The 70529-nt window shown below is 49.3% G+C and overlaps 1 protein-coding gene across 1 annotated transcript; it reads left to right on the forward strand.

Moving 5' to 3' along the window:
* Positions 1–1228: 1228 nt before the first annotated feature.
* Positions 1229–23786, forward strand: OLFM1 (olfactomedin 1). The gene is made up of 6 exons (XM_066332866.1): positions 1229–1589; positions 3338–3487; positions 9026–9181; positions 11710–11929; positions 17642–17748; positions 21917–23786. Exons 1-6 carry the CDS (start codon positions 1440–1442, stop codon positions 22589–22591), a joined length of 1458 nt encoding a protein of 485 aa, XP_066188963.1. The 5' UTR covers positions 1229–1439; the 3' UTR covers positions 22592–23786.
* Positions 23787–70529: the final 46743 nt, after the last annotated feature.

The raw sequence follows: 70529 nt of genomic DNA on the forward strand, positions 1-70529 counted from the left end.
CCCTGGGTCCTGGCACGGCTCCGCTGTGTCCCCGCTGTGTCCCCGTTGTGTCCCCGCTGTGTCCCCGCTCTGTCCCCGCGACCACCCAGCGACCCCGGCCCGCAGCCGCCAGAGGGCGCCACAGCGCCGCAGCGGGAGAGCCGCGACCCCCAAAATCCATTCCTGCTCCCCAAAATCCCTTCTTCCTCCCCAAAATCCCTTCCCGCTCCCCAAAATCCATTCCACCTCTGCCCCAAAATCTCTTCCTGCTCCCCCAAATCCTCTCCACCTCCTCCACAAAGTCCCTTCTTGCTCCCTAAAATCCCTTCCACCTCCCCCCCCAAACCCTTTTCCACCTCTTCCCCCGCAAACCCTTTTCCACCTCCTCCCCAATCTTCCCGCTCTCCTCATTCCTCTCCCCCACCCAATTTATCTCCTCAGATCTCCTTCCCTCTCCCCTCCCCACGCCTGTTTGTTCAATCTCTCCCCTTCTCCCCAGTTCTCTCCTCTCTCCCCAAACCGTTTCTCCCTAATTCTTTTACCTCTCCCCAAACCTTTTCTCCCGAAACCTTTTCTCCCCAATTCTTTCCCCTCTCTGCAAATCTCTTCTCCCCAAATCTTTTCCCCCCACAATTTTTCTTTTATTCTTCCCTTCGCTCCCCTTTCCCCAAATCTTTTTCCCCAAACCTTTTCTCCCTATATCTTTTTTCCTCTCCTTCCCTCCGCTTCCCTGTGCCCAAATCTTTTCTACCCATAATTTTTCATCTCCTCTTCCCTTCTCTCCCCTTTCCTTAAATCTTTTCTCCTCAAATCTTTTTTCTCTCCGTCCCTTCACTTCCCTTTCCCAAAAATCTTTCCTCCCCGTAATTTTTTTCTCTTCTTCGTTTCTCTCCTCCTTCCCCAGACCTTTTACTCCCAAATCTTTCACCTGCAAACCTTCCATCCGCAAAACCTTCGCTCCCCACACCTCTTCCTCCATCCATCATCCCTCCATCCATCTCTCCATCCCTCCACTCCCCTTTCCCCGAACCTCCCCTCCCACTCTCTTCCCCCCCAAATCTTTCCTCCCCTATCTCCCCCTTCTTCCCCCGGCTGTCCCCTCCCTCTCTCCCTGTGTCGCCCACCGCAGTGTCCCCGGCTGCTCGGGCTCTCCCCGCCCCTTCTCCCGGTTCCGTCCCGCCCCGGTTCCGCCTCCTGCAGCCGCTCGCTCCGGCTGGGGCGCGCCCGGCGGCGGCGGGCGCAAGGAGCCAGCCCGGCTCTGCTCCGGCTGCGGGCACCGCGGAGACACCGGGGACAGCGCAGCGGGCAGGGAGGAGGAGGAGGAGGAGGAGGAAGAGGAGGAAGGAGGACGATGGGCCGGCGGCGAGCGGCGGAGGGGCGGCTGGCGCAGCCCGAAGCCAGCGGCATGGAGCCCGGCGCCGGTGCAGAATGAAGGGTGCCCGCCGCCCCTCCCCGCAGACATGTCTGTGCCTTTACTCAAGATTGGAGTCGTCCTCAGCACCATGGCCATGATCACCAACTGGATGTCGCAGACGCTGCCCTCCCTCGTGGGGCTCAACACCACCAAACTCACCGCGGCCACGGGCGGCACCTTGGACCGCAGCACGGGAGTAAGTGCGGGGGGACACGGGGAGGGGCTGCCCGGAGCATCCCCAGAGCATCCTGGAACATCCCGGAGTGTCCCCGGAGCATCCCGGAGTGTCCCCGGAGCATCCCGGAGCGTTCCCGCATCCCGGAGCGTCCCTGCGGTTGCTCCCCGCCGCCGCCCAGTCTCTCCCCGCCCGGGTGTCCCCCGGGCTGTCACATCTCTCCTCGGCCAGGTTGTCCCTGTGGCCGGCAGGGTCGCCGCCCCTCGGGGACATGAGGACAAAGTGTCCCCGCGGCGGTGCAGGAGCGCGGATGGGGAGCTGAGGGGACAGGGGCTGCTGGCAGGAGATGGGGGTGACGGTGCAGGGAGCATCTCTCCGTCTCCCCTGCTCTCCTCTCGTCCTGCCATCCCTCGTTCGCGGCTGGGGGGACCCCGCTGTGTCCCCCCGCGTGGTCCCCGCAGCCAGAGGGATGCGGAGTTTCCCTGGTGGCCGCTGCAAACCCCGCCGAGGAGCGGGTGCGGGTCCCGGGGGGCTCCTGCGCTCCCCGCTCCGTGCTCGCCGGGATGGGGATGCGGCCGGGAAAGTTGCCGTGTGTGTGGGGCTGGACGTGCCCTGTCCCTGCTCTGCTGAAGGGCTGTGCCTGAGCTTCCCACTTCGGGAATGGCTGAGAAAATCATTCCAGTCTGTCCGTCTGTGTTCCCTGAGCAGGAAAACCGGGCACCTTTCTCCCGCAGGCTGCCCGCTCCTGCCTCCCGACGGAGCTCCGCTATTGCAGCTCTGCCGCTCCCAGACTATTCCGTGCAGCGCTTGTGCTGCTCAGTGAATGAAACTGGAATTTTTATTTTTTTTTTCCCTCCACCTTGTCAGGCTTTATGAGATCCATTTATTATTTCCCCCCCGCCTCGGTTGTTTTAGGCAGGGAATCCAATTTTCGTGCGTCTGCCTGGGCATGTCTGTCAGCGTGGGCATTTGCAAGGTGATTTGTTCCGTGCCGAAGAACCTTTCCACTCTGCCTGGGGACACGGTGACAAAGTGCTCCGAGGCTGGGTTGGGGTTAAACCGTGGCTGATGCCGTGATCGAAGGAAAATGAAGATCGGAGGGGTTTGGGGGACACAGGGGGATGAGCTGTTTGGGGCTGGGCTCCTTTCCCTGGCGTGTCCTGCAAGCTCAGGCGCTGCTGGTGCATCCCATCCCTGCTGGAATTCCGCACAGGGCTGGGCTCCGGGCTTTTCCTGCTTTTCCTGCAGTGGAGGGAATGGTGTGGGGAAGCTCCTGATCCCCGGGGAATGTGGCAGAGAGAAAAGGGGGAAGCGAAACGCGCCGTGTCCGTGCGCTCAGCTCGGCTCAGCTCAGCAGAGGCGGTGTGCTGCCGGCTCCGGCAGGGCTCTGCAGAGCACAGAGCAGCGCTCAGCCCTCGGCAGGACGCTGTGCCCTCCCTGGGGGCTCGGGCACGTCCCTGTCGCGGTGTTCGGGACAAGCCAAGCGCTCTGTCACCTCAGCAGGACAGGGGGTCCCCAGCCCGGTGCGCTCAGCGCTCGGAATTCCCCGTCTCCACTCTTTCCCATTTGCGTTGCCTCCGTGTTTTCAGCTCTCCTTTTCAGACCCTTCCTTGACTCGTCCCCGATCCATATTTTTGCATTCCAAGCGAGATTTCACCAGCTGGGCCCTCGGAGGAGCCTCCAGCACAGCTCCGCTCCACTCTGCGTCCACCTTCACCAACCACAGGCCTCCCCTGCTTAATTAACCCACCTCTCCCTGTGTTAATTAGGTGTTGCCGACCAACCCAGAGGAAAGCTGGCAGGTGTACAGCTCTGCCCAGGACAGCGAGGGCCGTTGTATATGCACAGTGGTGGCACCTCAGCAGACGATGTGCTCGCGCGACGCCAGGACAAAGCAGCTGAGGCAACTCCTAGAAAAGGTAAAAAAAAATGCTCGGCCCCTTCTGGCCAAAGTTCGGTTTGGTGGGGTGAAAAAAAAGAAAAAAAAAAAAAAAAAAAAAAAAAACCTGAGCTGAGGCTTGGTTTTCAGAGAAAAACGCCTTGGGAGGTTTTTTTTTCCGTGCTGTAGTTTTGTGGTAGTGGGGAATAATCAGCTGCAGGTAGGAGGAGAAATCTCTTCGGTGTTTCCTGAGAGGAAAGGCTGGCCTAAGGTCGAGGGAAAACTGCTGAGATCAAAGCACCAATATCGAACTGCATCTCAAAAAAAAAAAAAAATTAAAAAAAAAATTTAAAAATCCCTTTTTTTTCATTCTGTTGGCACAAGCAGTTTCAAAGCAGACTCAGCAACAGGAGAGAGAATTAAAAGCCCAAAGCCAAGCTTTCCTGGGGAAGGTGGGATTAAAAAGGTCAAATAAAACCCTGCAAAGCTGTCTCCAGCAGGTAGCACCGAGATGACACCCAGTGGTTTTCTTCCTGACGTTGACATCCCCTTGATTAGTTTTTAATAGTCTCCTGTCCAAAAAGATCAAAGAATCTCATTAGGGAAACATCCCCAATAACAAGAAAATTTTCCAGATAATAGATTTCAGTGAAGTAATGCTGTTTCATGTGAAATTGTGCTCTTCTCTTGCAAATATGAGCTGGCTCCTGTGCTGGATATATAATTAAACCCCATCCCCTAATGCTAGATTGGCCTGTGCCATGCATGACAAAAGAATTTCCATCCTGCTGCTTTGAGGGAAGCTGCTGTATTAATTCCCTCTAACAATATTAAACCTCCACTTAACTGATTTCCCCATGTGCTGGGGACAATAAAGCCAGCCAGGAACACGTTCAGCCCTAAAACAATCCTTTGGGTTGTCAGAAGCTGCTAAAAATAATCCCAACTCCAGCTTTTCTCTTCTCAGCCATAATGCCTTGGGTGTGTTTGCTCCTGAGAGGCAGCAGGATTTCTGAACAGCTCAGAAAGTGTTCCCAGAACTCTCCATCCACTCCAAACAAGCAGGATTTGACCCCATGCCCTCTGCTGATGGGCAGGAGTTGGGAATGGGAGACCTGGGATAACACCAGGAGGGTGGAAGAGCTCAGTGGGGTTTTTTTAGGTTTTTTTGGGTTTTTTTAAATGCAGCTCTCTGGCTGCCAATGGATAAAAAGTGAGGGTGGAGCAGGATTTCTGGGCATGTGTTGTGGGAGATGTTACCTGCCTGCTAATCTGGCTGCATCTCACTCCCACGGCTAACCTATATGAAAAAAAAAAAAAAAAAAAAAAAAAACAAAAAAAAAACAAACCACCAAAATAAGGAATAGGCTCTTAGTGCCAGACATCTGATCTTGTTGGAGGCTGGACTGATAATCCCTGGAGGTGAAAACAACTGCAGAGCTTCCCAGGAAGGATTTCAATCCTGAGAACTCCTTCCCTCGGCTGGCATTCTAACCCTACCTTTGTGATGGGGGAGAAAACTGCAGCTCCCGGTTCCTCCCTGGCAGCAGAGGAAGGTGTCAGGGAGGTAATTGTGTGTTTGGATTTTCCCAGGAGCAGCCGTGGGACTCACCTATGGAAATGATGAGGAGATGTTGGCAAGGCATCAGCTGCGTCTGTGTGCACACAAAGCAATTACAGCCCCTTCAGGGGGAAATCAATCCCCTGTGCAGAATCTTTGGGAGTTTTTGAGGGTTCAGAGCTGCCATCCATCCCAGCTCGGCTGGTGGGGACGAGGGGCTGTGTAGGAGCTGCAGTTGCTGTGGCTGGGGATGAGTGCTGAGGGGTTGAAGAGGGGAGAGGAGGGCAGCCAGGGCTGCACAGAGTGTTCATGTTCAGCCCGTGGTTTGACACTCGAGGTGTCTGAGCTCATCCTTGGCTGGGGCACACCGAGTCCTTCCAGCCTTCCGTGTGTGCTGAGCCCAGAGCTTGGCCTGCACCCAAACCAAGACATCGCCTCAGCCCTGCTCGTCATCACATCGTGTTTGATCTCCAAACAGATTTTTTTTTTTAATTTATTTATTCATTCATTTATTTGTTCTGGCCCTGTTATGAGGCACAGCTTTCTCCTCTGATGGTGAAACCGTTCCTGGTTTCTTGCCAATCCTTCCTCTCAGATTTCCAGATTTAATAGTTCCTTTTGTCCCTCTGATGGTCCCTCCCCGGTGTGGACAGGGGCAAAGTGACATCTCAGCCATCACTGCCTCCTCCTCCTCATCATCATCAGACGAGCTGTTCATATCCTGAGCCACCAGCTGAGTCCATTTCTCTGCTGGTTTTTCCCCCAGACCTTGAAAATCTCCCTCAAGGTTCCTCTTGCTGTTGTTCCATCAGTTTGTGCAGCCCCCGAGGCAAAGGTTCTGGGCTCAGCCCTTTTGGAGCTGGCCTGAAAGGCTGATCCACAGGGAAGCTTGAGCAGGGCTTAAACCCACGGATTTGACCTTCTAAACCTCCCTGAGGTCATCAGGCCGGTATTGACACCCCATTGCTCTGCTTTAATTGTGAATCAACTCGTCAAAACAGGATGACAAGAGCAGCACTGGGAAACAGCTTCATTTGTATTAATTTCCTATTTCAGCCGCTAAAAATAACTCATTCTTTTCCCCCCAGACAGCCACAGGTATCTGTCTCACATTATCTTGGCGAAAATGAGGTTTTGGGCTGAGAGAGAGGAGGCAAAAAAAGTGTTTTCAGGCGACGTTGGAGGGCTGCAGCTGATGGATGGAGCTGAGGGAATTGCAGAGGCACTAGCCTTGGGCCCCAGGTCATTAGAGCACTTCTGTACATGCTTCAGCCCGGGCTCCAACGGGCTCATTGAAACCTAATCGTGTGCCAAAGTACTTCGCTTTGGATCAAGGGCATAACATGCTAATGAAGGGAAACGAGCAGCTCCTCAAGCAGCTGCTGGAGCACACGGGGCTGTCAGGGATCTCAGACTCATTCCCCTGCAAATCTGGCCCGGATCTCGCCCGGTGGCAAACAGCACGGGCAACAAATACCCGCTCTGGGCTTGTAAAACCCACCCCAGAATAGCACAGCGGCTAATTTTAGGCGTCTCTGTGCAGAGGCACGTGAGGAGGTTATTTTCCTCTGCTTCAGGGAGGAGCAGAAACCTTCCAGGGCTGTTTGAGGGCAGCAGCCTGAGCGAGATGCTCGGAGAGAGCAGAGTGTGCCTCTCCCTTCCCACCGGCTGAGAAAGAGCCAAAGGAGCCCCCCAAAATCTTCCTCAGCACTCTCAGATATTGGCCTGTCATCACAGAAAAGCTCTTTTCTCGTTATTTGCAGCTGGGGTTAGGCACCAGTGGAATAAACGGGATTAATTTTGCATGAGCCCTACGAGTCATCCCTCCCTCTGCTCCTTGGAGCAATTCTCCGCTCCACTCGAAGGATAACCGGAATAAAAGTAGCTTGGCAGCCCAGCCATGCTTGTCTAAGGCTTCCCTTCTCCTGCCTCAGGGCGCAGAGAGGTCTTCAAACTCCTCCGCATCCAGCCCAGGTGAATTAACACCCACTGAGAGCTCCAGTTCCCTGCGGGAGGAGCAGCTTAAAGGGAGCTGACCAGGCTGGGGCTGAGCTCAAGGTTTGCTCTTTTCTCCTGCAAACCTTGTGCTGCGCTTCCCTGCTCCTCACACCTCCCTGAGCAGCTCCTGCAGGGGGTCAGGGTGATGCTGCTTCGTCTCTGACGCTCAGAGACTGCAAATAGCTTCACCTTTGCTGAGGAACACTCTGGCCCCCGGAGCAGTTGCACAGAAGGCTCCAAAGCCTGCTGGCCTTTGCCATCCAGGTCCATTTTTAACAGACCCCTGCAGTAGTTTCGGTGCCATCCTGCAGGAGCAGCAGGCACTGTGATGGTTTTTCCAAGCTGGAGCTCCCACGGTTGGCATTTGCCTGGCACAAGTGTCCTGCTGTGCCCTGGCTCTGCCACTCCAGGTAAGTCCCAGTGGTGAGGAAACTGAGACTGGCCAGAGCTAAGAGAATAAAGCAGGTTTTTATTGAAAGGCCTCCAGGATCCACCTTGGGCAGGACAGGAGCCTGGCCAGGGCTACACCCAAGGGGGGCCCAAACTGGGCACAAAATGGGTGACTGGTCGTGAGATCTTGTATTTTTATAAGTTTTGCTCCATTTGCATTTGGGGTTTAATTGTCCAATTACAGCTTCAGGTTTTGAGGTCCCATCCTGCTTGTTCCTCCCTTCAGTCCACGCTTCTTTGTGCTTTGGGCTGAAAGTTGTGCAGCAGGAGAAGGATTTGTTTTGTGTCCCTGCTGTGTGCAGAGCTGAGTGACACTGACTGTGAGCTCAGAGCTGCACCCCTGGGCACCACAGAACAGGAAAATACAGGAAAGACAAAACTTCAGGCATCAGTGGGATTTGCCAGAGGAAATGTGACACTTGCAGCACTCCTTCCTTCCCCATGCCAGCCTTGGGGACACAGCCAGGAGGGGAGGTGACACCCGGGGAGCGGATCCATGAGGACAGGGCTGGGGTTTGGCTCAGCTGAGCAGGCTGGGAGCTGCTCCAGGCTGGCTCTGGAGCGAGGCCCTGACGCAGCAGCAGCAGCAGCAGGCTGGATGCCTGATTCACTTTCCCCACGGACGTCATCCCGGCGGTGGCAGGAGCAGCGCCCGTGGGCTGAGCCCCGTCACGTCCCCGCCGTGGGACAGACACGTCCGGCAGAGCCCTCGGATGTGGCTCAGCGCTGAAGAGGGGCTGACGTCAGAGCTCCCTTCTCCCCCTCCCCACTTCTCCCCAGCCTGGAGAACAGGAGGGAATATCTTAATAAATCAGATGGCAGCCAACCTTCAAAAATCAGGTCAGCCTCGCTGGCATTTCCCTCCCCTCCTCACACCTCCAGCTCGTTTTCTCACTGTGAGCCCAGCCAAAGCTCCTTGCATCATTCCCCCGGCGAGGCCAGATGGGCTGGGAGCAGGAGGAGCAGGAATGCAGCCTGGCTTGGCTCCAGGAACTGAGCCTCCCGAGCAGGAGGGCACCAGTGGGGTACCAACCGTGTCCCGGTGCTTCCCGGCCTCAGCGTGCCCTCCCTGCTGCTGGGTTTGTGCTGGGAGGTGCTGTGTGAGCAGGATGGGTGGATAATGAAGTTCTGCTGGTGAGGAGTGAGGTTTGAGCTCTCATGAGGAGGTGGGAATGGCTGGGCAGGAGCTTTTCCTCCGGGCCAGATGTGCTGCCGTCACCTCTGAGCTCTCCCCGTGCCCCAGCAGGTGCCTGGCACAGAGGCCAGCCTGGGTAACGCATTTTAACCTCACCTCCACCCCTCATTTCCATGCCAGGCTGCTGAATTCTTCTCTGCAGCCCAGCAGAGAAAAAAAAATCAAAAAATAATCATTTACAAAACCGTTTTTTGCTGTGTTTTAGAGCACGGGGTCGTAATCTGGGGGCTGCTGTTGATGAAGCAGTAAATAATGCATGGGCTGAGTGCCCTTTAGCTGTGCTGGGTGTGTGGAAAAGGTCAGAGTTGGGAGGCAAGGGGGGCTGCCTCGCTGCTGGCAGCACCTTCTTAATGAGCCCCTTTCTCTTCTGACAGGTGCAAAACATGTCCCAGTCGATAGAGGTGTTGGACAGGAGGACTCAGAGAGACCTACAGTACGTGGAGAAGATGGAAAACCAGATGAGGGGGCTGGAATCTAAATTTAAGCAAGTGGAAGAAAGCCACAAGCAGCACCTGGCAAGGCAGTTTAAGGTAGGTGTGATTTCCCAACTGCTCCGGGAGCTTTTGGCTGGGGAATTGTCGGGATGGGCACGGCACCGTGGTCCTGGTTGCCATCAGGGCTTCTTCCTGTCCAAAGCACAGCCAGATCCCAGGTTGTGACCTCAAATCCTCAGCCCTGCATCTCGTCATAGGGTAAAAGCACCAAGCTGTGTGTTCCCATCCCTGCCTGGGTGCCCTAAATAGGGATGTGCAGGGAGAATCCATCAGGGGGGTCTGCAGGGAGACACCCCAGCTCTGGGTGAGCTCTGGGTGAGCTCTGGGTGGGCTCTGGGTGAGGTGGGTTCCCCTCTGTGGCCAGGCAGCCCCTCCAGGCCATGCCCAGCACCCACTTTTTGGGGAAAACCCAAGGATTTGGGTTCCCTTCCCGCTGCTGTGGCAAACCACAGCGGGCAGTCACCACACCACACCTCCCCTGGGGGTGGCTGGAGAAAAGAGTTCATCCATCAAACATCAACTTCCCTTGAAAAAAAAAAAAAACAAAAAAACACCCAAAAATGCAATTATTAAAGCTGTCCCCAGGCTGGCAAACTGCACATCTGCAGGATTTTGTCCAATTTTGGGTGTTGGCAGCAGAGGCAGCACCTTGGGATGGGTTTTGTGTGATGTCCTGGGCAGAGGGACAGTGGAGCTGCAGCCTCTGGAATGCAGCTGGCACCAGGAGCAGTGGCCAAACCCTCAGGAAGGTGCTTGAGGATAGATGAAATTACCAAAAAAGGGCTTCTGAGCAATACCAGAGTCTTAAATTTCAGCCGTGCTGTGGGTTAATAGATATAAAAAAATCAAAGGGAGAAGATTTCTGGTGGAATTTGGGGACTTTTCTGCTCAGCCACCCAGCTGATTCCCACCCTCGTTTGCAGGCAGCTGGCTGATATTTTAAAGCAGATTTTTTTTTTCTTTTAATGCTAAATACTAAAATACCACGATTATCTCATAAAAAAAGCTGGGAAGATGGTTCCTAAAACTTTTCACCAACTCCACCTCCTCCGCTCCCCGTCTCCAGTTACTGCAGGACCCTAAATTTAGCTCTGCAGTCTGGATGGAAAGGCTCGAGCATAAGTTTCTTTTATTTAATTATTTCTTTATTTCAGTCATTATTGGGTTTTTCCTGCCCCCCTCCACCACTCTGATGAGCTCAACCCTCCTCATTGCCTGCCAGGGAACTTAAATTAAATTAAAGTTTTCCCCACATGCAAAACACAGGAGGGGAACAGAAATAAAAAACCCTGGTGGCTGAAATAGGAGGGGATAGATGGGAAGGAGGCTGAGAAGGAATCCCTGATCCTGTTCAGCTCCAAAAAAAGCTTCAGGACACAGGCAGATGTCCCAGCCCTGGGTGCTGGGAGCTTGGCCACTGTAATTTGAGCAGCACCAGGGATTTTGGGTGTTCTAACACGCTTCATTAACGGGTAGGTGCATGCATATTAATGTCTATACTCATTAGCTGCTGGAGCAAAGCATCTGCAACAAAATGCTGCATTCTGAGCCTTTAAATGAGCAAAAAAAAAAAAAAAAAAACCAAAAACCAAAGAGCAAAAAATGAAAAAAAAAAAGAAAAAAAAATTCATTTCTGCGCAATTCATCCGATAATGAATTTTATTTTTCTCGTTTGAAACCAGTGAGGAATTTTTTTGTCTAATTTGCTGCCAAAGCAGCATTTGAAAGAACAGCCACAGCATTTTGTTCCTGCTAATGCCAGCATTAAACTGTGAGTGCTTTGCAGCTCTTGTGTTGGTTTTTTGGTTTTTTTTCTCTCTCTCTTTAGTGCCGTAAGAGTATTTGTCTATGAATGGCTATCTATATATAAAGGCAGGTTAGTGAGCTAGATCCTCAACAGTATTTCATTTTCTTGCTTACAGGGCTAACTAAAAAGCAAGTTTTTTCAATGCTGCAGTGACTGAAGAAGCAGTTCACTCCCATGTAACCATGAAAAGAGGGCCACAGAGCATTTTGCACCATGCATTGATTTTTATTTTCTTTTTCTTTTTTTGGTTACTTTCCAAATTAGCACCATATCTCACTAAGGAACCTTGAACCACACAACCGAGATCTTCCTTTGCATGCAATTGTAGATGCATTTCATGAATAGTTTGAAACCCTTGTCAATGCATATATATCTTATTTCCTTTTATTTTCCTTTTTTTTTTTTTTTTTTGGAAAGAAAAAAAAAGAAAAAAAAAAAAACAAACAACAACAACAACTCTTTGTGTATGTGATCTGAAGCATGTAACCCTAAGATGTTGCATTCTAAAAATGACAAATAAAGGCCTTTCCCAAATATTTTGGTGTTCTGCAGCCTGTTTAATATGTTCTTGCCAAGACATCATTCGGACCAAAAAAAAAAAAAAAAAAAAAAAAGAAAAATAATTGAGCTAATTTTAAATGCTAATAATTGTGGGATATGTGAACATTTCGCTCCCATAGGAAGCACCCAGGTCAAGGCAGAGTGTTGCAGATTTTTGCACGCATAGCACTGAACCGAGCTTATTTTAACCTTGCAGGCAATAAAAGCGAAAATGGAGGAACTTAGGCCTTTGATACCAGTGTTGGAAGAGTACAAAGCCGATGCCAAATTGGTATTGCAGTTTAAAGAGGAGGTCCAGAATCTGACGTCAGTTCTAAACGAACTCCAGGAGGAGATTGGCGCCTATGACTACGAAGAGCTTCAGAACAGAGTGTCAAATCTTGAAGAAAGGCTTCGTGCATGCATGCAAAAATTAGGTAGGCTCAGAACCCGCCATGGTTGGGCCTGGCTCCGGCGCCGCCGGTCACTCCTGCCGGCCGGAGGCAGAGATGCCCCGCTGGACATCTGGTGCCGTGCTCCATCCACACAGCCAGGGGCGATCCTGCCAAGGGTTCTGTCACCAGGAGCGTTCCTCCCGGCGGTAGTCCTGCCCGGGATTACTGGCAGGAGCGATGCTGCTGGTGGTGGGAGCGCTTCAGGATCCTTTCCCCACCTCTGCCAGGCAGGTGGAGCGGGCGTGTGGGGCGGCGCTTGCATAAGTGAGCAGCTCACGCTTATGCAAAGCCGACACTTTGCACCCCCCTTTTTTTGCTTCTGCATCCCTGGACCTGGCCCGTCAGCGAAGGGCTCTGCTCGTGGTGGGGGGTGTGGGGCTGTGCCTCGGTTTCCCTCGGTTTTCCTTTTTTTTTTAATTTTTATTTTAATTTTTATTTTTGTTGTTGTTGTTGCATCTTGCTGATCCCCCCGGAGCAGAGCATGACGGTGCGCGGCGTGGTCCTGCCCCTGTGCAAGGTGTGAACCCTCCCTGCCCCGTTCCCCCAGGGAGCAGAGGAGCCATTCCCACCAGGCTGCTGCTAAAACCACCAGGGATTCATCTCTGACCTCACCCAGAGGGTTTGAATTGACCAGAACTCATGGGGCTGATGTGGGGCAGTGGGACTGATGTGGGACTCAGCTGTCGCCAAACCCAACGCGTGACCCCAAAGCCAGGGGGAAGGAGGAGGGCACTGCCTTCCACGGCTCCAAGGACTCTCTGCACCATTTCTTGGGCCAGCTCTGGCTTGATTTAATTTCTCCTTCCATTATTGACTTTCTTGCCACGCCATTTAGATAATCCAAACACATTAACTGCTCTGCAGTCTATTTTGGTAGCACATACGAAATTACACTCTCAGGTAACTCCACGGACGATCAGATCTCTTCTGAGCACTCTATATCCTTGGCAAGGTAACGCTTTGTTTCTCTCTTGGCCCTGCTGCTGGGCTTGCTTTTGCTTGTTTCTAGATGCCTCCACCCTGTGAGCAGCCTCCTCCCCTCCATGCCCTCTGCATTTCCATCCTCTGGTCCCTGGGATGTCCCTTGTAGGCTCCATCCCACTCTGAGAGTCAAATTCCCGTTTAAATGTGGGTGCTCAGAGTATTTGAACAAGTTGGGCACCACGGTGCCCTTGGGACAGGTAAAACCCCTCTGGCCAAGAGAGGTCAGAGTGTGGTTTCTCATGAATTAATGAGTGGCTCAGGTTTGGTGTGAGAGCAGGACAGGCTGGGGCTCTCTGCCCCTTTCTGTTGTCCCTCGCCCCGTGACGGTCACAGGGAGGGCAGCAGGGTTGGCATGGAGGGGAATTCTGGAGGCAAATCCATGGAAGGGAATCCTGACCTTGCCCTCACCCCCTTGAGCTTCCCCCTGGAAGCCCGGTGGGAACAGGAATGAGCAGGGCTGGGATCACTCAGTCCCTGATTCCTGGAGCTCTATCAGGTGCAGGGAGAAGATAAGGAAGGATGAACAGATAAGAAAGGAAGATAAGAAAGGAGAAGAGGCCCAGGAGGGCGGGGCAGAGCGAGGGCACACAGAGCAGCCCCACAGCCCCAGCAAGGGCAGCTCTGCCCTGGGCATGGAGCCTCTCAGCCCTGCCCTGCTGGAGGCACAGGAGAAGCTGCCCGAGGAGGGGTCCCCTTGCTGCACCCAGAGCCTTCAGCCCATCCCTTGAGATGAGGATGAGCTGTGGGTGACAGGGAGAGGGAGCAGCAGCAGGAGCAGGGATTTCAGACTTTACACTCAGGGACAATTCCTTAAACAAAGCTCTACAGCCGCTCTGAAGCAGGGCAGCTGGAACAATCCTCCCACTGACCCTGGGCAGGCTTTAAGGAGTAGCTCCCAAACCATTCAGGGCTCAAAAAAAAATAGAATTTGCCCTTGGATTATTAACCCTTTCTGCTCATTCCATCCCCTCATGCTCAGGTCCAGCTGGGAGCAGTAGCCCAGGTAAGAAAGAGGCAGGTAGGGATGCTGAGCTCTTGCAGGTAACCTGATCTAGAAACTTTTGGGTGGTTTTTTGAAGTCTTTTTGAGTCTTTAACTGGGCTTTTTGGCTTATTCCTACCCTTGCTCTCTCTCTGGGCTCAGGGCAGCTCTTTTGCAGCAGCCCTGGGTGCTCACAGAGATGGATTCTGTGCCTCACAAAGGTTCATCCCAGAGGATTTGCCGCTCACTCAGGAGGGTGATTTATTTGGTCACTTAAAAGCAACAGCACGGATTGAATTTCCAATGCTGTTTATCTCTGTGGCGCGTAAACCACTGGAAATGGTCGTTAATTGAGTTAAATTCAGATAACAGCCTTACAAATGCTTCGCTGCCACACAATGAGGCCCCGATTGCTGAGGATTTCGCTTTTCTGCTCAGCTGGGCTCTCTGATGTCTCAAGGAGAACAGTTTTAGCTGGGATTTGCTGCTCCCTTGGAGTGCCAGTGCCCCAAACAGGGTCAGGGAGCTGCTGCAACAAGCGCAGGCCAAGGGGAGCAGAGGGATGTGCCACATTCCCACCCAATCCACCTCTCCCAGGAATCTCTGAGCCTTGACAGCCTTTCCCTCAGCCAAGGTCCTGTTTTGCATTTCAGGTTTCCTAAGCATTATTGATGGATCGATAGTGAAAACACTCCCTGACCCTGCCATGTGCGTGCAGGGGGGAATAAAAGAAATCAATGATGGCAGCTTCAATCTGTGCCTCTGTTTACACTCCCAAAGATCCCTATTTATGCAGGGATTTGAGCCTTCCCCATTAATGTTCCTAAGAGGAAGTGCAGCGCTTGTCACTCCTTGGATCAAGGGGGAATTTAACTCAGGCAGCACAAGATTTCCTTGGGGAAAAATCGTGGTGTGGAGCCCCATCCCTGATGGTTTTGGGGTGTTCCCAAGCAGGCAAGAGGGGGAAGATCCAAGCCCAGCTCAGCTGCCACAGCCCCATCCCTGCTGTGGAGGGGGATCAATCCTTGGCTTCCTGGGAAGCAGGAGCAGGGAAAGATCCCGGCTGCAGCAGCAGGGCTGGTGGCTGTGCGTTGGTGGAGGAGCTGCTGGGAGCTGCCAAGCAGGACTTGTGGGCAGGATCTGAGATCTGGAGCGGAGGTGTTGGCATCCTGGGAGGAGGGGAGCACCCGGTCCTGCTGGAAAATTCCTGGTGCAGCTGAAGGAAGGGGCTGTGTGGGGATGGATTTCATGGCAGGGGTGCAGGAACAGAGGCAGGTGGATGGAGAGACCTTGATTTATGTCCAAGAAAAAAGGACCTGAACAGCGCTGGGCAAAAAGGAGTGACAGCAGCTCCTCTGTGAGGCCCTAAAATCTGCTCCTCGCAGGTTTCCCCTGTCCTGGCCTCCTGGGTGAGCACCAGGATGTGCTTTTCTGTGGCACAATTGTCCCCGAGTGACCTGGAATGCCCAGAGCATCCCCTACTCCTGCCATCCCAACAGGAACAGGAGTTTGCAAAAGGCTCAGCTGCTGATATTCCGAGTGTGGTGTGGATCCTCAGGTGGGTGAGGATCCCAGGGGCTGGAGTGGTCCATGCCTGGGCGGCAAAGCCAGCTCAGGATCCTAAAGAATCCGTGTTAAATTCCCCCAACAGCTGAGCCTGGGATGGGTTTACAGCAGGAGAGAGAACACGCTGCCCTGTGTGAGAACAACCCTCTTGCATTGCTGAGTGTGCCTCCAGCTAAACGTGTAGGAGATGTTGCAAACAACACTGGTTTACCCTTATCAGCTCCTGCTGCCTTTTTTTTTTTTTTTTTTTTTTTTTTCTATTTTTTTTAACTGTTTTTCTTCAATCAATGAGCTTTTATACCACTCTCCTCTCCGGGGAAAAGGGAGGAAGAGATAAAGTGACAGCAATGTAGGGCTGTGATAATGGAACCCAGCGCTGAGCAGATCTGGGATTAGGGGAAGGCTGGACCTCTGCAAGACATTAGAATTTGGTGTTTTAACCCATTGCATCTCTTTTCCAGCACTTTGGTGTCCCTCTGAGCTGAGAGGTTTGGAGTGCAGCAAGGCAGGAGGGTGAATTCCTGTGTCTCAGGAGAGCTCTGCTTTTTGGTGGCATCTCTCCTTGTCTGGAGGCTGTGGGAGCACTGATGGTGACCTTGGGCACGTCCTGCATGCCAGGAGTGTCTCACTCTGTCTCCTGCCCTGGGCCAAGGGGATCCCTTTGGCCACAGCTCAGGGCTGAGGCAGGTGGATGTGTCTGCCCAGGAATTAAAATGCAGGTGAGAACAGGCCAAGGAGAGAGGCAGCTGAGAGGGATTGCAGAGTTCTGGAAATGCCCGGGGTGTCAAATCCATGATTCTCTGAAGGTCAGGTTGGACAGAGCTCTGAGCAACCTGATCTGGCTGAAGACATCTCTGCTCATTGCAGGGGGCTGGACTAAACGACCTCTGATGGTCCCTAATGACAAACCACCCTGTGATTTCTCATGGGTGACCTTGTCCTGGGCTGCCAAAGCTCTGCCTGTGCTCCTGCAGGGGCTCCCACCTGCCGCCCAGCCCTGGGTGCCGCTGAGCAGGCGCTGCTGCAGTGCAGCTCCAATGCAGCACCCCAGAGCAGCTCCTGACCCCAGCACTGCCACCCTCCCCATCCCCAGCCTGCCAGAGCCCCCCACATCAAAAAGGAGAACTCAGGAAGCACCTTCTGAACTTCAGGTGGTGGCTGTCCCCTGTTTCCCCTGCCCTGGATGTGTCTGGGTTTTAAAGGAGCTCTGCCTGCCCGACAGGACATCCCCCACCAGCCCCAAATCCCTCCCGAGGCACCTGCACCTCCTCACCTGTCACTCCTCGCTGCACACACGTGAAGGTGTTGGTGAGGCAGGAACCAGAGCAGCAGCTCTGCTGAACCTTGGGGTTATTGCTGGGAAAAGGAACTTGGATGTGGCTGCGCCTTCCATGCTGAGGCTGCAGCCTTCCAAATCCGTGCAGGGGCTGGGGCTGGAGGCAGGGGTGGGAAATGAGCTGGGGGGAGAGGTGCTGCTCCTTCTCCTCATGTTTAGGGCTTGGAAACCCAACAAGGGGCTGAACTCTGGATTCGGCGGGTTTGGAGCAGCTGAGCGTGGCTCAAGGCTGGCTGCCCGTGCCCATCCCTGCGCTGCTGAGGCTGAGCTGGGCAGGATTCCCGGGACAGCTCCTGAGGGATGCTCGGGACTCTGCCACCTTCACCCTGCTGCGTTTGGGTTCCCATCCCAGAAAGGCTGGTGGATCCACCAGAGGGGACAGGGAAAGCGGCTGGTAAATGATCTTGGCAGGGAGGAGATTTACATCGTGTGCCATTTTCCACCTTCCCCTTTTTTTATCGTCCTCTGCATAACCCGTAACAAACGCTCGTTTCCAGCAGGGCTGGAATAGCCACGGCTGCCTTTTTATCCTGCCTGCAGCCGCTGGATCAGAGCAGCCCCTTCAGCTCCTTTCTCCACCTGCCTGCTGCTCTCATTCTCAATTCTGCGCCTCAATTCTGTGACTGAGATTCTCAATTCGGCTGCTTCAGCAAAGCTCCTTTTCTCGGGGGCAGCGATCGGGACAGTTGTCATTGCGAAGTGTGGAACAAATAAAAGCATCCGACACTTGTTCCTGCCCTAATTCCCTTTAATTAAAGCGGCCCTGGGCAGGGAGGGGCGGGTGGCACTGGTGCCGTGCTGCTCACCAGCCTTCCCCTCTTTTCCAGCCTGCGGGAAGCTGACGGGAATAAGTGACCCGATCACAATTAAAACCTCGGGGTCCCGCTTTGGGTCGTGGATGACGGATCCTCTGGCTCCCGAGGGAGAAAACAAGGTAAGAGTGTGGCAGCGTCGTGCCTGAGTCCCAGCGGCGGGGCTGAGGACAGAGAATATTCCTCACAGCTCCGATTGTGCCCTGGGAAACCTGGGGAATGTCCCCATTCATCCCCCAGGGCTCTGCTGGCAGCGGGAGCATCCCCCAGCGAAGGGAGGATGAGGAGGAGTGGAGCAGCCCCAGCGCTGCTCCTTTTCCTGGCCAGGTGAAACTCCTCCTCCTCCTGGTCCGTGGGCCCAGAATTGTCACCGCGAGGTCTGAGTGAGGGGAAAAAAAAACCACCCAAAACAACCAAATATTTGGTTTCTAATCTGTGTTTGGCAGCCAGGAAGGATCTGGGACTGAGCAGAGGGACCCGTGGTCCTTCTGCTCTGCTGCTGCCAGCACCTCTGATAATGTCATCTGCCTGCATTTGCCCTCCATCCTCCACCTCCATTGTTGTGAGGAATTAACTGACTGCAGCCAGAGAGAGGGAGAGATTTGTTTTGCTTTGTTTTGGCCTTTTTTTTTTTTTTTTTTTTTTTTTTTTTTTTTTTTTTTTTTTTTTTTTCCTTTTCCCATTCCGACCATTCAATTTTGATCCCAGGGAGGTAGGAGGCCAATAACTGGCTGAAAATCAATCCCGGCTCCCCATGACTGATGGAATGGAAAATATCTCGAGTGTTTGCCGAGGATTTGCAGGCGGCAAAACAAAACAAAATGAAAAAAAAAAAAAAAAAAAAAAAAAAAAGGCACAAAAGCTTGGCTGCCTGTAATTCCCTCCTGCACGCAGCATCCTTCAAAGGATAAAGGCACCAGCAAGGGCTGGATCAGGGCACCTATTTTGGGATGTGTGTCCTGGCATCAGCTCTGCAGCTCAGAGAGGACAAGGGATGCTCTGGAGAAGTCACCCCTGGGTGGTTTTCTTTGAAGGTGACTGGAGTTGTCAGGCTCTTTCCCTCCAGCAGCCAACTGGTTGGCACTGGTTCCCCAGTTCAACACCTCCATATTTTACAGTTATTAAGCAAAATCTCACCTCCAGCCCCAATAAAACTCTTCTTAGAGGTGAGAGAGAAAGGTTTTACCCACATCACCTCTCGTTCTGCTCAAGGGAGGGGACAGAATTGTCCCTTTCAGGTTGTGTTTGCTTCTCCCCTTGGCACTAAGGCAATTTTCAGCTGAAGTGGGTGGTTCAGATGCCAAAGATCCTCCCGTGTCTTCAGAGAGTTTTGTCTCAAACCGCTATTTTTTGATTTTTTTTTTTTTTTTTTTTTTTTTTTTTTTGGCCATGCCTTTTTCTGCAGCGTATTTTTGTTGTACCAGTCGCCTGCAAACTGGAGCTGGAGCTTCCCAAGCCCCTCTGTGTATTTAATATAGAAAACCTGCTGGGAGTTTTATTAGGAACACACCATTAAGTGAACTCCATTGGCTGCTCAGCGGAGTGGGAAAATGAGGATGGGCAGTTTATCATCCCCAGCTCCTGTCCCCCAGCCCCAGGAGGGGGTTTGGTGCTGGTGTGATCATTTGTTCATGTCATGAAACCGTAGAACACAGCTGGGGGAAATTTGTGAGTCCTGTGGGAGCAGCAGGTGGATGCTGAGAGCTGGGATTGCTGTGGAGGGACGGGAGGAGGCTGCTCAGAGCCAGCTGCTGTGGTGGGACGTCGTTCATCCATCAATATCTGCTTCTCCAGAATGGAAATGCTGGAAATTTGGAATGCTGGGCTTTTAAAAACTGAGCACAACGCATTAGCACATCGAATTTTTAATACCAGATAATGAAATGGGAGCAGTGAAGAGAGAGTCGTGTTTTGGATGGTTTTCCCCCTATAATTTCCCAAACTGGTTCAGCTGAAAGTTTCATTTCCAGCTCTGGGTTTTCTCTGGTGCTTTTGCAGCCACCCCCAAGCCCACCAAGGTTTGGGGCTGGGGGTCAGAGCCATTTGCCACACCTTCATCCCCCACCTCTGCAGGATTTCCAGGGAGGTAAAACTGGGAGGCTGAAATTCCCTCCAAAGTTTTTGGAGACCCCAGCTGACTTCCCAAAGGCAGCAGCCAAATGTTGGGCTGCCCTTCTCGAAGACTGATGATCACACTCCAGGCACAGAGCTGTCAGATTTTGCAAGGGGTTTGCAGAAGAAATCTGCACTACATCATCCAAATCTGCAGCCTGAAAGGCTTCCCTCTTGCTAAATTTACCTTTTCTCCTTCCTAAATTTACTTTTTCTCCTTCCTAAATTTACCTTTTCTCCTTCCTAAATTTACCTTTTCTCCTTCCTAAATGGCTCTTACCGAAAGCAGCTCTCTCATTTTCAGGCAGCAACTGCATCCAGAATGTCAGTGGCTGCCTGGATATTTCTTGTGGATATTAACTGCACAGCTTGGTCATTTGCCTTGGAATTGGTTTCATATAACAAAAGCTTTTTTTTTTTTTTTTTTTTTTTTTTTAAGGAGTCTAGACAGTGTCCCCAGTGAACTGGCACTTAAATGATGATCTAAAATCTCTCCCCAATCTACCCAGAGCAAGATTTAGATGCCTTTGCCTCTTATATTTCAGCAGCCTCGCTTTAAGCTTTTGATGCAGCAGCGTATGATTTTTAAACCAATATGGACTTTTTGCCTGAATTTGCCTGACAATGAGTGATTGCATCCCTCGCTCCCGCATTCCAAATTAATGGAGTTGCGCACAGCAGCTGCTGTAATTTACTGAGTGCTACCGCGGGAAGCAAAAGCAGCAGCAGCAGACAGAAAATGCTGGCTTTAGCCGGGGAAAAGCTGCTAATTGCCCTCGGGGAGGGAGGACGGTGCCAGCCACGCAGCGTCCCCAGGGGAGCACTCAAGCCAAGGAGACAGCAGGTTGTATCCCCCAGGGAAAGCTTTGCTCTCAACGTTGATTTCTCAGCTGATTTTGGGGGTTCAGAAATTTGGGTTATTTTTCTGGATGTAGGTGACAGATGTTGGCTGAGTTCAAGGCCAGATTGGACGGGATTTGGAGCAGCCTGGTCTGGTGGAAGGTGTCCTTGGCAGGGATGAGTTTTAAGCTCCATCCCAAACCCTTTTATGACCATTCCACCATCCCTGGCTGCGGGTTTCTCTCCCAGCCCAGTTTCTGAGGCGATCTCTTGCAGGAGATCTGGACATCTGTGGGATCAACCAATATGACTGAGCAGAAGCCAAATTTATTGTTCGAGCTGCAGTTATAGACTCTAAGCTGCTTGTTCACGAGTTCACACATCATTTAATTGTGTCCCTCACCTTGTCCACGCGGCAAGCACACACCCTCCAGGACACCTAATTGGTCAGAGTCCATCATCACCTTGTGCCTCCTTTTATCTTAAGTTTTGCATCCTTGGTGGTCACTTCCTCAGGCTTTTCTCTTATTTTAGCCCTGTTTTTCTCAGCAACCTCGAAGAATTCTTGAGGGTTCTGATAACAAAGCCACAGGTGGTTTGGTGGGACTGGTTACAAACAGTTTGGTTGGTACAGGGAATGGCCTAAGTTGTGAATCAGTACGATTCAGGAAGGCGGAGTAAAGACACGTGGAACTCCGATTTCTTCAGAGGACGTTATAGAGAAGTTTATTGAAAGACAGATTCTTTTTACTCAGTGTTTTGGTACGATGAATAGGATTGGTCGTTTAGAGCAACACCTCTTGAGCATCTTTTTATACGTAAACAACAAGTTAGAAAACCATCAGGTGTCAGGTATTCACAAAGGTGGTTTGGGGTTCCTCCTTATGATTCCCCAGGCCAGACTGGGAGAGTTCTGTACTTGGCTTTCCCACAGGCTTCAAGGCACTGCCTGGAGCCTCAGAATCCATGTCCTGACCACTGTCAGTCCCCACAGATGTTGTGATAGGACGTGAAATAAAGATGCTTGACTCCAGTCAGAATGCAGTAGAAATCAGGAGGTTTTATTTACAATTCATTCAGCCCTTTTATAACACGCTGGGCTGAAAGTCACGTTATTGGTCCATAGGGCTGACACCTCTCTCATTGGCTCAGTGACAGAAATAGCAAACAACACCTGGGAAAGGAATATTATTTACACAAGGTTGTTTTGGGAAAAAGAAAAACTGTTGAAAAGTTTCTCTTGAGAAGAGCTGGTTCTTCCCTAGCTCAGAAAAGACCAAGCCCACACACAGACACGTGGCCACAAGCCCTAACCCCTCCCCGTTTGTGCCCGTGCAGGTCTGGTACATGGACAGCTACCACAACAACCGCTTCGTGCGCGAGTACAAATCCATGGCGGACTTCATGAACACCGACAACTTCACCTCGCACCGCCTGCCCCACCCGTGGTCAGGCACGGGCCAGGTGGTCTACAACGGCTCCATCTACTTCAACAAATACCAAAGCCACATCATCATCAGGTTCGACTTGAAGACAGAGACCATCCTCAAGACGCGCAGCCTGGACTACGCCGGCTACAACAACATGTACCACTACGCCTGGGGCGGCCACTCGGACATCGACCTGATGGTGGATGAGAACGGGCTCTGGGCCGTCTACGCCACCAACCAGAACGCCGGCAACATCGTCATCAGCAAGTTGGACCCCAACACCCTGCAGAGCCTGCAGACCTGGAACACCAGCTACCCGAAACGCAGCGCCGGCGAGGCCTTCATCATCTGCGGCACGCTCTACGTCACCAACGGCTACTCGGGAGGGACCAAGGTGCACTACGCCTACCAGACCAACGCCTCCACCTACGAGTACATCGACATCCCCTTCCAGAACAAGTATTCCCACATCTCCATGTTGGACTACAACCCCAAGGATCGGGCTCTCTACGCCTGGAACAACGGGCACCAGATCCTGTACAACGTCACCCTCTTCCACGTCATCCGCTCCGACGAGTTGTAGCCCGGGCCTTGGTTAGGAAACTGGGGTTAGGAGGGGGAAAATCAATCAATCAATCAATCAATCAATTAAATTAAATAAAAGCAAAAATTAAAAAAAAAATAAATGAGAAAAAGGAGAAAAAAAGGAGAAACTAATTTAAAAAAATGCTAATAAGGAAACATACTCTAAATAAGTAAATGCATAAACAGCTGCCAAAATTAAGACCAATGTCATGGAGGATTATTCAGCATAAATCTGACAGATCAGCATTACCTCTACATTTCTAGAAGTCTGGCCCTGTGTAATAGACTCACGAGTAACCGTGTACTTGCAGCTGGAACTGCACTCCGAGAACCACTTCAGTTTGGGGTTTTGTTTCGTTTCTGTTCTGATAGCAAACCTAGAGAACACCCTCAAGCAGTAAGGCAATGACTGTTGGAAGTTCACCCTCGGGAGCCTCGCTCTCCTCCGTGTGTGGGTTGCATGGACATTCCCCCGGCGTCGCGGGCAGCTGTGATGGATGTGTGGAAAGGAAAAAAAAGCAGGAGAAGCTGACCCGTGAGGAGCTCTGGCTGTCTCAACAAGACCTACCACAGGTTAGTTTTCTTTGCCTTCCATTGCAGCTACTGTCTCTCTCAACTGTGTTCCTGTCACTTAGATTAACTGTGCTGAGACCCGAAGTAGCTCATGGATCTGTGTCTTAGTAACTTATTAAACACGATGGTTTAAGTATGTATTATGAACAAGTTGTTGTACCCATATTGTTTGAACTTATGTATTCAGCAACTATATTGTATAATGTATGTCTGTTATTTACCAGAGGTGGCGAAACTTTGTATGTCCAGTTTATGCAATGAATGTTGTAAATGCAATGATGTAGTTTGGATTTAATAAATGATGGGGTTTTTTTTTTTTTTGTTTCTAAAAAGGCAAAAAAATAAATAATAATAAATGAAAAAAAAAAAAAAGGTCAGTGTTCACCCTTATACACAGGTAACCAATTTCATGTTGATAATTACAGGAATATTCTCTTACTGTTATACTATCTACATAGCATTATGGTGGTTGGAAATCGCTTCCGTGGAGATTCTGCGGCAGCAGATTCCCATGGGAAGCTTGTTTATGGAAGTGTGAAGGTAATTAATTTTTTTTTTAAGAGGAAAACTTTGTACTATCCACAGTTATCTAAGGAACAATAAAACTATTAGGAGACTTCCCTGCTCCGTTTGTTGTCTTGTCTGTGTGAGCGAGCGATGCAGGGGAGGGAGAACAGGAATTTTTTGGGGTAAATGTTGAGCAGCCGTCCTGAATTTCCTTCCAGGGAATATTTCCTGATGTGTAGCTGGGGCTGGGAGGGCAGAGGGTTGGCTCTCTGCTGTGTAGGGATTCCCTTCCCATTTTCATTTGGAGGAGGCACTGCTTCAAGGAGATAAAAACAGGGGAAAATCTCATCATCTGCCACCTTTATTGGAGCTGCAGACACTGCTTTGGACCCCTGAGGGCAACTGGATCCCATTCCTTCTTGGATTCTTGGAGTGCTCCCCACACTGAGTTTGCCTCAGCCTTGTACAGGTAAAAGTCTCCTTAATTTAACTTGTTCTGAGGAGTGACTGTCACTGCAGGAGGCTGGGCCCCCAGCACGATCAACCCTCCTGGTCCTGCCAAAGCAGGGCCCTCACAGGGGTGCAGGATGCTCATCTCCCCCTGGTGTGAGGTTTGGGGTCCCATCTCTCTGTTCTGTGAGATGTGAAGTCCCATCTCTCTCTGGTGTGAAGTTTGGGGTGCCATCTCTCTCTGGTGTGAAATTTGGGGTCCCATGACTCTCTGGTGTGAAATTTGGGGTCTCATCTCTCTCTCTATGAGGTCTGGGGTTCCATCTCTCTGTGTGTGAGATTTGGGGTCCCACCTCTCCCCTGCACCCCCAGAAGAACAATATTTAGCAATTCCCACTCCAGCCAGCTCCAGGTGAAGGGACAGCACCTTTCCCACCCATCCAGGAGCCCCCAGAGCTGGATCTGGAGGGCAGCTGGGGCATGGTCAGAGGGCTCACTTTGGGGTGGCATCAGGCTTTGTTGCCTCTTCCCCCACAGATTGGCCCCATTTAGCACCAGCAGAATGACAATTTTCCAGCCGAGTGGCCCAGTGAGGCTCAGCCTTTGGGCTCAGCAGATGGATGCTTCAGGGCCCTGGGAAGGAGCAGGGCTCGCCAAGGTCAGGAAATTGAATATCAGCAATTGGTGTTTGCTGCAAACTGCACATACAGATTTCAAACCTCTCAGCTTTCGCTGCGGTTCCCTGCTGGGCTCTTCAACAGGAGGAGGGGGAAAAAACAACCAAAACCGAAAAAACCCCACCAAAACAAAACATTGTAATGTGGTTTCTCAGGGCTGGATTAAACCACAGGCACCGAGCAATCCTCCCCATGAAGATGTTCCAGGCTGAGGCTGCCCTGTGTCAGCACTGCTGCTCTCGCTGAAGCCTTGGCTGGATGCAGAATGGGGACAGCTCTCTGAGGACTCATTCCTCTGCTGCACTCTGTGATTCCAGCTCTCTGGACTGCCAGGTTTGTAGAGGACTTTGCTATTTAGCAGCGGTTTTCCCTCCAAGAAGCTCAAAAAGGGGGGCTGAAGACCCACGGTGTAATTGGCAGCTGTATTGATCCTCGGTGCACAGGAGAAATCTGTTAAGCCAAAAAGCAGGAAGGCACCTGCAGTCATTTCTGTTTAATTAATGCATTTCTTCAAGGCAAAACTCACTGAAGGGCAGCACACTGTTGTTGTAGGGGTTAAAGCTGGGTGCAGGGGTGCTGCCATCGATGGGACAGAGGATGATTATGACACCAGCGCTGGGCTTTGTGCTGGAATTGCTCCTGCCCAGCTCCCCAAGGGATTCAGGGTGGAAACACGGGTGGGGATCCTGGCTGTACCACGTGCTGGATTGCCTTGTGGTGTGGTTCATCGTCTCAGCAGCCAGGCTTTGTGTTCTCCATCCTATAAGGTGTTCTAATGAGGAGGTGGGTCCTCTCCAAGACTTCAGAGACACAGCAGAGAGAGATGGGACCTCCAAACCTCACACAGAGAGAGATTGGACCCCCAAACCTCACACAGAGAGAGATTGGACCCCCAAACCTCACACAGAGAGAGATGGGACCCCAAATCTCACAGCAGAGAGGGATGGGACCCCCAAACCTCACACAGAGAGAGATGGGACCCCAAATCTCACAGCAGAGAGGGATGGGACCTCAAACCTCACAGCAGAGGGAAATGGGACCTCTTGTCTTACAGCAAGACCTCTGCAGGTGCTGACAGAGTTTGTGCCAGCCAAGGTGTCCAGTTTTTCAGGCCAAGCACAGCACATGGCAGGGCACCACTGAACCCTGCCCAGCCCACCCTGCCACAGCAGCACCACCCCAGCGTGGTCATTAGGCAGGAGGGGAGGACAAAAGAACACGCCTGCCTCGGAACATCGATCTGCAAAAATAAATCGAATTACAGAAAGGCAAAATAACATTGTTTGCTTTGGGGCACGGCTACATTTAGATTCTAATTTTCTGAGTGCAATTCATTTAAGACAAAGGCTCCGGAGCACAAAATGTCCTTGAGCTCACCCGAGCAGGAGCAGCTCCTGTGTAACATGTACCCAAAGTTAATGAGATGAGAGAAGTGCTTTGAGGGGTGTACCTTTGTCCTATTTGCCTGTAGTGCAGCATTCTATAAATGGATGCCATATGGCCCTACACTTAATGGTATGGATTAGATTGGAAGTGGATGAGCCACTCAAAAGACAAGAACGTCCCAGAGGATTGCTTTCTATAGCCTGTGACTTAATTATTTGATGCACGAGGCTTGTTTGGTCCAAATTTAGTCCTGGGAGTCAGTGAGCTGCTTCAGAGGAACATCTCACCAGAGTTCTCTGTGCGTGTTCGTGTGTTGTTAGTATTTCCCAAGGTATATTTTCCTTGGGAAACCCAGCTCCAGGGATTTGGGAGCAGAACCCAGGCTGCCCCAAGTCCCAACTCCATATCTGGGACAGATGTGATGGAAAGGGAATTTTATGAATGACGAGATGAGGGGCAATGGCTTAAACCGAAATAAGGGAGATTTACATGACATTTTAGGGAGAAATGTTTCATGTGAGGACGCTCAGGCCCAGGCACAGGGTGTCCAGAGAAGCTGGGGCTGCCCCTGGATCCCTGGAAGTGTCCAAGGCCAGGTTGGATGAGGGACAGTGGGAGGTGTCCCTGTGAAATGCAGCTCTGGGCTCTGAAATGCAGCTTTGGGCTTTGAATTGTATCTTTGGGCCATGAAATGTTCCCCAGCCTGTCCCAGGAATTAAATGAAGCTCACTCAGGCCCCAGCCCAGAAGCCAGGCAGAAACCCTGGCTCTTGTTTAGCATCATCACAACTCTGAGAGCTGAAAATGTCCCTTTCTTCCTTTGCTTTTACTTCCCTGACCTTCATTAGTTCTGCAAGCACCAAGAGCTGAGCCCATATGGAGACAGTTATCATAAAAAACTGAATCCTGGCCCCTTAATTAGCTCCTCATTATCGGAGAGCTCCATATTGAAGCATTAAGAACTTGCGGAGCAATTTGCTGAGTTTCCAATTAAAACTTTTTTTCTTTTTTTTTTTTTTTTTTTTTAATTGTTGAGCCTTTTAATACTCGGTGTTTACAAATTGCCTTGGACCCACACCAACACACGCATTCCCTTCACTGGGGAAATACAACTGAGGAGCTGGCTCGTTATGTATATGAAACCCCAGGTTTTAATAAAGCCATAAACCATGTCAATGAGGCTGCACTTTTCATACCTGACACAATAGAGACGACTCTGAGTGACTGCAGAGGAGTTAGAATCATTAAGAGGGCAATTAGAGGCTGATTTCCTAATCACTCCACTTTCACAGCGCTGTGAAAACAAATGTACACATCCCTCTTTATGTGAATTTACCTTGGCTGTGCTCCTGCCTGTTGACAGGTCCTGAGACCCACGCTGCAGCCTCAGGACCATCAGGAATAAATAAAAGCCAGCTGGGCACGGATTATGTTCAGTGGATCACCCAGACTGGGAGCTGGAGGAGTGCAGCTGTGAACACAGGAGGGGAAATTGAGTCTCCTACAGAGCACAGCTGGGTCCATGGCCAGATTCACCGCGGTGGCCAAAAATCTGGGGAGGTGAGTGACCACTTAAGCCCAGGGAAGAGTTGTTCCTAAAACCAGCAGAGAAGGGGAGCAGCAGTGGCTCTGCTGACCTGGAGAGGGATGAAGGGATGTGCTGAAATCCTCCCAGAAGTGGTTCTCAAGCCTTTTGGAACTGATGGACACATTCCCATCAAGTCCAGGAGGATAAAGGAGGGATGCAGCAGAACAAGCACCAACCCTCAGGGGTTTAACTCACCCCAAGCTACTCCTTCCTCCCCAAAAACAGACCCAGGAAGGAGAAACTCAGGGTTGTCAGGTGCCTGTTGTGTAACCACCCCAGGAGGACATGGGAGGAGTGGTTTTTGGCATGTGGCAGGACTGTGACAGCCCCAGGAGCCACAACCCGAGCTGGGCTTTGGTTCTCAGCACTCGTGATAATACAGCACTCATCCTCTCTGGGATGTTGTAAAGCCAGCAGCTGATCTGGATTGAACATGTCATTTGTATTCCCACGCTGGATTTGAAGCAAATCTGTCAAATCAAACCCAAAAAGATAAAAAAGAACAAAAAGAGGAATGATTGCACGAAGAATTGTCTGGACAGGCAGCCGTGGTCACCGAGGGCTCTATTGCTTTGGTGTCCTCAGAGAGGGGACAGAAGTGACCCTCAGGAACAGGGCTGGGACAGGCAGCAGGATCCCAGACCAGCTGGAACCCCGCAGGAGCTCAGGAGTGATCTCCATAGGTTTGTCCAGAGTCTGCTGCTCCCCTGCTGGCCCTCAGCCCCTCTGGAGTGAACCAGTTCAGACAAGGGCTGAGCTTTCCCCCACCCTCCTCCTGCCTTTTTGATCCGGCTCTTAAAGAACCTCCTCACCTCCAGGAGGATTTTCCCATTTATCTCACCCTGGCACTTCCTGAGCTGCCAGAAAAGAGCAGAGCAGCACCGTGGGTCTTTCCTCAAACACCAACTGCTGGAATTCTGGGCACTGAGAATTCCAGACTTTCTGTGCTGACAGGCACTGACTCTCAAATATACACTGCATTGACCTGAGGACGCGGAAAAGGCTCCCAAAATTGAGTGACAGCCCTGGGATTGTGGGTGTGGGGTTTGGATAGGAGTGTGTGATATCACAGGGTGGGAAACTCCGAGTTTGGGGGTTTAGGATATAGCAATATATATGGGGCAATATGGAGGATTTAAGGCGTTGTCTGAATCCTTCTTCTTCATCTTCTTCTTTTTAATTTCGGGTGGTTTTTTTCTAATTAGGTGAAGAAGGTCCCCACTGTGGGCCTTGGGTGGTGAATTACTGTGTCAAAATCATAAATAATATAGATGTCACCTTGTTCTTGGGTAATTAGCACTTAAATAACCTCGGGAAGAGATAGAGTCACCTGCATTTTCTACCTTGCTAGTCAGAGCTCACAACTCTGAGACTGTAACGTAGATGAAGAATTAATAAACGCCTAAGTCCAAACAAAACACTGCCGCTCCCGTGTGTTAACCCCAGCTCGAACAAGCAGAAAAAGAAGAGAAGAAACTCACAACCCACCCCAGCACCTGAGGCCTTGGGGAGAGGAGACACAAATGTGCCATCTGTGGCAGTTCAGCGTTCACCAGTCGCCCTGTCACTGCGAATGAACGTCAGAGCTCTTCCTCCCCACGAACACTCTCCCTTCCCCATCAAATTGGCCCTGGCATCCCGTAATAAAACAGACTCCCTGTGGCTGGAAAGGGTCACCCCGAGGGGCTGGCACAGACCCAGGGAGGTGCCCTCTGCGAGGAGGAGCTCAACTGGAGTTTTATTGCAGCTCGGTGGCTGTGCTGGGATTGCCAATGAGCAGCTGGGCAGGAATTCGCCAGGGATCTGTCTGGGAGGAGCAGGCAGGGCAGATGTGCTCTGCTGTGGGAGTAAAATCCAGGGAAAACACCCTGGATGGGCAAGGAATGGCATGGATCAGCTGGCAGCAAACTCTGGAGGGGGAAAGTGCTGGAGTCCAGGGGCATTCCTCTGGATGCTCTGGAAGGTCACAGACCTCGGTAGAGAGAGAACTGGGAACAGAACAAGATGATTTGAATTCTTTGAATCCACACAAGGGGATGTGGAACCAGTCCAGGAGGGTCAGAGACCCTGGCACAGAGCCCAGGAGGACACAGCCTTTAACTTCAGCCCATAAAAAAATTTCCAGCGCTGAGAGAAGAATTACAAGCCACAAAGGTGTGACAGACAGTAGTGTAGTGTATCACCGGGTGGAAAATTTTGTAGATTTGCAGGTGTTTGGGGTGGTTTTGCAGGTGTTTGGGGTGTGTTTGGGTGGTTTTCCAGGTGGTTTTGAGCTGTTTCCTGAATTCTCTGCCCCAGCAGCAGAGGAGGGTGAAGCCCTACAAACCAGCAGGGCTCCGTGCCCAGATCCCAACCACGGCGCTTGCTTTGGAAAACTCGATAAACCAGAGGGTTTTTTGCACAGGGGAGAAAAAAAAAAAACAAACCAAACAATCAACTTGTCAGCCATTTAAATCCCCAGCCCTCTGTTTAATTACCATCCCTCATTACCATAACCAGAGGTGTTCACAACCCCTCTCCCTCCAGCAGCCAGAGGGGAACCAGGGCTGGGAGTCCCCACCACAAGCACTCACAAAACTGGGATCAAGAGCTGGGAAATGTTCCAGCCCTGTGTGTAAAAATATCCCCGTGCAGCTGGAGCAGATGGGAGAGAACCTGAGGCAGGGCAACAGGCGAAGGGTCAGCAGGAGACGTGTCCTGGGGGTGCTGGTGTCTAATGGGCTGTGTGAGGAGCTGAAATGCTCTGCTGGAAGCAGAGGCTGCTGCTGGAAAGGGGCCACCAGAGCTCTGCACAGCGACGTTCTGATGAGGTTAATTTAAGTAATAAATGAAGTGTGAGCGTTGGAATTGGTTAAGGCAGAGTTTTTGTAGGAGCTCTGACAGGTCAAGCACCCACCCTGAGCTCTGCAGAAAGTCCTGGTTTGGGTTGGGTTTGGGTTCATGGACTCCTGGGTTGGTTTGGGTTGGAAGGGACCATAAATCTCATCTCCTTCCATCCCAGAGACTTTTGCCTGGCCCAGCTTCACAGAATCACAGAATCACAAAATCACAGAATCACAGAATCACAGAATCACAGAATCACAGAATGACCAGGTTGGAAGAGACCTCCAAGATCACGGAGTCCAACCCAGCCCCAACACCTCAACTAAATCATGGCACCGAGTGCCAAATCCAGGTTTTTTTTAAACACACCCAGGGATGGTGACTCCACCACCTCCCTGGGCAGGCCAGTTGCTCCAAACCCAGCAGAAACTCCATGAGGGCATCATCAAACTGTGGTGGGTCATTAATTGCCTCCTTCCCTAACGAAGGGAACAAAGAGAGACACTCCGTGAGAAGAGAACACCCCCCAAAAACGTCCCTGCAGGAGGGAACAAGGACTGCCTGGAAGTGGAAGGGATAAAAAGTACAAACCCGAGGAACTCGGAGCGCTTTATCCCATAGCAACAAGCCCGTTCAACAGGAGGAGAGTGTTCACAGCCGAGCCCTAAAAAAGGAGCTGTTAAAATAAACACTGGCATAGCTCACACCTCCCTCTCCCCTGAAGGATGCTCCCTGGAAACACACGTGGACAAACCAGGGGAGGGAAGGAAAACAGGGATGAGGGGGGAGATGAGAGGTATTCCGATTAAGCGCTGAAATTAATCTCTGTTGTCTTTCAGTGTCTAATAAGTTTAATGATTTGGTGTCTCTGTTGCTCACTGGTGAATCCAGAGGTTCTTACAGAGCATCTGGTCATGTTCTCCCTTTGCTTTTTATATCCTAAAACACTCCATTTCTGTGGAGCTTTTGCCCTCATTTCACATTTTGAGGAGGTGACAGAGGTGACAGAGGCCTCGTAACCTCTCTGTGAGCACCTTCAAGCTTCAAGTTCCAGCGGGTTTTTCCCTGCTTTATTTGTGCTGCTGTGCTATGTGGAGGGATAAAAAAAAATAACAAATCCCATTTTTCTTTTATGAACTGGAATAAAACTCATGGAGGTTTTACAGCCCTGTGCTGGGCCTGTTAGAGTGTCCTGGAGTGGATACTTTGAGCAGCAGAGGTCTCTGCTCTGGGAAATCTATTTTAATTGTGGGAAATCCATCTCTCCTCACTCTGGGAAATCCATATTCCCTCACTCTGGGAAATCCATCTCCTCTCACTCTGGGCTCACAGCCCCTCACAGGCACAGCTGGGAAGTGGTAGATGCTTTTTGGAAATCCCCAAATTTCCCACCTGCACGCAGGTATCACCCAGTGACACCCCAGAGAAGCAGAGTCATGTTTGCACGGGCTGATCTCCCAGGTAAAGCCAGGATTTTGGAGTTAATATCACACTTACACTCAATTCCCTTCCTCTTCCCCCTCTTTTTGTTTTTATCTTTGGACCAGGGCAGGCCCAAACATCAACGTGTCCACTGGAAATGTGACGTGATCAGACAGAGCAGGTCAGTAATGAGTTCACCTTCCCTCCACACACAGCACTGGGGAAAACACTGGGAAATAATGATAATAATAAAAAAAAGCTCCAGTAAATTAAATTGTCTCTGCTGTGGAAGCAATAACAGCAGCAGGTGGAGGGGGAAGTTTGCTCTGACTCCTGTTGGAGCTGGGCTTGGGAAAGTGGGGGACAGCCAGGCCTGGGAAGCCTCGTTCCTACAGAATTCAACTCCTGTGCTGAAGTGTGGGCTGTTATCCACACCTTTAGGATATCCACACTTTTAGGATATTTCCCTTTTACCCTGGGAATGGGTTTCACTCTGTAACGGGGTTGTTGAGAAAGGCTGCTTTAAGCAGGATTCAGTTCAGCAGGAACAGCCAGGTTTTTCCTTGCTCATCCAACATTTTTCATGGAAAACACAGGTGCTAAGAGACCTCCTCCAAACCCTCAATCCAACAACTTCTAGAGGAACACCAAGCTGGGCTTGAACAAGGAGTTGGGAGCAGGTTTGTCACCTCCACCCTGGGGAAGGTCACCAGGTGCCACCACTGATGTCCTGGAGAGGCTGAGCTGGAACAGAGACTGGACAGGGTTGAGAGAATAAAGTAAATATTTATTAAAAGGCATTTAAAGACACACTTTGGGCAGGACAAGAGCCTGGCCAGGGCTGCACCCAAGGTGGACCCAAAACAGTCACAAAATGGACAAATGGTCCCGAGGTCTCACACTTTTATAAGTTTTGGTCCATTTGCACATTGGGGTTGAATTGTCCCATTCCAGCCCCAGGCTGTGAGGTCCCATCCTTGTCCCTCCCTCCAGCCCACCCTTGGTTGTGCTTTGGGCTGAAAGTTGTCCTTGGTGTGCAGCAGGAGAAGGATTTGTTTTGTGTCCCTGCTGTGTGCAGAGCTGAGTGACACTGACTGTGAGCTCAGAGCTGCACCCCTGGGCACCACAGAACGTGAAATATGTGCAAGATAAAACTCAAAACCCTGCCCTCCAGCCCTGCAGGACAGCTTGTGGACACTCCACCTCCCCTTTGCATAATCACCGGGCTGAGAGGGGGAAAAAAAAAAGCACCTGATAAAAAACTTCCCACTCACACATCCAACCCACCCCAAATGGCTCCTGGCCCGGGTGGAACAGAAGATTGTGAGACTGCCAGGGAGAGGTGGCAATCAAGTAATGAATGCTGCTGCCCACTCCCATCTGCCGGAGGGAAAAAACCCTTCCCCGGGAGAGAGCCGGCTTCATCCTGCATCCTCCATCCTCCCCCGGGCAGCAGCACCTGCTCCTCTCCCCACCTTCCACACCTCCAGCAGGGCAGGCAGAGCTTTTTCCCGGAGCCAGGAGGGATTGCTGCTTGCAGATGGAAGTGCTGGAATGCAGACATCTGGCTGACACGTTCGCCTCGTAATACGATGTTGGCAGTGTTGTGTGAAAACATTGGTGAGGAACCAAGCCACACACTGGGAGCAAGGGGAGGGAGAAAAAAAAAATAATGTGTCAAACTTTGGAATTCATTCTTGCGTTGCTTTGAACGTGACCGAGTGGGTTGGGAGTGTAAAACAGCAAGGGACACGTTCTGCTGGTGGAAAAAAATCAGCTGAAAAAAAAAATCAATGTATGAATCAGGGCTCCTTCGCAGCAGCTGCATTCACACAGCTGTGGCTGCCCCAGCGGGTGTGGGACCACCCTCGGGTCCTGTTTTGGGGCACATCAAAACCTCTCAGGACTCAAAGTCCCCAGGTTGCCTCATGCCCAGGTCCTTGGGGTGGCTTTGCTGTGGCCTGGGTGGGGTTGAGCTGAGCAAGGTGGTGATGTCCCCACCAAACCCCGGATTTGCAGCTGCTTTTGTGGGTTTGTTCAAAGCGGGTTGGATAAATGGCATCAGCTCTCCATCAGCCATCCCACAGGACTCCTGGCTTGGACTGGAAGGTGAGAGCAGTCCCGTGGGATTTGGGATGGTGGGCAGGACTGGGGGGAACCACCAGAGGCAGGGAAAAAAAAAAACACTTAAACCACAGAAATCTTTTCCACCAGCTGATTTTGCCTCCTGTGCCTGAACAAGTCAGAGCAGCACAAGCTCCAGGTGGATTCTCCAGGAGACAGGGAGAGACAGGAGCAGCTCCACTTGTGCTGCCACTCCCTGCCCTGGGTGAGCCCATCATTCCTGGGAATGTGAAAATTCCTGAGGATTTCTTTACCTCTTAAAGCATTGCCTTTGCTTTTAACCCCTGTGCTTGTGTTATCAAAGTTTATTTTGGAGAAAAATGCAGCTCTGGGAGCTTCGGGTCAGGGCAGACACAGCCCACTTTTGCCCTTCCAGGGTTTTTTTTTTTATTTTTGGAAGGTTGGGAATGTGAGTTTCCCAGGAGCTGGTCCTGAGCAGAGACCTTGCATGTGTACAGAGAGTGCTGATTCATCTGCCTGCCACCGGAGACAAAAGAACATCTAATTAAGTCACCCGTGTATAAATAACTTTACAAGGTACAACAACCTCGGGAGCACAGAGCAGCAGCACTGGAAAATCTCAGAAATGCTCAAAATGCTTTTCTTCTCGCTGGCAGGGCTGGAGCTCACCTCTGGGACCGCCCTTTTGTTTAGAAATATCAAAGAACTGGATTTATTTTTATTATTTATTCTTTATCCGTTGCAGTATTAGTGTTTTACCTCAAAAGTCGGTGATTTTCCCTGCAGTTCAACTGAGTCTCAGGTGCACCAAGGTTTTGATAACCCTCCAAATACTCCGAGCAGGGTTCACTCCTCAGCTCCATCCAAGGGGTACAACCCCTTTTTGGAAGAGAGGGAAAAACAACAGCAAGACCGAGAAAAACAGAGAGCAATTAACTGCTGCCTTAATTGCGGCATCCATGGCCAGGCTGATCACTCTGTGTGTTAATTAAAATCATTAAAGGCCTTTGAATTTGGCTCAGAAAGGGGTGAGAGCCTGAATATTCTGGAGTGGAAGTTGGGAATTATTTGGGGAATTATTATTTTTGGGGATTATTATTTCCCTGATAAAACAAACCCACTTTGTGGTGTGGCTGTAGCACATCCCTCTCTCCCAGGATTTTCCAGCTGCTGGCGGTGTCCTGACATTTCCCCATCCCTGAGCTGAGTTTTTCCAACCTCTGGACGTGCCCAGGCATCAACTCTTCCCCGTGGAAATCCTCCCCATAAACCTGTTCATCTTTATTTTTACGGCTTTTTTTTTTCCCCTCCCGGAGCCCTGGCTGTTTAACGCGCCTTTGTTGTGTTTTGAGGCAATTAGTTTTGATGGCATAACGAGGCTGATAAATTACCGCCTTGGCCAGGAGCTTTGGGTGGTTGTGAGGAGAGAAATCCCTCGGTGTTTCCCTTCTGCCACAGTCTTGAGGGGTTTTTATTTTGTGGTGCCTCGAGGGTGACAGCGGGAAAAGTCACCGGAGGTGTCCCTGCCAAAGGAGATGGTTTTTAAGGGTTTTTTCAACCCAAAGCAGCCTGGGATGTTATAAATATTATAATAATAGAATTTAATGTTATAGTATATATATATGTTTTTATATCTATGTTATATGTATGTGTTTTATGTATTTGTTATATATATATAAAATATATATGTTATATATTTAGTTAAGGTTCTTTTCAACCCAAAGCAGCCTGGGATATTATAAATATTATAATAATAAAATTTAATGTTATATATTTATATATATATTTTAGATATATAAGAATATGTTTTATGTATACCTATATATATGTTATATATCTATGTTATATATGTGTGATATGTATATGTTATATAATATAATGTTATATATGTATATGTTATATATATAATATATATGTGTTATATATGCATGTTATCTATATGTTATATATATTTATGACATATATATGTCATCATAATATGTTATCTATATACATATCTATGTGTATATGTTGAATGTATATGCAGATAGGTATACACAACATATAGATGTAGATATATATGTAGATAGGTATATATAACATATATATATGTTAAATATTTATAACATATATGTATGTTATAAATACATCTTTTATTGTTGGCTTTTCCCAAGTGTTAAGATGAGTGTTATATGTCTAATGTTGAAATGGCTTTGCTGTATAGATACATTTTCCTTTATTCCTGCAATTAGCAAAATTTAGGCATGGTATTAATAGTTAATTTATGTAAAATACATTAATAATAATATATAGTAATATATAGTAATTTAATACATTATATTAATTTAATATATATTAATATAATCTATATTTATAGTAATATGTGTATAAATAAGTATGCTTAAACTGTCCACTTCGCCTGCTAACACCCAGTGAATAAATCCATGCAATAAAGACCCTGCTGCTGACAAACCAAACCCCCACCATCTATAAAAATATAGACCAAAGCCCAAACTGGAAGTGGTTAAAAAACCAGATTAAACCACAGCCAAGAAACACCCATGCTCTAAAAAGGCAGACCTGAAGAGTGGCCATGCAAAACAGTTCCTGCAATATGGAAATTAATTTGTAAAAAACCTGTGAATATACATAATGGTCAATAAATACACAGCAGGCTAATGCAATAAAAAAAATATTTAAGGGATATTTCCAGAGAAAGTCGGTGTGCTCTTGGCTGAATCCCAAGCACCCAGCTGTTAACCCTTCACTTCATTTCTGTCTCCTATAGTCTTTTTTTATTAAACTCCTTAAATTTTACCGAGAAACTCAACCTCATTTTTCACGGGGATAATGGGAAGAATCCTTGTCCACCCTGGCCCCATCCTGCTGCCCGTGGTGGCCGTGCCCAGGAGGAGGTGGCTGTCCCTTGCTGGAGGCAGGGAATTAAAAGCAGGATGACTTTTATTTTTAAGCCAAGGACCTTTTCCTATAGAGGCAGCAAAGCACAAATCATCTCCAGGAGTTTGACTGATTAAAAGTGAGAAAATCTGAAAGTTCTGGCGAGTGAGTGATAATAATAATAATAATAATCACCTCTCCCTCTGGCTGCTCCAAATGGTGGGCTGGGAGATCATAATTAAACCCATAATCTATGCACACCCCTTGCTGCTTTTTGGGGGTGATGCTGCTCCAGCCCACGTCCCACAGTGGCTGGGCAGGAATTGTCCCACTCCCAGGCTCACAGGCAGCTGCCTAATTGCACCAGCAATATTGGATTTTTTAAATTTTTTTTAATTTTTCCTCCATCTGATAAGGTCAAGCCCCCTTTGAGGACAGCTGCTCCGCTGTCTTTTCTTCTTTGGGCCCCAGGAGGATGCAGCTGCTCTGACCTTTCAGATAAACCTCCTTAAAGGTGACCAAGAAATGCACAAAATGCGTCTCCCAGAGCAGCTTGAAGGGAGTGTTTTGGGTGTGCTTTTATTTGTATTTTATGCCAGGTGTCCCAAAGGATCACTCACATAGGGAAGGACTCTGGTGATCTTCATGGAAAATTGAAGGTAATTAAGGGATAGGCAACCTGCAGGAAGAACATCCCTGGCTGAAATTGGAATTTTATGGCTGGAAAAGGAAAGACAGAAACAGCAACCAGCCTGTTCTGGGCTCTTCAGCAAGGCTGGTTTTTTCCTTCTATTTAATTTTTTTTTTTCAGATTGGGACTGACTCTGCTGAAGGAAGGAAAAATGAAGCTGGATTTTCCAAGGTGTCCTTGCGAGCCCATTGCTGTGACCTGCTGGAGGCTCCCAAAGGCTTGGCCATGGATCAGGCGTGAGGCTGAGAGCTCCAAAACTCCCCTGAGAGATCCTGGCTCAGCATCACCCAACCGCTGGTGCCAACCAAAGCCACCTCCACCAACTCCACCAGCTCAGAGCCTGCTCTGCAAGGCAGGAACCAGATTTTGGGGCCTGGCGACTGCAGAGAGCTACACTGACCCATTTTCCTCTGGCTGATGGATACAGGCACTGGGAAAAGCTCCATAGCAACTGGATGTGCACAGTTTAATTATGAAATCCCCACGGTGCTCCCTCGTAAAGATAAATGGATCCAGGATATATTTTTTTTTTTCCCCCATCCTCGCAGCCATCAGGAAAGGTTCTATATTTAGAAGGTCCTGTCCCACTTTGCCAACCAGCAGCACACAGCCTGGGGAAGGGCAAGGAGTAGGGTGAGTGTGTCCAGGTCAACTCGTGGAACGTCCTTCCAGGAAGTTTTTTGGGAGCCTGAGGAAACCTGGTGGTTATTCCATGGCATTTGGGGTGGGCAAAACCAGTGCCAGGCACTCCTGGTGACATTTCACACCCTCTTAAATTGTGTAACACCAGGTGTAAAAGGAGACCCAACAACCCCCAAAAACACAACAACAAAATAAAAGATGGGGCAGACCCAGCAGTGCTGTTGGATCAGTATCACCCCAGAAGATCTCAGAAAAACCAGGCAGCAGAACTGTGTCGGTGAGGATATTTCAGGTTCTTTCCTGGTTGTCTTTTTTATTATTATTATTTTATTTTTTTAAGCTCTCCACAACAGCTCAGGTCAGCTCTTATTACCTTCAGCTGTCCCTCCTGTCCCCTGGCACAGAGCACTGAGACACAGACAGCGAGAAACTTTGAGATGGCAGGATAAATAAAAGAGATGCTATTATTGCAGCCCTCTCCTGTTTGCTGCTGCCATGGTATCTCTTCTCTTGCCTGACTTATTGCTGATGTCTCCTGTCAGCCCAGCTCGCCTCTCTCTTGGAGATGTGATTTATGGGCCGGGGAGGCAGAGCAGAAACACGGCAAAAATTGCAAATGAGGGTGCTGGGAGGAGCACGGAGAGGGGAGAGACAAGGAGGGATTGTGATGAGGATGTGCAAACGGGTCCTTGTCCCAGGGCTCTGTGACAGGGGACAGGGGTTGGGGACAGCGTGCTCAGACAAGCGAGCAGCCTCGCTCCAGGGCTCCAGCTCAGCACCTCCGAGCTGGGAGCAGCAAAACTTGGAGCAGGGACAGGATCCTCACTCCTCACTCCCCATCAGGGGCTGGCACCTGCTGGGAAAGCTCCGGGCATCATCCAGCATTGCTTCATCCATCAGGAGCCTCAACTGCTGCAAATTCACCTTGTTCCTTCTGCTCCCAGCAGTTTGTCCTCTCTCCTCCCCGTTTCTCTGCACCGAGGTGGGTCTGGAGGAGGGCAGGACACACAGGAGAGAGGAGCCAGAGCTTTGGGAAGCTGTCCTGGCTGGCAGCCTCTGCACGATGATGCTATTTTCATCCCCGGGGCTGAGGCTCGTGATAATTGAAAGCTGTTCCCTCTCGGTCCTGCAGCCTCCTCAGGCTCCAGGAGCCTCTCACGAGTCCAGCCCAAAACCTGGGAGCAGTGTGGAAGTGCCAAGGAAACAATCCCTGATTTTTGCCGGATTTTATTGCACCCTCCAGGAGAAAGGAGCTCGTGTGTGTCCTCTGTGTCACCCTGCACAGCAAACCCAGGAGTGTGAGCGAGTAACCTCACTGGGAAGGGGAGAGAAAGGCCAAAAACATTCCCTGTAATCCTCCCCAAAACTCAGGGGGAAGATGAGGAAGGAGGATTTGCGTCTTTTTTGGGCCCCAGGAGGATGCAGCTGCTCTGACCTTTCAGATAAACCTCCTTAAAGGTGACCAAGAAATGCACAAAATGTGTCTCCCAGAGCTTGAAGGGAGTGTTTTGGGTGTATTTTTATTTTATGCCAGGTGTCCCAAAGGATCACTCACAGAGGGCAGGGCTCTGATGATCTTCATGGAAAATTGAAGGTAATTAAGGGATAGGCAACCTGCAGGAAGAACATCCCTGGCTGAAATTGGAATTTTATGGCTAGAAAAGGAAAGCCAGAAACAGCAACCAGCCTGTTCTGGGCTCTTCAGCAAGGCTGGTTTATCCTCCTATTTATTATTTTTTTTTTTTCAGGTTGGGACTGACTCTGCTGAAGGAAGGAAAAATGAAGCTGGATTTTCCAAGGTGTCCTTGCAAGCCCATTGCTGTGACCTGCTGGAGACTCTGGGAAGGGAAGAGAAAAGCCAAAAACCTTCCCTGTAATCCTCCCCAAAACTCAGGGGGAAGATGAGGAAGGAGGATTTGTGTTAGAAATGAGAATTAAACCCCTGCACGATTTCATTCCCTCGCACTGAGCAGCGCAGGAATTCCAGAGGCTGCTCCCAGGCAGATGCTGCAGCTTTAATCCACCCTTTTGGCCAGTTATTGCACACATGTACCAGCCCTGCTTGGATTACACTTCCCAAGGATTACAGCTCAAATCCAGCAGGGCTTTTTAATGCCTGGAATGGGGCAGAGCAGCTGACATTAATATATTCCAGGAGTGCAAACATTACAACGTCTGATGGAGGATTATAGTGTAACTTGGAGGAATCAGCCACACTGCTGCATCTCCAGCTGGGGAGTTCTGTTCCATTTCATTTTATTTTATTTTATTTTTATTTTATTTTATTTTATTGTATTGTATTTCCTTGGCCCACGTCATCCTCTCATTGAGCAGTTCTAGAATTCTGGATAATTATTCCAGGGAAAAATGTGATGAAAATGAATCCCAAATGATTGCCCACCACCTGAGTGGGAGCCAGTGGAAACCTCAGCATGGGAGGCTTTGCAAATACACAAATAAACAGAAATATCAACTAGTGTTGGACCTTGATATTTCTAAATAACGGGACAGGAGTGCCAGGAGATGTTCCTCAAGTTTCACTCCAGAGGACATTTCCTTGTCTGGGCTTTCATCCCGAATTTTCTGCCTTGGGAAGGGTTAAATCTCTCCTGCCGAGGCTTGTTCCTCATCCCATGTGGAGAGGGTGCTAATTGAACTGCAAGGGCCTGGGATTAGCAGGAGAAGAAGGCGAAAATTAATTGAGAAATGAGGAAAGGGATAATTGGCTCCCAGGTGCCCAAAGCCATGGATTCCTCCCCTGGGTGAGGAGCACCTTCCTGGTGGTGAGGGTTTGGGCAGGAAGCTGCAGCTGTGCCTGGGACCAAAGTTGGGACAGCGAGAAGTGGACAGAGGAACCCCGGAATGGACACATCCCAACACAATTCCCTGGAGCAGCTCCAGCACTGTGGAAGCACAAGGAGTCCTGTCTGGAGGGATCCTTGGCATTCTCTTTCCCCAGCCTGGGTTTGGAGGCTGCTCCAGGGAATAAACTGGGCATCCCTGAAGTTCATCCATCCTTCTGTCTGGTGGTGGGACAAGGGAGGAGAGGCGAGTGTCACCTCCTCAGTGGTGACATTCCCGTCACTGCTGTGTTTAGAGGAGGGACACATCAGCAAGGAAGGGTCAGATTCAGGTTAAAATCAGGCTGGGAAGCATTTTGAGATTAATCTGGGTGAGCTCAGTGATGCTGTAGCTCCTGTATTTGCTTGAGCACCTCCTCTGAAGCAGCAATTGTTGAGTGTTCAGTTGAATATTCATTCAAATCCAGGTTTGCCCAGGGAAGTGCTGCAATCACCATCCTTGAAAGGGGTCAAAAATCGTGTGGATGTGGCCCTTGGGGACATGGTTTCAATGACCATAGAGGTCTTTTCCAGCGTGGATGATGCTGTGACTCTGTGTCTGCAGTGCCAGGAGTGCAGGAGCCCGCAAGTGACAGGATATTAAAGCTGCTTTTAATTTCGATGTGCTTAATTATAAATATTTTACCTCTTGCTCAGGACAGAGGGCCGGGCAGCAGCTGCAGTGACGTGTTTTTCTCTGAGGCTGCTGCTTTTCCAGGGGCTGTCTCGGACACTGAGAAGCCCTTGGGACTGAGGCTGCCGGAGAGGTCACCGATTATTTTTTTTTTCCTTCTTTCCTTGGCTGGGCTGTGGGATGCACAAGGATTTGTGGCATGAGGCTATCTGGCAGAGCTTCAGCTGTGGCCAGGCGCTGGCAGGGATGAGCTGAGCTCAGCTGAGCCCTCCGAGAGCAGAATCCTTTTATCCCACCTCTGTCTGAAGGTAGAGAGCGAGCTCAGGACGGCTCTGCTGCTGCAGAGGTGAGTTCAGTCGAGGACTCTGGCTTGAGTCATCTTGGCTGAAAATCACTCTGGGTAAACTTTCCATTCCAGTAGGTTGAGGAGAAGCAGAAATGAAGCTGCTTTGGGGATTTTCGGTGGTGGCAGAGGCTGATGAAACATTGAAGAGCCAGGCCATCTGTAACTGCTGCAGGGGCTGGGGAGCACGAGGAGCTGCTGGCCTGGCTGATGGACACCCATCCTCCAGGGAAGGTGGCCAGGGTGACAGACAGCACGGTTTGCAGGGAAATACATCCCTTTTCCCCACATTTTTTGGTGCTATCAGAGCCAACAACGTGCAGAGGAGAGGTGGGAACGCCCAGCGCCGGCTCTGCCGCATCGCTGCGACTTTATTTAAACAGACTCTTGTCACACTCTTAATTAAAGCAGAGAAGTGAAGGAAACGGTTTCCCTGTGGATTTGGTGTTGATGTGGGACAAAGGAAGGAGCTGTAATGAGATTTCCATCTCGGCATGCTGCAGTCCCATCCTCAAGGACTGTGCTGAGCAATCGACGTCTCCTCACTCAGACTTTTCCCGGGAGGTCACAGGACACTGGGAATGCTCTTGGGTCCATCCAGTGGAGCAATGAACAACAAGAACATGAGAAGCCATCTACAAATGAAGTCCTTAATTGCCATTTCAGCCTGGCCATGAGCTGATTCTCCCCAATTTGGCCAAAGGAGGGACTAAAGTTGGGCGCAACGCGAGCGAAAAGTGAGGAAATTCCGATTTTGGAAGTTCGGGTTTTGGAAGTTCCGATTTTCACGTGCAAAGTGGTGAATCCTTCAGAGAATTTGGAAAATTTGGCTCCTTGTTCCTGCTTCTCCTTGGGAGAATTTGACTCCTTGATCCTGCTTGTCCTTGGGAGATTTTTGGCTCCTTGTTGCTGCCCAGCTCCAGCTGCAGGCGGAGCAGAAGGAGCAGCACAACTTGCAGCACAATTTGCAGCACCGAGAGAACTCTCAGGCTGTGCTTGCCTCCTGCAGAAGTTCGGAGGTAAATGTGCTGCTCTGATGTGTTAAAGATGTTCAGTAGGTAACAAAAGGAGGAAAACCAGCAAATATTCACAGTTCGGAGCCCCTAAAGGCAGGCCTGGTGCTGCAGGGAGGTGGAATGGTTGGAGAGAATTCCTCTGGCCCTCAGCTGGGATGTGGGATGCAGGGAAGGCCAGCAGGGACATGGGGGTTAGGTAAAGAAACTTCCCTCTGGGTTGGAATCTCTGCGTGACCGATAGGGCAAAATATTTTTGGGGTTCGGGTGTGATTTAAAAAAAATGTAGAGCTTTAAGGTGATGCCTTTTGATGTAGAAAGCAAAATGCTTCTCCCAGAGTCCTGCTTGGGGATTTTGGGAGTCCTGGAGGAGCCCAGGTAGATGAGAGATTGCCCTGCCCTGAATTTTCTCGGCAGAATCCCTTCCAGCTCGGATGCAAGGACACATGGGAAGGAGCTCAGGAGAAATTCTAATCCCAAATTTCATATTTTCATCTTTTCCCCTGCTCTTGTCACCCTGTTTGCACCTTGCCAAATTAGAGCTCTGCCTTCTGCTTTGCTGGGACTCCCGCTGAGTCCTGCCCAGCCTAAAGTTACTCTGAGTCTAGGAAAAAAAATCAAATCTTGAAGTGTTCTTGGACTCTCCTTGAGAAATTTGGTTCAAATACTCCCCCCATGTCTGTCTGGATTTGGGATGTCCCAGGGGAAACTTTGCCTTGGTGACCCTCTGGGACCTTCCATCACCTGGGACACTCCAGGACTCCAAAGCTCCAAACCTTTGAACCACTGGTTTCGAAGAAAAAAGGACTTTCTGTAGGATTTCTCTGGGATTTACAGGTTTTCCTTTGGCCTTTATCTCTTTGCTCAAGGAGAGTTTCCACAACCGTCCCTGGCAGTGTCTGTCCAAGGAATTGGAGAAACCTGGGATAATGGGAGGTGTCCCCATGGCAGGGGGTGGAACTGGATGATTTTTAAGCTCCTTTCCAAGCCAAAAGCAGCCTGTGATTCCAGGATTTTCCTGCACAGGATGGAATGAATGAAAAGAGAAAAAAAAAAAAAATCAACGCACCAAAGGCACTGGGATGTGGCTGGTGCTGATGTGGGATTTTACCCCCACAGGAGCAAAAGTTTGGAGCTTTGGAGATTTCAGGTTTGTGAAATCCTCTTCCCAGGCCTTTCCTCTGCCTCCCTTCCAGCCAATCCCTGATAAATTACGAGCTTTTTCTCTTCTTCTCCCCAAATATTTTGTTTTCCTGCTGAGCCTGCCGCAGGTGAAGCGTGTCCAGAACAATCCTGGCAGGGGGACAATTCCAGCTTTGCCTCTGGAATGACACTTCTGCTCTTCCCTGTGTTTCCCAAACATCTTTTAGACTTTTCTTTAACCTTTTCAAACTCCTCATGAGCAGGGCTCGCTCTGTTATTTCCACATCGAGTTGGCATTTTCACAGGAAAATGCCTTCCCATAAAAATTGGTGATTTTTTGTCCATAAACCATGGATTTATTGAGGAAAAGAATGGATTTTCCCATTGGGAGGAATGGGAATATTGGCTGCCCCAGCCAGGTGGGCACCTTGAAGCTGTAAACTGCTTCCCTCCAAAGAGATTTAATTATTCTGGAATGATTTTTTGGGGCTTGTTCGGGCTGTTTTTTGATTGTTGGTTTTTTTTTTTCCCCCTGTAAAACATTCCGCCCTTTTTTTATTTTCTCTTCCAATTTCGAGCCGACAAATACAAAATAAATCAACTCCAAATTATTTCCCCCCAACTGCTTCCCCCAGGGCTGTGCTGTGATTACGTGGAGATAAATAAATTTGGTTAAACAATGGTAAATTGTCCTGAGCTGCCTTTTATTATCAGGAAGTTGCTTTGGCAACTGGATAATTCGCTGAATTTTTTTCTTTTTTTTTTTTAAGTGATCTCAGTCCCTTGCATCTATTCATGAGATTATTCCAAATGTTATATCGGCGCGTTTAAATTAAGCATGAAAGTCTTTTAGGGCTTTTTGCAATGATTGCTTATTTATTTTATTATCAATAATAAATTTCAAGCCAAAGCTTGAGGCTCCCACTTTCAAGGACAGTAAAAAGGCAGGAGAGAAGCAGCTGGTGGCACATAAAGAGCAGCTCTTATGAAACAGGCCTGGGGTTGTGGGGAGGCTGCAAAGAAACGGAGATTTCTGAGCTCTTCTCCCAAATTTTTTCCCCTTTTGAGGGGAATTTTGTCTTTTCTCGGCTCCAGAGAAGTTCCAAAGGGAAGGAATGAAGTTTCTCCATGTCGGGATGATGTCGATGTGCTGTCAGAGGAAATGTTTCTGGCAGGGCTGGTTGGAAGTGTGGCCCCATCGTTAATTTTAATGGCGAAATTTTGATTTTTACAGAACCACAGCAGGGTTTGGGTTGGAAGGGATCTCAAAGCTCACCCAGAGCCACCCCCTGCCATGGGCAGGGACACCTCCCACTGTCCCAGGCTGCTCCAAGCCCTGTCCAGCCTGGCCTGGGACACTTCCAGGGATCACAGCCACTGCTCCTCTGGGCACCCTGTGCCAATGTTTTCTGCAGAGAGCAAATTCCAGCCACTGCTCTCCTTCCTCTGATACTTTTATAGCCTTAATTAATTAATCTTAATTAATCACATTTAGGTCAGAGTGTTGTTTCTGTGTGTTTAATTGGATTAATTTTCCATCCAGGGAGAGGGCAAATCCCTCCTCCCACTTCAGCTCTGCCTGGTTTAGGGTTGGAAAATATTCCCTTCCCCAGGTAAACCAAAATCCTCACAGAGCTGCTGCCCTGAGACTCAAACTGTGCAGGTGGAGCAGGCCTTGAGCTCATCCTGCACTTCCCTGGGCTGCCCAACACTCATCAGTGGGCTGCCTAATTGGGAAATTGATTACATTGATTAATTGACCTGCGAGATAACAGCCCCTCTTGCTGCATGGCTTCATTAGACTCTGCTCCTGCAATGGAGATTCCAGCACAGGAACCCTGGAGCTGGCCTCAAAGGAAAAGGACTTTTTATAGGATTTCTTTGGGGTTTATAGGATGGCTCAAAGAGAATTTGCAGAACCATCCCTGGCAGTGGCCAACTTGGATGGGAATTGGGGAAATCTGGGATAGTGGGAGGTGTCCCCATGGCAGGAGGTGAAGCTGGAAGATTTTTAAGCTCCTTTCCAATCCAAAGCAGCCTGTGGTTCCAGGACATTCCTGCTCAATATGGAATGAAGAAAAAGAAGAAGGAAAAAAACAATAAAATCAATGTATAATACGCTGTGGGATGTGTCTGGTGCTGATGTGGGCGTGGGGTTTTCCCCCACAGGTGCCAAAGCCAATCCTTCTGCCAGATGTTTCATCCCAGCAGAACAACATTGACACAAACCTCATTTCCCTGGGGTATTCTGCCCCTTCAGGTCTTCCCTTCCTGGATCTGGCTTTTCCTGCACTCCCAGCTCGGGCAGGATGCGGAATGAAACCCTTAATGGGTTATGACAAGCAAAGGGCTCTGCAGCCTGGCACTTAACGCTCTCTTTCTTTGGGGTGTGTGCTTGATAGATCCTCTGCTGGTTTGGTTTTCAATTACCAGGTACAGTTTTAGTGACAAGGACGCCGTTTCCAGCATTTGGTAATAGAATCTTTATTATAATAATTATTTCAAATTAGAGGGTGAATGGAACTGCTGCTGACAGTGAGGGATTATTAGCGCTGATTAAAGCCACTGGCAGTGCAGGCAGGTATTAATAGACTGTTTCCTGCACATTTTTCTCCCAGTCTCTCTCCTGGCTTTTTATATTTTGTTTTGAGCAGTGCGGCTTTCCAGGGCATTTAACAGCAGTGTCAGGACCCGGCTGTGGGATTATTCCAAAGGAGAAAGCATCAAACTGGGCAGTATTTTCCCTGCAAGCTGCTGGTGCTGTGCTAGAGCCCCAGCAAGCACAGAGGCTGCTGCTCTGAGGGGTGGTGAGGGATGTTCTGTGCTCTTGTGGAACCAAACTGGTCTGTACTGGGGCACCGCAGTGCTCACTTTGGAGTCCTGTGGGATTTTTTTTTTTTTTTTGGTGAGATTTCCCTGAGATCCCACAGAGCCACCACTGCCACTTTTTCCCACACAGACACTTCCCTCCGCTCGCTCTTGCCTGGTTTGAAAATGAAATCCCAGAACTGGCAGGTCTGAACACAGGTTTGTGAACGTCATTTGCTGCTCTGTTGGTGCTTTGAAGCAAATTCCTGGCTTTGTTTAAAATCATGGACTACTCCGAGCTGGAATAGGATCATCAAACCCAACTCCTGGCCTTGCACAGGACCCTTTTAAAATCATCCCCTGTGCCTGAGAGCCTTGTCCAAGTGCTTTTTGAATTCTGGCAGCTTTTCCCTGACGTGCAGCCCACTTTAAATCCTGTGTATTATGGCTTGATCTGATCTACTGCCACTTTTTCCCGGTGCCATCAGCGTTATTTTCCCAGGACAGGAAAAGAGGCTCCTTTATTTCACTGAGGAAAAGGTTTAACCCTGTCAGAGGAGACAGCAGAGGGACAATCCTTGGGGGACAGGAGGAAATAAATAACACAGCCACCTCCAGAAGTGGCTCTGGATAAACACCAGGGGGCTGAATCGCCCTGGGGCAGTGTGGAAGGGAGAAACAAACCCCAAAAGTGTCCTGCAGGGGATTTGTTCTGAGCACAGATGCTGCCTGGCAAGAATAAACTCCTGTGGATGGTGTAATGAACAGAAGATGCTTTTCTTATTTTTTTCTTTTTTTTTTTTTTGGGGGAGGGGGTGTTTTGTTTCGTTTTTTGTGGGTTTTTTGTGGGGTTTTTTTGTTTGGTTTTGTTTTGAGGTTTTTGGGGGGGTTGGTTTTGTTTTGCTGTTTTGTTTGGGGTCTTTTGTTGTTGTTGTTGTTTGGTTTGGTTTTGGGGTTTTTTGGGGGTGGTAGTTTTTTTGTTCTTTTGGTGGTTTTTTTGGTTGTTTTGGGGTTTTTGTTTTAATTTTTTTCCCTCCACCTGTGATCTCCTGAGGAAGAGCAGGAAGAACTGTGCCCTTCCCAACCTGGGAAGAGTCACTTTCCCACCAGCTCTCACCATCATCCCAGCCCCCTGGAGCTGAGCCGTGCCCCTTTTCCCTGCCACAGGCGGCGTGGGCAGGATCTGTGCTCTCCTTCCTGCACATTTCAGGGGAAAAGAGCCCTTCTGGGCATTCCTGAGCTATTCCCAACACAGCTCCTCTCCCCCACTGCTGCCGGAGTGATTCAGGCTCTGCCTGCATCAAATCCTGAATTTCTGCTATTTTTTTGTATAGATTGGCAGGAGAACTCCCCAAATCCTGGCTTTGGACACTTCCAGGGATAGGGCAGCCACATGGGAAATGGAATTCTCTGTGCTGGAGCCCTGGGTTTGTCCCTGAGGTGTTTTGTTTTCCGGAAATTCTTTTCCCAGGGAATTTTCTGCAAACAAGAAAAATGCTTTTTGGAAACTGTACTTTTGTTATTCCTTCCTTTTCCCAGGAGAGATTTCTTCTTGATGTCCCTCTGCTCTGACCAATGGGAGTGAAGAGGTTTGGTCTTCTTGTCACCAATCAGATTGGTCTGTGTAAAACAGCATAAAAGGGAGACACATCCCAAAAATAAAAGACACATTTTCAGCCTTCTGAAATTTGGAGTCTGTGTCTCTTGGATTTTGAGTCCAAGATTCCCCTAATTAGGTTTTTTTTCCTTTTCAAAGCCCCGTGCCAGAGTTGGAAAGAAGAGCAGATCTCGGTCTTGAAAGGTGTTTATTAAATTTCTTATCTGAAGGTCTTGAAAGGTGTTTATTAAATTTTTTATCTGACAGTCTTGAAAGGTGTTTATTAAGGTTTTTTTTACCTGAAGGTCAGCACGCTGCCCCACACCAGGCTCAGCACACTGAATCCACCTCTGCCAAGAACACCAGAACCTATGTCCAAGGTCTCTTAAGGACTTCTGACCCCATTAACTCTTGAAACGTACTGTATTTACCATTTTGCTCCAAAAATTACTTTATTAATTAATTTATTATGATTACTTTATTATTATTATATTAATTTATTATAATTGTTTATTAATTTACACCAATAATTACTTTAGAATTAATTAATTATAAACTCATAATTTTTTACATCACCTTCATTTTGCCCATGTCTCCGTGCCACTGTCACAGCAGAAGACGGAGTTGAAGGAGGAGAAGAAGAAGAGCTTAAGGCACCACCCAAAATTCTCCATCTTGCCTCCATCCACTTCCATCCTAAAAACCCCAAAACTATGAATTTTCACCCTGTGACAAACTAAACCACCATCTAATTCAAATTTTTCGCTGTTCTCTTTTCCTCCATGGGCTGAGGTCGAAGGCTGTGCTTTTCTGGGGTCCTGGCAGGGGTCTGAAGCCCCCAAAACAGTTTGAGGGGTTTTTCCTCATGCCCTGGACTCCAACAGTGTCGTTGAGGTGTCAAACAGCGTCATGTGTCCTTAAAGGCCTTTTAATAAATTGTTTTTATTGATAATTTATTAAAATTATTTCTTAAAATTATTGCTATTCTAATTAATTATAATTAATTTTTTTTAAATCTTTTTATTTCTAAATTATTTTATTGTGCAGCCTCTATTCCAGCTCAGCCTTCCCGAGGCATCAGAATCCATGGGGAAAAAGCTTTGGGAGCTTCCTGCCGGGGTCAGGGCGCTGCTGTTCCCTGCTGAGCTCAGCTCTGGAGTCAGCACTTCCCTCTCAGCACCTTTATCCTCCTTTTCCCGCAGCTCCATCCCCTCTCCTCCTCCCGGGATGGAGCAGCGCTGCTGCCCAGCCCCGGCTGTCGGGGATAATGTTTCCCATCTGCAGGAACAAAAGCAGGAGTCAGCTCCTTCTCCCTGCGAGATTCCCACCAGGAATGGCACGACATCAAGAGCCATTAACGGCAGCAGGAAAGGAAAGAAAAAAAAGCAGCTTTTGTGCATTTTTGGCAGCTGAAATAAAGTTATAGGGGGATGCTGCCACCAGGGCTAGTCCAAGGCTTCAGCTCCTCTTTTGGGGTGCGGTTTTGGGGTTTGTTATTTGTGTCACTCTCTCCTTTTATGAAGAGGACTTCATAAAAGAGAAGAGAACCACACTTCTTCTGGTTGTTTGATTGCCTTTGGAAAGGAGAAAATCAAAGGCTGCAGAGCCAGCGCTGCCCCAGGAGGGGTTGGGTTCCCCCGGCACCTCGGCCAGATGCTGGAATTTGGGAAGAAGGGATCGGGGCTGGCAGGACTCCGAGGGGTGAGGGGATGTGGGTGTCCCCTTGCGCAGGAAAATCTGGGAAGTGGTGGGTGTGAGGAGTGGCACCCCCAATGACTCCAAGGAAAAGCCCAGTGGTTCCATCTGTCCTGGATTTAGAGGGGCTGAGGGAAGCCGTGCACATCTCCCACAGCCCCTTCAAAAGCTGCTGTTAATCAGCTTTTATCAAAAACTCCAATTTACCCTCCTCTCTCCATCCCTTCAAATTGCACCTTCTGGCCCGAAATTAAAACAAACGTCTGCCGGAAACCTTTCATCATTAAATGTTCATCACTTTGGAGCCTCTCCTCAGGTCAAGAGCGTTTTGCTGGGGCCATTCATTAGCCCAGCTTTTGGTGAAATCTCCGGGGCTGTCCCTCAGGAGCCAAGGTTGGGCAGAAATCCCCCCGTGACATGACCTGCTCATTACTCTGGGAAACAGCTTTTTTTTTGGTCAATGAATGGCCCTCGAGTGAGCATTTAATTTGGATTTAATAAGGCATCTAATGTTTGCTTAAAAGGACACTGCACCTTCAAGGTGTTTGTGGTAATTGGACGGAGGATATTTACCCACAGTGTTTATTAATAAACCCCTCAGAAGATGGAAATTGAAAGCAGCTCCTTTTAATGTCTTTGGTGCCCAGAGGGATGGTGATTGAAATTAGAGGAATCCCAGCTCACAGGGAACTGGGAATGCTGGGATTGCACCGGGTCTGGCTCTGGTTTGTGTCACCTGTGCAGGGAGATGGGGACACACAGGAGATGGGGACACCTGTATGGGCACCCACATCCACGGGTTGGGAGTGAATCACCCTCAGCCTGAGCCTGTAGGATCTGCTCTGCAAGGAAAAAAAAAAAGGGAAAGCCCCGAGTTTATTTTTGGTGTTTCTCCTTCCACACCTCTTTGGAGGTGTCTGTGCTGGGGAGCTGAGGAGCCTCTGCCCCCGTTCCAGGGCTGTTTTGATGCCTTGAGCTTTAACTTTCATATTTTTCCTGTTCTGTGGTGCCCAGGGGTGAGCTCTGAGCTCACAGTCAGTGTCACTCAGCTCTGCACACAGCAGGGACACAAAACAAATCCTTCTCCTGCTGCACACCAAGGACAACTTTCAGCCCAAAGCACAAACAAGGGTGGGCTGGAGGGAGGGACAAGGATGGGACCTCACAGCCTGGAGCTGGAATGGGACAGTTCAACCCCAATGTGCAAATGGACCAAAACTTATAAAAGTGTGACCATTTGTCCATTTTTTTACCATTTTTGTCCATTTTGTGTCCATTTTGTCACCATTTTGTGTCCATTTTGGGTCCACCTTGGGTGTAGCCCTGGCCAGGCTCTTGTCCTGCCCAAGATGTGTCCTAAAGACCTTTCAATAAATCTCTATTTTATTCTCCAGCTCTGCCCAGTCTCTGTTCCAGCTCAGCCTTCCCAAGGCATGAGTGGTGGCACCACGAGGAATCCCAGGGAGTTTTGCAGAGGTGTACCAGAGAATATCAAAGCCTCGATTTTATTTTATTTTATTTTATTTTATTTTATTTTATTTTTTATTTCCCTCAAGATAGGGAAAACTTCAGGACTTGAGAAAATGGGAAAAAAATAAAAGGAAAATAATGCTGCAATGTGCTGGCTCAGGCAGAACCCCTGTGAGGTTGGAACTCCGAAGGAGCAGGGTGGGCTAAAGGCTGAATTTAAACAGGGGCAAAATGGTCAAGTGTGCTGCAGGCTGGGAAACCTCGGAATGTCCATTTGGGAATGGCACAGCCTGCTGAGGAAACAACCCTGCACCTACCCCACACCTCAGCAAGGGGAAAAACCCAAAATCCATCTCCCAAATTAGAGCACTTCCCACCAAGACCCCACCAGCCTGAGGTACTCATGGTGACAGAGCAACAAAACATCCAATAATTCAATTTATTTTATCCACTGCTAAGTGAAGAACTCCTTGTTTGCCATCAACACACACACACACAAAAAAAAAAATTAATGAGCTGATATTTAACTCCAAAACGACGTTGCCAAATCGCAGAGATTCATTCCGAGGATCATTAGGAAGAGTCTTAAAACAAGCCAGACTAATTTCAGGCTGCGTTGTTTGGGAAGCCCTGACAGAGAGATGGATGCCGTGGGAAACCATTAGGAATGGCAATTCATTTTTAATCCCATTTTACCCTGCCACGCATCGGTTTTTTAAATCAAGGGCTGCACCTTTCCAGATAATTCCTGCTGTTATTAGGTGCCTCTCTTGCTCACGGGGTGGGGAAAGGGGGGGGAGAGAACAGGTAAAATTAATTCTAAATACGTGCCATAATGTTAGATTGATCCCTTTATTAGCACCTTTTTATAGCCAAGTCTCTCCGTGGACGGGGCTCTGTCATATCTCCTGCCGACAGGAAAAGGATGGTCGGGATGGTTCCAAATGAAGCCAATAAAAGGAGGAATTTGTGGATGTGGGGGTATTTAACAGCAAATGGTTATGGACGGGCCACCAAATTGGGGAAGCAGGGACTGAATTAAAACTCCGGAGATCTGACATCTTATTTGCAAGATAAAAAGCAGGCCCGGGCTTGGGGAGAAATGAATAATTTGGAGGTTTTTAGCTGAGGTTTTTAATGGTCCCTTCAGTGGTGGGTCTCTTTGTCCTAAGGTGATGAATCACCCCGGGTTTCATTGTGTCCTCCCAGCGCCTTCCCCAGTTTTATCCTTTCTCCTCCACTCCGTTCCAACAAAGCACAACCGAAATTATCCCTGAGATCAGCTTGAATCCATCCCAAACCCCCGAGGGCCACGGGAGCAGCTACAATTTATTAGCAGCATCAGTGTATTTTACTGCTCATCTAAGAATATCATTAATATTCTTTCATCACCTTCTCCACGGCTTTAAAACCTCCTTCATAACACCGAGCTCACGCCCGCTGAGGAGTGAGTGAAATTTCAATTTTTTTTTTGTCGCTCAGGAAAAAAAATCCCTGTGTTTTCACATTTTTGCCGTTGTGTCATAACATCTCAGAGGATGGGATGTAAAAATACCCCAAAAGCAGATTTCAGGCGCCCTGGAACATTTCATTTGTGATTTTTTTTTTTTCCCCCTACTAACGCATTTTCTTACTCGAAAGGTGAAATGATTTGGAGCTGCTTGATTCAATTACCCCGCTGTCACCGGATTCTGAGTCACTTCAAGATTGGTTTAATATTGAAAAATAATATTTCCCTCCATCAGCACCTTCCTGCTGAGGGTGGTGCCCGGGACCTCAAGGCTTTCGTCATCCCTCTGCCTGCATTTAAACCCTTTTCTCTCTGGGGTTTTTTTTTTTGGTTGTTTTTTGGGTTTTTTGGGGGGGGGTTGGGGTTTTTTTTGTGCAGAAAAATAACAATTCCCATGGGAATGCTGTTCCATGCCCTGGATGCTGATTTGTAGGGATTTATTCCTGCAATGGGAGCTCCTCAGCAGGACCCACAGGATGCAGGGATGCAGGGCAGGCAGCTCATGGCCAGGAATTTCACCTTCCTCTCCTATTTCCTCCTGTCCCAGTGCACTTGGAGCCAGCTTTCCTAATTGTTTTGGCCTCAAAGGTTCTTTTTTGTTTTAGGTGAGGATCTGTCCCCATCCTGCAGGAATTGGGGCGTGTTTGGGGCTCAGCAATTCTGGCTCAGGATGATCCATGGAGGAATCCCGAGGCCTCTCAGCTTCCCCACAAGCATCTCCCAGGATCTCAGGGTCACCCCTGGGCTGTCCCCGATGAGCAAACCCCCTGAGACACCCCCTGGGCTCCCCCAAACTCACCCCAGTTCCCTCGGGGGAAGCTTTGCTGGTGCTCCCTCACATGCCATGAGGGATTTGGGGTGTTTTGGTGGGATTTCTGATGGAGACAGAAAAGGGCAGAGCAGCTCTGCAGTCCAGCAGGAATTCGAGGAGTTGGGATCTGTGTACTTGTCATGTAAATGAGTGTCCTCAGCAAGCTGCAACACGGATCCCGGTTTTAATTCCAGGACTCAGCGGGAAAGGGCATCCATCATCCTGAGTAATGGATTTCCTCCCACTAATAGACCTGCTCCTGCGTTTTCCAAGGGCAAGTTCTTCACTGCCCCTCCTCTGCCTTAATGCCTGGAGGCTCTCCAGGGAAAGGAGAGCGTCCCATGGAGAGGGAGATCCGGCTGGGATTCCTCCCGGGAGTGCAGGAATTGCATCAAAGCTCCTTGGGCTGCTCTGAGGGACAAGAGGGAAGAGTTTCTTCATGTTCCTCATATCCCTCTGAGGGACAAAGGCATGGGGAAAGAGTTTCACTGTGTTCCTTGTGTCCTGAGGGACAAGGGAATGGGGGAAGAGTTTCCCTGTGCTGCTCAAGGGAATGGAGGAAAAGTTTCCTCATGTTCCTCTTGTCCTTCTGAGGGACAAGGGAATGGAGGAAGGGTTTCCGTGTGTTCCTCATGTTCCTCTGAGGGACAAGGGAACAAGAGAAGAATTTCCCTGTGCTGTTCAAGGAAATGGAGGAAGAGTTTCCTCATGCTCCTCGTGTCCTTCTGAGGCACAAGGGAATGGAGGAAGAATTTCCTTGTGTCCCTCTGATGGACAAGGAAAGGGGAAAGAGTTTCCTCGTGTTCCTCATGCCCCTCTGAATGACACAGGAATGGGAGAAAAGTTTCCCTGTGCTGCTCAAGAGAATGGAGGAAGAGTTTCCTTGTGTCCCTCTGAAGGACAAGGGAATGGGGTCAGAATTTCCCTGTGGGGATCCCATGGATAGGGATAGGAAGAGCCACAGCAGCAGCGAGCAGGGAGGAGGGCACCAGCAGGAGCTGGGAGTGATTACTGCAGTAAAAACATCCCTCTGTTAGAGCTGGGCTCCTCCTCAAACCAAACACGGGGTGGGGAGAAGCTCTGGCACCTCCCTGGGGTGGGAATCGCTCGCCCCTCCATCCCACGGGGCTCTGCCTGTCCCCTGAATCCCGGCAGGAATTGGATCTGGGATCTGCTGCCCCAGCACAGCCTGAGGGAGGAGGTTCCACCACTGGCACCACCAGCAGCAGCGAGGATTTTATGGATGATCCAGGGAGAGAACCAGGAGCCCCAGGAACTCCGAGGCCGGAATTTATCCCCACCCCATTTATCCCCACCCCATTTATCCCCACCCCATTTATCCACACCCCATTTATCCTCACCCCATTTGTCCCCACCCCATTTGTCCCCAGCTCATTCCCATTCCCTGTAAAACCCAGGGATGCTGCTGCTCCTACAAGACACAGCAAGTGCCTGATTCCCGGGGAAGTGCTGCAGGTGCTCCGGGTGAAAGGGAACAGTTGTAATTGCAAAAGCAAAACCATTTAGTGGCAAATTGGATGAAACCTTTTCCCGAAATGAACCGTGTTTCAAAACACGGCCTTTGCACAGGCTGTTCCTGCGTAAAAAAAAGAATTTACTTTTTAATGTTTCTCGCTTTAATCTCGGTTCTTAAGGAAGATTTACAGTCTCATCAAGTCCTGAGAGTCAATGTTAAATTATTGTAATTTATTCCACATTATGTTGCGTTAGTTTTTGCCACATATGGTATGTTACATTAATTTAGCTAATGTATGCTAATTTTGAGCTAAATTTAAGTCACAGTACCCAAATAGTGCGGAGATTGATGGCTTAGAAATTAATGTCATAATAGGAATAATTAATAGTAATAATATGGAGACTTTGGCATTGCTGCTTTGGAATCCCGGGCGTTCCAGCTGAGTTTATTGTGTCTTTGCAGCAGTGACTCACCGACTGCTCAAAGAGGGAAGAAAGAGACCTTGTCTCTCCTTTATGGGGCCGTCCATCAGCCCCATAAAACACAGTCCCCATCCTTGATGGCCCCACTGCAGCAGGAATTGTTGGTCCCCGTGGCAAAAGGAGCTCCGAGCTCAATAATCTTTTATGCCTCTAAACTCCGCGACAGCTGGACATTAAATCTCGGGCTTAATTCAACAAGTTGCTGCATTTCTCTCCATCCAGACCTTTTTATTTTTTTATTCCCCTAGGGAATATTTCAGGGCCCGGTTGTGGCTCTCTCCATGCCCTGCTGGCATTCCCATGGTGCTTCCCATCCTGTTCCAGGTGGGATTTTCCATCTTCTCCACCGTGGCAGCTCCTAAAGGGGCTTGTGGAGGGGTAAAACACCCACCCAAGCCGCTTTTCCTCTTTTCCTGCCATTCCTCACTCACCAAATCACGTGGGATTTTTGCACGGGAAGGGTTTAACTGCTCCATTGTGGTGCAGCAAGACTGGTGCCTCTTCAGAAAGTCCCAAACCACCCCAAACTGCATTTCCTGGTTGGAATTCCACTCGTGCAGACTCTTCCCGTTCAACCTGCCCCACGTTTCCAGGGTTGTTAGCGTGCACATTAATTACAGCAGGCTTTGATTAAAGGCAGGGACCGGAAAAGCAGATTAACGTCCTCCTGATTTTGTGCTTCTATGTGAAACCAGCTCAGAAAAAAAAAAAAAAAAGAACAAAAAAAAACCCACGTTGTTTTGGGACAAGTAAATCCTGCACCTTGCTGTGGGCAGAGCCTGAGCCACCCTGTAATCCCTTGTCTCTTGGCTGTGCTGAATTAAAAGGGGACCTCTGGAGGATTCCCTCCGTCGCTCTTAAGCCTTTTTGGTGTTATTATTTAAGAATATTTAATCTCGAGGACAACGAGGAAAAGGGAAATTGTCCTTTGTCCCACTTTGGTGGCTCTTAGTGCCAGGGAGGGAGGAGGAAGGCTGGGGCAGGGAGGGGAAAGAGCTGCTGGGGAAAGGGAACTTGCAGCAGATCTGTAAGGAGAGGGGCTGGAGAGGGCACAGCCACTCCTGCGTGCAGCAGGGGTGAGGAATTGGGGAGATTTTGGGTGTTCAGGTGCATCCTCTGAACAAAAAACGCCCTGAGCTGAGCCCTGGGGCTCTCTGGAACATCAACCTGGTTGTGGCAGGGAGGAAGGAGCAAGGGGATGCTCATCCCTCTGCCGCCCTTCTCCCCTGGGCATCTCCATCAGGAGCCATCCCTGTCCCAGCCTGGGGAAGTTGTGGCTTTAGGGAGAACCACAGATTTGTTCTTTGATATTTATAACTCCTGGGCAGCCTCTTGGATGGTTCAGAGGCATTTTTGGGCTCTGTGCTGGCTTTTTTTGGGGATTTTTTTGACCTCTCACTCCTCAGCACTATTCCACAGTGTCCAGTGTTCACCTGCAGGATCTCCACTGGTTCCTCTGCCACATGGAAAACCCAGAGAGCAGCAAAATCCCTGCTCAGCCTCTCAGCAGGAACCTGCTGAATCCTCCAACACACATCCCTTTGTTGTTTTGGTGGCTTTTTCCCTCTGCATTTTGTTCCAAATACGATATTTGCAAACTATTGGAAACCTGTTCCCTGGAACCCCAAGGCTGAGGTGAATAATGGGGTTTGAAAATTCGGTGCAGGAGACCCAAGCCTGAGGAGCTGGGGAGAAGATGAAGGGAGCAATAAAACTTGGCCTGAGGCCCAGGTCTCGGTGGCCCTGCAGGAACTTGCCTGGTGACAATGACAGAGATTTTATAAATGGATCTATTTGTTATTGGCAGGCACCAGCACGAGCAGGAAAATCAGGCTCCCAGCAGACACAGCCCTCTCTGTTGTGCAAAAATATTGTGTGAAATATTTGCGTGGACATGGAGCAGCTTTGGAGAGAGGGGCTCGTCTGAGCTGCCTTTTTGGGGGGTAAAAAAATCACCTTAAATATTCATTTTGGGCCTGGTTTCTCCCTTTCCCAGGTGCTGGGTCTGCCCTGAGACGTTGGGATTTTCTCCTTGCCCTCAGATCCCTGTTATTGATGAGAGTGAACCCCAATGAGTCATTTCTTTAAAATTACACACTAAAAGAAAGGACTCTCTGAGCAGCCAGGCTGGGAATAACAGGATTTTCCAAGCCTTGGCTGATTCCCCAGCCTGTGGGGAGATAAAGACCCCTCTGGGTTTGCTTTTTGCTGCAGATTTAGGCAATGACAACAGTGGCTAGAGGAAAACCTCCTCCTTGCCCAGGCAGCAGGAGCCTGAAGGAAAAACCAGCTCCCACCTTGCCTTTATTCCTGCTCCTGGCAAAGCCTCTGATGGAAATGGATTTCAGCTCCTGCTGCCAGATGGTGAAGTGAACCCCGGGCTGCAGACAGGGATGGCCTCCAGGCTGAATTGGAAATGCCTCAGTACATTTTATTTTTGTCCAGGATGGCTCCTGAGAGCCGGGCTCAGCCATCCCAGAGCAATCCCCGGGATGAGCAGGGAGCTTTTCCTTCCCATGGAGCTTTTCCCTGCTGCAGCCATCAGTGGTGGCTTTTATTCCCTTTGATTCCCCTCAAATGACTTCTCACGGTCCTGATATATCAGGATAGTTTTTCCTTCTCCTAGGGAGCAGGGTTTGGCCTCCAGCCCCTGGATTCCCACCCGGTGCTGCCAAGAAAATCTTAAAATTAAAAAAATAAAAATTCTTTTTCCCTTTGGGATAATTTACAATCCCCTGATTTGTGCAGCTCTGCAGACCCTGGGAACGGGTCAGAACCTGCCAAACCACTTCTCCAAATTCTTCCTCCTCCAACCAACCCGACGGGATGCCTTGGAAAGGGATTTCCACCCTCAGCAGAGGGAAAAGGGATTTATGGAAAGCAATTCCCTGCTGTTCCCTCCGTTTCCCAGATTTCCCTCTCCCCTGCAGGGTATTTGCTGCGGGGCAGAGGTTCCTCCTGAGCTCAGGTGCTGCTGTGAAGTCATTTCCTCACATTTATGACATCAGTGGTTGCCATGGCGGCAGCGTGGGGTGGGGGGAATAAAATAAATTCCTCTTTTTTATTATTGTTTAAAGGGAATTATTCAGCACGTCCCAGATCAAAAGCACCGGGATCTTGGGATGTGCCTCTGAGGAGCAGAGAAACTCAAACAGAGCCCAAAAATAGCACTATTTGGATAAGCTGGGTGACAGCCAGACTGTCCTGTGCTCATTTCCCTCTCTGCATTATTCAGGGACTTTTTTTTTGGGTTGTTTTTTTTTTGAAGCTGCAGGGAGCTAATTCAGGGCATGAGAGGCTCATCTTCCCAGGAGTTTTCCATGCGTTTTTCCAGGGGTTTTGGCACGAAGCCACCTCTGCATGGCCCAGGTTGGCTCCAACCTTCTGCCAGCGCCGCTGGATTCAAGGAGAGTCATTTTCCTGCAGAAGTGGTCCCTGAATTTTGCTGAGAGCAGCACCTGGGCTCTGACAGAGAGCAGGAAACTCCTGGAAAACTCATCCCTGGAATGTCCCAGGCCAGGCTGGACGGGGCTTGGAGCAGCCTGGGATGGTGGAAGGTGTCCCTGCCCTGGGTGATCCCTCCAAGACAAACCAGGCTGGAATTCTGTGAATCTCCATGTGCCTGGATGGGCTCTGGGATCCTCAGCAGCTCCAAATCCAGATGTTTTGCTGCTGGAGCCCAGGCTGGGTTTAGCAGCTGCTGTTTGAAGCAAGGTTTTGCTGGGAACACCGATCCCAACTCCTGCCTCTCTCCCATGGAGCCACCGGAATTTCCATGAATTCCCTGGAGGTCTCTTCAAAAAGTGCTGCTGATACCGAGCACCATCCACATCTAATACACCGTGGTGATGTCCTGCTTCCAGACCTGCTGGAAATGTGATTTTCCAAATGGTTTTGATGCCATGGAAAAGCCACTTGCACTTCTCAACCGTGTGCTGGAGGCAATCCCCAGGGCTGGGTGCAGTGGTTTCACCTTCTCCAATTTCTAATTTCCTTTTCCTTTTTTTTCTGTTTTAATCCCATCAAGACACGGAGGGGCAGAATCTGTTTCTTCTTTAATTAAAACCCAAGCTATGTTAACCCACGGAAAAAAAATGAATGTTCCCTTCTCCCCCATGTCCCCAAATTGTCACCCTGGGCCACCCCTGCAGGAAATTCCATCCCATATTCCCAGTCAGGAAGGCAGATGCCAACGGGATGGATATTCCACAGCTTTCCCAACCCATTAATGCCATCTGAATTTTATATTTTATATCAAAAAGACCCCCCTAAAAATAAAAGAAAAAACGCCTGGGGCATTTCAGCAACACAAAACCACCCATCACTGTGGCTCAGCAAGGATTTTCTTTATTCAACTAATCAGATTTTCTTTTCCTGCCATAAAAGAAGGGTAATTTCTTGCTAAAGTAAACCCTCTCCATTAGGAAAATATAAAGCCTGGAAGGTTGGGAGGGTCCTTTTTTTTTTTTTTTTTTTTGAGGAGAAACGTTGGAATTACTCCTCATCATCAAAAAATAGAGAGCTGCTGGGAGGCTGTGGGTGAGGAAATTGCTGGCTCTTATTGAATCCCTTATTTACTGGCGAAGTAAAGGAGGAGGAAAATAAGGAGCTCTGCAAGATATCTGCATCCCTGGCAATTTCCTTGTGGGCAATCACAGCCCCCCACCCACGGGCTCGGCAGCAAATTGGAATCCCAGGCTTTGCCTTCCTCTCCCTCCTCTTCATCCATCACTTTTTTGGCTCAGCAGTTTTGACTCCCACCCACTCTCGTGGCTGGGTGGGAAGAGCAGGGAGCAGGGAATGAATTAAAAAGCAAACAACAAAAAACCCCAAACAAAGGAAATGCTGCTGTGGTTTCAGCAGGACAAATCGCAGCCTCGTGTTTTATTTCCAGGCTGGGATGTTCAGTGCTAAATCAATGTTTGTGTTTGTTGTGTCTCCAGTGGGTATCCGGGTGTTTTATCTCCAATTTCCCTGCACAAGGTCTGTGGTTTTTTCCTTGAGTGAAACGAAGCTCAAATCCTGACTTTTCTACTTAAAACCTCTTTATTAAGGGGTTTTTTTTAATGCTTAAAACCTTTTTTCTGTCCAAACCCATCACTCTCTGATGGTCCAGCTGTTTTCCTCCCTTCCACAAATTTGCTTCAGGTCTGGAGCAGGCACTGAGAGTGATTTGAAGATGGGCAAATGATGGAGCCTTGGCTGGTGTGAAACCTCAGAGAATTCAGCCTTGTCCTCACTGCTTTCCTTCCAGCCAGGATCAGTGTTCCCACATTTCTTTGCTTCTGGATGGATTCTCAGCTCACCCAGCCCAGGTTGTTCCCCTAAATCCAACACCTCAGGTGAGCCTGACCTCCCTGGGTCTCATTTGTTAAAGTTGGTCAGATTAAAGTTTGCTGGGGAAAAAAAAAAAAAAAAAAAAAAAAAAAAAAAAAAAAAAAAAAAAAAAAAGATAGGCAGAAACTTGGAGGGATCAGAGGGAAGTTTAAATCGAAATCTTGTGTTAAAACCTGTGCTAATCCTCCCCCACTGACAAATTTTAATTAGCCAAAGATATGAAGGGAAAGACGTGGTTTGTGCCTGCAGTCTTTAATTATGATTTTAGTCTTCCTTAAAGGGACAGCCCCAGAGGGAGCAGCTTCAATCAGCACTCTGGGATGGAAACTCACTTCCCGTCCTCCTCCTCACCTATTTTCCTTGGATTTGTCTTTAGTAGGGTTCCCCTTGCCATTGGCTCAGACCCCAAAAGGCGACCTCCAAACCCCATCCAGGCAACGAAAACACAACCTGAATTCTCGAAATTCGCACAATAAATTTTCCTTTGGGGAAAATTCAGGCTCTAAACGCGTCATTTCCTTCGTGTTTGCTCCCAGGTGAGCCAAGCAACGCCCTGCTCTTGCCTCTCCCAGAGCTCCTGGTGAGGATTTGGCTGATGCCACCCTGACCTGGCACCTTCTGCCACCAAAACATCCCCAGAGGGATGGGCAGAGCCAAGCAGGTGACATCCAGGAGTGTGTGGCTCCCCTCATTCCCTGTCCTGACCCTGCTTGGAGCTGGCTGAGAACCACTCAGGAAGCTGCAGCTCGAATTCCACAGATTTTGGAGGTTTTCCAGCACCTCCCTCTCTCCCTGGAGCCACCTCCTCGCTTTGTTTATCGTGTGGAAGCCACAGGAGGGACTCTCAGGAGCCCTCAGCTCCAGCTGTAATTCACTGCATCCTAATCCAAGGAAAAATAAAAAAAACAAACCACCAGCACCTCTGGATGTGCCTCCATCTCATTAATTTGATGAGGGAAGGGATAGGAGGAAAAAAAAAAATCTGCCTTTTCCCAAAGTGTCGCTTCTCCTGCACGCACGAGCAGCCCCGAAATTAAAGCGCTGCAGCTCGCTCTGCAAGGGCTCTTAACTCCACATCCTAATTGCTTAATTAAGCTGTCTTGATCCAGGTAATAATTGCAAACTTTCTGTCTGAGGAAGGTTTGCCGAGTTAAGCAAGAATTGATGAAATGTTTGGGGTCCTGGCGGAGCCGCCTGCGCTTTGGTTCCTCCTGTTTTCTGGGAAAAGCCTCTCGGGCCCAAAGTATTTTGGTTTTCTTTCACCCAAATTGAGATATTGTGGCCAGTGTTGGTGCTGGGGGAGTCACAAAGTGCTCCTGGCACAGCCAGCCCCTCACCTGGGGACAGGGACAGCAAACCCAAACCCTCACCTGAGAGTTTGGCACTCGAGCAGCAATAAAAATAGATTTTCGATGGTGTTAAAACACTCAGGGAAATGCTGCAGGATAAATTTGTCTGCTGCTCCTCTCCCAAATTAACCAGACTCCCCTGTGTTGGTAATTTGTGTTAGAAAAAGGGGGAAATGAGCAAAAAATAATCCCAACTAAGCTGTTGTAGGGTCGGGGATGAGTTCAGAGAGCAGAGCAAAGAGCCCCTGTCCCCTCTCAGCTCCATCCCTGCTCATCAGGACACGGCAAAGGGACAATGAAAACACAGAAATTCCCACCTGGGCCCTTTGGTTACTTTTCCTTTGTTTTCCTGCATCTGGTGGCTGCAGCAAAGCCGCAAAGGCGTGGTTTTGTTTCAACCCCCGGAGCAGCAGAAGAGCCAAAATTCTGCCTGTCTGTGTAAATTCCAACCTGTTCAAACTGAGGTGTAGGAAAGAGGGCAAGAACGGGGCCAGCAGTGACATCCCTCCTGTTTGCAGGTGAAATGCATGCAGGAGCATGAAGGGAGCCAGCAGAACAAATATTGCCTCCTGCTCCTGCATGAAAAGGAAATTTGAGGCAGCAGAAAGGCTCCAAAACAAAACCGGCCCCATCCTGCATCCCACAAGTGACAAACATCCCGCTCCTGAGTCGTGCCAGGTGCTCCAAGGGCCCCAAATGTCCCTCCTGAGAGAGGAGAAAGTTGTGATGAACACAGGACGGGGTTGGGGTGTCCTCCCAGGAGCGTTTGTGAGCCTGGAAGGGGCAGGGGCAGAGTTTGGGAATGAAAAGGGCCAAACAGACAAGAGAAGAAACAGATTTTGGGTATGAGAGCAATGACAGATCTGTCTTTACAAACAAACTCTGGCCCTGCTGGTGGATAAAACCGGCCCTGAGACATTAAAGAAACGATGGGGAGGATCCCACTGGTTGGTGAAGGGAAATATTCAGATTTGCCTTTACAAACGAACCATGGGTTTGCTGATCAATGAAATTGGATATTGAAAGATGAAAGGAACAATGGAAAAACCCCATAAATTCCATAAGAATTACAAATTCACAGAGGGGTTAGACACGAAAGGGGAATTTTAGGTATTGGGCATTTGGGGAAGGCTGGAACTCTCAAGTCCCTCAGCCAGTGAGGAAATGGGAGGGAAATTGGGATAAACAGGAGGCTGCATCCTCCAAAAACTGGAGATACCCCAGGGGAAATGCCCCATGGCCTCTCCCTTTATTGGAATGAAGCTCCAGGACTCCTCTGTCTCCTTTTTGGACACAAACCTCTGGCCTTTGTGGATTGATTTTCCTCACAGGTGTGAGAAGAGCCAAGCAGACCAGGGAGGAGGCAGATTTCAGTCACAGAGGCAGAGTCTGGGTACAAAAAGAGTAAAGGAGACGAGGCAGGAGGCAAATTTCAAGGGCAGAGACAAAACCGGCTCCAGCAGCACGCAGCAAAATCAGAATTATCTCAGCGGGTTCCTCCTGCAGCAGTGGGACCAGGCCAGCACCAGCCTCCTGTGGAGTCTGCCAAGGTGAAATCTTTGCTAATTTTCATTTTATTTGATTTTATTTTCCTCACAAAAGCCATTGAGCAGCCGGGGCAGAGGCAGCTTTAAGTGCTGGCTATAGATTTTCCCCCTTTATTGACGGAGCGAGGGAGCAGAGAGGTTTGTGACGAGCTGAGTTCACTCAGGGCACGTTCAAAAACCAGTTATTGGCTGCAAAAAGGAAGGCACAGGTCAGGCAAAACCAGGCCATGGAACTTTAAAGTGCTCAGATCCGAGAGGAAAGCTGAGAAATCCCATCCTATATCAGGATTTCTCGTTAGCCAGGGCGAGGAGGGGGTGTTTTTTTCCCCCATTAATAAAGGTGAGGAGCTGCAGAGATGCAATCCACCACGGCAGGGAGCAGCTCCCAGCCCCTGGGGCTCTGTTTTTACCATTTCTGTTCCCATCTTTCCCCTCCTTGAGCATCTCCCTTATCCCCATCCCACCGCCAGCCCCGTTTGGAGGTGACAGGAATCTCTTCTTGTCACCGAAGCCACCGCCACCATCAGGATGAGGTCACGCAGGTTTAGGATCTTCCCACGAAGTCAGTGGAGAAGGATTTTACACACAGCAGCTCCCGGCCATAAATCCCCCAGCGGGCACCGAGGATTTTTCACCCGATTCACATCCAACAGCATTTTAGGGGAGGTTTAAATCCAGCACATTCCTGCTTTTCTCCCTCCGTGTGCTGCCCCAGAAACACGCCCAGGATAAACCAGAGGAATCCCCTGAGCTGTGGGATTCAGGAGGAATTTTCCTTCCCACTGAGAACCTTGGGGAATTTCCAGCCCTTTCCTCTTTGAGAGGAGCAGTCCCAAACCCATCACTGCCACTGCTGCTCCTAGGGGGAAAAAACCAGCCAGGCACAACACCCCACCAGCTGCAGGGAGGAATTCCAGCCTCCTCACCCATTTCCTAACGATCTTTTTTTTTTTTTTTTTTTTTTTTTTTTTTTTTTTTTTTTTTTTTTTTTTTTTTTTTTCTTTTTTAGGTAAGAAGCAAAAAAATCATAATTAAAAAAAAAGGGGCAGAGTTCTCTTCGCATCTCTTCGCCAGTCGGGCGAGAAGTGAAGTTCCCTTTAAAACCCAGCTGCTGTCAGGGATGAAATGCAAATAGGTGCACGCAGGGCAGCAAAGAAGTGATCTGATGCCTTTGATTGTTCCTGCCTGAGCCTCGTAAATCATCGCCGCCTCAATCCTGTGCCCTGCTTGCTAATTCCTGCCATTACTGCTCCATTTATCCACGAGCGTCGTTGGTTTGAATTCGAAATGTTGGTTTAATGTGGCGCTGATGAGACGGCAGGCATTTACAAAAAGCACAGCAGCAAACCTGCTCTGGGGAGAATACTGATTTTTATTTTTTTCTTTTTCTTCTTCTTCTTTTTTTTTTTTTTTTTTTTTTTTTCATTTTCTCCCCCCACCTTCAAAACAGCAATAACGCAAAAGGAAATAGCATCCCCGGCAGCAGTTTCAAAGGCGATTGGAACAATTTCGCCAAGTGTTTTCTGCTGTCTGTAATCATGTACTTTATTCTTTTGATTTGCCCTGGCTCTGATGCTCGGAGCTCAGCCACTGAAGGCCGTGCCTTGGGGGAACACGGCCCTTCTTCACCTGATTTATGCGCCGAGATTGTTCCACCCGGGATGGAAATCACATTTAAATCCTTCCCACACCTGCCTGGCTTCACTTTCTGGGATGGGAGAGATGCTCAGAGTGCGGGATGGGCTTTGGGAACTCCTATAAGCATTGCAGAATTAATTCGTGTTTTATAGAAATACACTGTAGTGAATCATTTTAATTCCAACAAATAAAAGCAAATCGTGAAATTGCAAACCTCTGCCGGGGAACAGCGCATTAGCAACATAAAGAAGGGTGTCTCCACCAGGAGATGGGTCCTCTCCGGAGATGGGATTGCCAACGACCCGGTGATAACACCTGATAGAAATCTTATCTACATCAAATTGTGTGTGCATCCCAATACCCGCCCGGAAAACCATTCATGGGGCCGGCAGCCGGAGAGAAAAGAAACATAAATATGAAACAGCGACTGAGTGGACAATGGGATGAGGCAACCTTCTTTTTGGCCAAAAACTGTATATAAGCCAGCCCTGCAAAGGCGGAATTTGTGAACTGGGAGGACACGGCACGCTGCCGGATCTGAGCTCACCCAGCACCGATCCCGGGCTCGATGTTGTCCTTTGCTTGTGGCTTTTTCGAATTTCTATCTCGCAATATTCCTTAAAAAAATGGCGCATTGATGAAATTGGGCTGGTTACTCCTTACAGGAACTCCGCCCTTCATCTCTGGGGGTCACTCCTGGTGTCCCACGCCTGGGAGTGTCACCTGTGTGAGCTGCTCCCGGCCACCCCCGGCGCCACCAGGAGCTGGATTTACCTCGTGGATGCTGAGAAGAGCTCTGGGAGTCACATCCCAAAGCCACATCCCCTTTTTCCATCCCTGTCCCGCAGCCCCGCTGCTCTTTTGGAGCAGGAGTTGGCTGCGGGCTGATGGAAAAGCAACCAAAAAACCAGCCAAATATCAAAGGGGTTGGAGGCAGCTGGGAGCCCATGAGCTCATCCCCCTCCTCAGCCCCTTCCTGCCGGAGCAGTGCGGCCCAAAGCTCAGTGAATTCCCCACCCAGCGCTGTCTCCCGGATTAAAGCCGGGCTTTTGATCCGGGCTGTTGTGAATCCCGCTCACGGAGCGGGGCCGGGGCTGTTCTCCCGGGATATCGATCCTGGAGCTGCCCACGGGCAGCCTGCCCGAGGCCAGGGGAGGGGGAGGAGCTGCTGAGAGGCACAGCCGGGTGTAATTCCAGCTTTTCCAAGTGGGAACATCACAGCCAGGTATAATTCCAGTTTTTCCAGAGGGGAGAGCATCATAGTCAGGTGTAATTCCGGTTTTTCAAGGGAGGAGCATCACAGCCAGATGTTATTCCCGTTTGCATTACAGATGGGTGTAATTCCAGCTTTTCCAAGTAGGAACATCACAGCCAGGTGTAATTCCAGTTTTTCCAAGAGAGGAGCATCACAGCCAGGTGTTATTCTGGTTTTTCAGGAGGGGTGTATCACAGCCAGAGGTTATTCCAGTTTGCATCACAGCCAGGTGTTATTTCAGTTTTCCAAGAAGGGAACATCACAGCCAGGTGTAATTCTGATTTTAAAAAAGGGCAGCATCACAGCCAAGTGTTATTCCAATTTTTCCAGTGGAGAGAACATCACAGCCAGGTGTTATTCCCATTTTCCAAGGGAGGAGCATCACAGCCAGGTGCAATTCCAGCTTTTCCAAGTGGGAATATCACAGCCAGGTGCAATTCCAGCTTTTCCAGCAAGCACAGGGGTGGGAGGAGGTTTGGGAAGCAGCAGCACCTGGCCCAGGTGCTGTGGCAGGGAGCAGCAGGCCGGGAGTGTTTCCAAACCGGGAGGAGATGAGTGTTCCCGTGGGCAATATTTACACTGTGCTGTGTCACCCCCGTGGGCTGCTCATCCCTCCCTGCAGCGCTCGGGTGACAGCAGCAGATGGGACATGTCCCTCCCATGTCACCTCAAAGGTGGGACATCACAGAGGGGTTGGCACCTCGTACCCGACACTGCCACAGATTTCCAAGCAAAGCCAAGGAGAGTTTGGTGTCTTAGAAGCTCTGCTGGTTTATTTTTTATTATAATTTTCTTTTGTTAGGGTGGGGATTAAATGTGTGAGATGATATATTTTTTTCTTTTGACTTAGATGCTTATTAATTTTTATTTATATCACAGTCTCACAAACCGTGAGTTCTACAGCGCTTCGAGCTAACAAACTAAAAACGCCTTTTATTTCTCTCTCTGCAAGGCCTTTTAAGGATAAACTGCCCAATTAAGAAATGGCACCTAAATTATTTTTACTTTTAACCCAATAACCAACCACCCATGGCCTGCAATGCAGATTTTTCTATTTAATTACAAAATACTACTTAGACCTAAGAAGAAGAAGGTGAAAAAGAAGGACTGGCCTACACCCTGAAACCTCCATCTTGTTTTATATATATTACTATATTTTAGAACTTTAAACTCTGAGTTTCCCACCCTGTGATATCACACACTCCTATCCAAACCCCACACCCACAATCCCAGGGCTGTCACTCAATTTTGGGAGCCTTTTCCACGGCCTCAGGTCACTGCAGTGTTTGCTGGGGGTCAGCACAGAAAGTCTGGAATTCCCAGCTCCAGCACCCACGGCTGTGAGTGTCACCCAGCTGTGACCCTGCAGTGGCTCCTGTCAGGTCTCTGTGGGTCACTTGCAGTGTCCCCTGTGGTTTTTTTCAAAGCCCAGAAGCTGCAGGAATTCCTTTTGCTCAGCCTGGAGAGGGGTAGTGCCCGGAGCGCTGCTCCTGGAGGTGTTTTGTGGGATGCTCAGGATGCCAACACCCAGCACTGCCCCTTCCCCGGGCCAGAAGCAATCCCAGGGATTAGCAACCAATGGATAACCGCAATAAATATGCTGATAAATGCAATAAATATGCCAATAAATGCAATAAATGCACCAATAAATGCAATAAATGTGCTGATAAATGCAATAAATATGCTGATAAACTGGCACAGCATTTATGGGCTGGTGCTCTGCAGTCACCACCTGACACAGGCAGGGCAGCAGACCTGGCACTGGTTTGTCCATCAAAACACGAGATTCCCAAAGGGAATATTCAGGCACAACACAAAAAGGGAAAGCAGGGGTGGGATATTTTCCAGCAGCTGTGAGGCAAATGGGATTTCCCAGGAGCAAACAGAGCTGGGCTCCACCTCTGCTGGTTTAAAATGCCTCAGGTCACTCTGCACCATCTAAAAAATCTGAAATTTCTATTTGTATTCCAGCCTGGAATACCAACCTGGAAGGGCTCACTTTGGGAATAACACCTTCACCAAAAGCCCAGAGCTGGTGGTTTCCCACCTGCCTCAGTTTCCCCTGAGCTGCACCGAGGGAGACACAGAACACCTCGAGTGTCTGGCAGGAGCCCTGCGTGCAAACATTAATCCCCATCCCAAAATGATTAATTACTATTTGCCTTCTCTTTTGTGTTTGTTTTCCATCAGCATCCCAGCTTTGGTTCTCTGCTGAGTCCCACTCCTGATGCCAAGCCGGGGATATTTTTAGGAAATGCAGATTATATAATATTTACATCTGTGCCACTTGTTTATTCCTCTCTGTCGGTTAATTTTATTACTGCTCCTCTCTCACGAAAGCAGTGATTTGCAGAGCCAAAAAGCAGGCTACGTGATTTCAAGGATGCACTAATTTTAATAATTAAAAAGCTGCTGCCTTCCATCTGCCTGGGAAGGGAAGGGGAGACAGCAGGAGGGCACGAGGCTCTCACTGGGAAATCCAACCCAAACCAACCCAAAAAGGGATGGGTTCTTACCCAGTCGTGAGGTTTTCTCCTGGTTTTCTTCTCTGGGAAAAGGAAAGAGACCCCAAGAGAGGAGAATAAGTAATTATGGAGGGTTTTTTGAGGGCTTGTGGAGGAGCTAGAAAATTTGGACTGAAATAAAGCTGCGTTTGCCACTGGTCAGAGACATCTCCTTTGGCAGAAATGTGAAGTTTGCAGCAAAGCCAAAATTCTGCCCTTGGTGGGGCCAGGAAGGAGCTGGAGGGAAATGCTCCTGTCCCCATCAGACAGACCCTGGGGACCCCAAAACGCAGCCCAGTCCCAAGGGGGGCCAGCCCCTAGAAAGGACAGGGACTGTGGCACAGGGCCACCAAAACAGGGGACACCAGTCCCACAGGGGACCAGCAGGGCACCATAAATTCCCTTTTGCACTTCCAGGGTGTGTCCAGAGGATGAGTGGTTAAAAATGCCCCAAAACTGCCAGATCTGGACCAGCCCTGGGGCTCCTGGAGCTATTCTTGGGTTGGGTGAGTGACTGCTGGGATGGGGGACTCCAAACACCAGAACAGACCACTTCAGATGGTCAGGAATCACTTCGTGAGGATGGAAAATCCCACAGCAATCCCTGGGTTTGCTCCTTTCCAGGCTGTCCCTCGAGGCCTTGGCTCATCAAACGCAGCCCTCCTCACATTCCCTGCTGGAAAAGCTCCAGGCACTAACCAAAAACCCCACAGAGCTGCTCAGCACCACCCCAGAGCCCTGAATTGTGCCCCTGTGTCCCACA

The sequence above is a fragment of the Sylvia atricapilla genome, chromosome 19, assembly GCF_009819655.1.
Source record: "Sylvia atricapilla isolate bSylAtr1 chromosome 19, bSylAtr1.pri, whole genome shotgun sequence".
NCBI lineage: Eukaryota > Metazoa > Chordata > Aves > Passeriformes > Sylviidae > Sylvia > Sylvia atricapilla.

Coding starts and splice junctions, on each gene's coding strand:
- OLFM1 (XM_066332866.1), top strand. CDS start 1,440: ATGTCTGTGCCTTTACTCAAGATTGGAGTCGTCCTCAGCACCATGGCC. Junction 1,590..3,337: donor CCTTGGACCGCAGCACGGGA/GTAAGTGCGGGG, acceptor TGTGTTAATTAG/GTGTTGCCGACCAACCCAGA. Junction 17,749..21,916: donor CTCCCGAGGGAGAAAACAAG/GTAAGAGTGTGG, acceptor GTGCCCGTGCAG/GTCTGGTACATGGACAGCTA.